This window comes from Megascapheus bottae, chromosome 21 (genome assembly GCF_031878675.1).
Source record: "Megascapheus bottae isolate mThoBot1 chromosome 21, mThoBot2.hap1, whole genome shotgun sequence".
In the NCBI taxonomy this organism is placed as follows: domain Eukaryota; kingdom Metazoa; phylum Chordata; class Mammalia; order Rodentia; family Geomyidae; genus Megascapheus; species Megascapheus bottae.
In genome coordinates, this window is record NC_143529.1 from 16,190,285 (window position 1) to 16,262,373 (window position 72,089).

Consider the following 72,089-nt stretch of genomic DNA (forward strand, 5'->3'; position numbering starts at 1 on the left):
TAAGGAACTGTGAGAATTTTTGAACATAAAGACGCAAGATTGAATGAGAGCATTAAAGAGAGAGCAGAAACAGAATACAAGCTGTCCAAGGACAAAGCCCCAGAAGAATCCAATATTAACATGCCAATAGCAGTTCTGAGAACAGCAGTACAAGGCTGAAGCCAAGAGAAGGAGATACCCTGTAGATGAAGGGAAGGGTTCAGGGAACAGAGAGTGTTCAACCATATCAAATGCTGCTGACAGGACAAGTGAGACAGAGAACTGGGGACAAGCTATTGCATTCAGAAACCTGAAGAGTAGTTTGGATGGAATGCTGAACACTATGACTAGTTGGAGTAGAAAATGGAAAGAAAGGGAAAAATCCTCTTTCAAGGATATTTAATGTTAAAGAGAACAAAGTTGTGGGGGGCTGGGAGTTTGGCCTACTGGTAGAGTGCTTGCCTAGCATGCATGAAAATCCAGGTTCAGTTCCTCGGTACCACTACATAGAAAAGCCAGAAGTGGTGCCGAGGCTCAAGTGGTAGAGCTCTAGCCTTGAGAAAGTCCAAGGACAGTGCTCAGGCTCTGAGCCCAAGCTCAGAACTGGCAAAAAAAAAAACCACACAAAAAAAAACCAGAACAAAGTTGTGCCATAGCTGTTGGAGGGTGGGGAATGTGATTTTTTGGTATTCATTTTTACAATAAACAATATTAAGATATAATATATTAATTTATACAGGACTGTAACTTGTAAATAAACTAAAAATAGTTATGACTAAAATCAATGTTTTTTTCTACTCTGCATTAAAAGCCAAATAAAAATAAGATTTCTTTCTATTTATTTATTTATTTATTTTTGCCACACTCCTGACCCCCTCACAAGTGAGGGACATTAGATTATAGCACAATCTTGCACTGGTTCAACTACAGAGTCCCAAGGGGACAGAAGTAGGGTCTAGTAGTAGAGTGTTTGCCTAGCATATATGAAAGCCCTCGGTTGGATTCCTCAGTACCACATACACAGAAAAAGTTGGAAATGGTGGTGTGGCTCAAGTGGTAGAGAGCTTGCCTGGAGAAAGCCCAAGGACAATGCCCAGGCTCTGAGTTCAAGCCCCAGGACTAGCAATAAACAAACAAAAATAAAGAGGCCCAAGTACCATTGGAAGATGCAGGGGAAGAAGTACTGAGTAGACCAGATGTTTGAATTAGCTGGGAAAGGCACACTCCTTTGACTAGCATGGAGAAACACTAACCATCCATCTATTCTTACACTTAAAGAGCATTATTGATCATCTATTATATGCCAGTTACTAATGATAAAAGTTTATGATGGGGTACCGGGAGTTTGGTTCATGAAGACCAGGGCTCAATTCCTTGATACCACATATACAGAAAAAAAGCTAGAAATGGTGCTGTGGCTCAAGTGGTAGAGCCTTAGCCTTGAGAAAGCAAAGGACTGTGCTCAGGCCCCTAGTTCAAGCCCCAGGACTGGCAAAAGAAAAAAAAAAGTTTATAAAGCACATAGTTGAATAATATGTACACAAATAAATACAATGTCACAATATTAAAAGAAGTACATGTACATACAAGGGCAACAGTGAATTAAGTAGTTTATTTAGTAGTGGGATAACTTAAAGGTTTTGTCATTACAGTTATAATTTCATTAAATAACTTATATTATTATACTTCATTTCAACTGCAAGAACAACCAAGAAAATAATACTAATGAGAAGCAGGTTGGATATTCATTCAATAAATAAAGATTGAGCATTTATTATGTCAAGGAATAGTTCCAAAGATACTATTTCTTGGAACTCATATTTTAGAGAACTCATCTTCTTAGAACTCATGTACATAAGAAGTAATAAATTAGTATGTCTGAACTATGTTCCATAGGGAAAAGGGCTTGATGGGGGTGAGGGGAATTCCAGAAAACTAGGGTGTATATGAGGGTTCAGATACAAATCTAGTTGTTATTTTAAATCAAGATTTCAGTGGGAATATCAAGTCTCCTTGTTGAGAAGATGTGGAAAGGGTAAAGCAATTAGCTCCCTGCTGTTGTGGAAATGAGCACTGAAACAGCCCAAAGTACTAAGGCAGAAAGGAATCTTGTGTGTGGTGAGGTAAGACACAGTGATCTTTTTGAGATGCTAATGAAGAAATGTAGGCAAGGGATGATGGTACAGTCGACCTGGCTCAATTTGTATTGATAGGAAATACTCAGTTTGGACAAGTATTCTGAAGATATCAACACATTCCTGATGGAACAGATATGGGAGAAAGGCTCTTAAACAGGCCAAAAATGTTAACTTCGCTAACATGAGAAAGACTACAGGAATACAAGAGAGAGGGACAGCTAATTCTGTTTTGGACTGAGTCTGAGGTCAAGTAAACATCTTGGCCTTGCCAAATAACCTTAGCCAGTAGTCACTGATGGAGCTTTGCTCATGTCCAGGCCACTCATCTTACTAGAGTCTGACGTCCACACAAAATGGTAATATAAGTGCATCAAGGTAGTTAACCTCCATTTGACTGAATCCTGATTCTTCCTAATTCATTGCTTTTCTCCACGTTTTCCTTCCTAGGATTCTCCCTAAGCTAATACAAACATAATAGCCTTTGGCTGGGGTTCTGCTTTCTGGAAGAATACTAACTAAAACGAAAACTAAGTGGATATGTGGGTAGACAGTGGTTAAAGATTTTAGTACTCTGAAGAGTAGAGATGATGTGTTTTGTTCACTGATATACCCACAGTTTCCGGAAAAGTACATGGCACAAAGTTGGTGTTCAATAAATACTATTAGATAAATGAAATGGATCACGAAGGCCTTGGAGTTAGATAAGCAAAGTCATGTGGGGTGATGAACTAGGATAGGTAGGGTTCATGGAACTTGAACCCTGTGATTATGAAAATCTGGTTCAACAGCAGAAGGGAGACAGAAAAATAACAGAGAAAAGAAGCTGTGGTTAGAGAAAGGCTCTCAAATACCGACTTCTCCTTGGAACCTTTTATGGTCATCCCATAGGCCTGTCCCCCTTTGTGGGCCTGCTGGATGATGCTCATTTATTTTTCTGAGTTAGCTCCATGTACTCACCTCTACTTTCAGCTCTGTTTCTTCTCCTCAACACTGACTACATTATTCAACTGGGAAACTTTAAAAATATGCTAGAACAGAATGTATGAAATTAGGAAACTGAATTTCACATCTAGATTATAATCTCAAGGGTTTAGTACATTAGCTCACATTGAATAATCAACTAAATGAATGAGTAAATGAATGAAGAGACAGGTAAAGTAGCAATAGGGGCCTTTAGAGATGAAATCAAGGATAGAAAACTTAATAAATGCTAATATACCAGTGGTCTGATAGTAATGGTACAAGGGACTACCAGAAACAAGCTTACAGTTAGAAAGCACGTAAACATTCACCTGGCAGAGGATGAAATAAAATCTACAGGGTCAGTTTGAATACAAGGAAGGAATGAACATTAAAAAAAAAAAAATGTAAACTGTGTTTTTTTTAACATTAATTTTGTGTGTAGGAAGCATTGACGTATAGTTAATAATCGTAAAATGTTGCTATCCTGTATAAGAAGAGAAAGAGCAAGAAGATGAACTCAGTTTTGAAAATGCTATTTGGCATAAGGATGAGATTCCTAAGTGAAACTAGTAATAGGCAAGTTAAAAAAAGAAAACTAACAAATTACATTGATGTTTTGTACTTTGCAGTTTTTAGCTAGTTTATTCAACACAGTAAGTGAGGCAGGTGTTATCTTTTTCATCTTTATTTTACAGATGGGGAAACTGAGTCAAGGAGTACCTCATTTGCCTCAAGACATTAACTAGTAAGCAGCTGAGCTAGTGCAATGACTATGCTCCCCAGCTCATATAACAAAATCTTCACTCAGGATTTGAAGGTATAAGGTGTGTGGCCTTTCAAAAGTAACTGAATGATGAGGGTGGAGACCTTATGAATATGACTAGTGACCTTAAAAAAAAAAAGATTATCAAAGAACCCTTGTCATCTTCAGGAATCTATGAGGCTACAAAACAAACAAATGGCAGGCTGCGAATGTGGCTTAGTGATATACTACCTAGCATGCATGAAGCCTGGGTTCCATTCTTCAGTACCTCATAAACACAAAAGGCTAGAAGTTGTATTGTGGCTCAAGTGGTAGAGTGCTAACCTTGAATGAAAGAAGCTTAGAGACAGGGCCCAGGCCCTGAGTTCAAGCCCCAGGACTGGCACTAAAAAAAAAAAAGGCTACCCACAACTCAGAAGAGCCCCCTCATCAGAACCAGAGGATCCTGGCAGCCTGATCTCCCAACTTCCAGATTTATAAGAATAAATCGGTATTTTAAAGTTATCAAGCCTATTGTAGTTTATTGTAACAGTCCAAAATACTAACCGAACTGGTATTGGAACTCAAAAGTGTTGACACTGAGCCTGGGACAAAAATTCACTATTTTTATCAATATTTAATGAGCAATATATAGTCTGGATATTATAATTTTGTTAGGGATTGGAAAGGAAAAGAAAACCAGGCAGTAAACAAGGCAGAGAGATATGGGACGTCCCTTCAGACATTATAAGAAAACTAAATTCCAAGCTGGGAGTTTGGCCTAGTGGTAGAGTTCTCACCTAGCATGCACAAAGACCTGGGTTATTCCTCCCTACACACAAAAAGCCAGAAGTGGCGCTGTGGCTCAGGTGGCAGGATGCTAGACTTGAGTTAAAAGTATCCAAGGACAGTGCCGGAGGCTTGTATTCAAGTCCCAGGACTGGCAAAAACAAAACAAACAACAATAAAAAACTAAACTAAATTCCAACAAATGGGTAAAGAAAGTGATGTTAGGAATGAGAGAAATCCAGGGAATGGGAACTGCATGTGTTGCAGGTAGGCAAAAAGACAGAGGAGAGTCTTGAAAAATAGACCGAAAATATGGCAGGAGTACTGAGAATTAGGACAGTTAGAGAGGCTGGAAAAGACCAGCGCAGATAAGACAATCCAGGCAAGAGCTTAGGCAGTTAGTTCAGTAAGCAAAGGAAAGCCACTGAAGGAATTTAAGAAGGGTGGTGGGTGTGTGTGTGACACCCACTTGTATTCTGAAGGTTCCTCCAGCGGTAGTGTGGTAAATGCACGGGAACAGGACAGGAGCAGTTCCACAGGCTGCTCATGGTGGCTCCTGCAGCACTTCAAGTAAGAGAGGAAGGGAGGCTGGCCTAGAGTGGGATGAAAGAACAGCATGGGAACAGAGAAACTCACAATTTCTCAGGAAACCATCTATGTGATTCTGATGTGTCCTGGAAGCTTGCTGGGTTTTTCCATCTTGCCCCGAGTTAGACGCATAGAGCTAAAAAGAAATATTTGGAAGGAATGTAATACACAGGCTTGTTGTGATATGCAAAATGAAAAATGTAGCAAAGACGGTTACAAAGTGTAGCAATGTCTATTGGAAAGATGAACCTAGAGTTCAAGAGCAAGGCCTGAGCTACAGTCTGGAGTCTCTGCCAGAAGGTACTGGAAGCTAATGGAAGAGTAAAGTGTATGTGGTGGGCCGAAAAAAAAAAAAGAAAAGAGCATCAGAGCTCAGCCCAGCAGATTTCACAGGGGAGTTGAATGAAGAAGGGGAAGCTGTCAATGAACAGAGGTAAGAGGAAAACTGAGGAGCAAAAGGGAGATTATTTGGAGGACAATTTCAAACGCTAAACGGGGACTGTCATGTATCGACAAACACGAAGCTCGCTTGTGACAATCCCCTGTCCTTGCAGGTAGGAGGTAGCAGCAGAATATGCACAGAATACTCACCAGGAGATAAGGTCCAACAGGGTTTGTCAAGGAGGGACTTAAGGAGGTGAGAAACATCTTTAAATGACAGCCATTAGGGAGACCATAAGGAAGAGCAGCTAGAGAAAGCAAGAACTGGAAGGGCGACTGTTGTGTGTCACAGAAGTCATTTCGAATCCACGAGTGACCAAGAATTATAAAACTTGCCCTGGGAGGGAGCCAGAGGGTTCAATAAACATAAAGCAGAGCCTCAAGGGGTTGGCCTGGGGCGCCCTATCCACGGCGAGGAGACCACGGAAGTCACATCATCGAGGTTCAGGGTGGGGCGGGGGAACAGGCGGGGCGGGTGGGGGCCACGGCCCGGCCCGAACGAGGCCGGGAAGGGGGGAGGCCTCGGCGGTCCGCGAGGCGACGCTGAACCCCACGTGGTGCCAGTCGGGGGTTCGAGGAAAGGATCCGCCCGGGGCCAGCCGCGCGCAGACAAATGTTTCTCCGAGTGGGCAGGCCGAGAACCCCCTTCCCGCCCAGCCGCCTCCGGTACTCGGGCCGGGGCCCAGCCCCCGAGGAGCGGCGGCCGTGTCCCCACCGCGTTTGAAAGTTCCCGGGCCCGCAGTCACCGCCCGGTGGCCGGGGGGCCGCCGCCCTAGCGCCCGCCGCTTCCCGCCGCGGGGCCGGCCTGGCGCGCGCGCGAGGGGACGGAGAGTCTCCGAGACGGCCCCCGCCGGGCCACACACAAAACCCCGCGGCCTCCACACTTCCGCCGCCCGGTTCGAAGGCTTCCGAACCCCTCGGCGAAGTCTGGCGCGTTTCCTCCCGGAACCGGTCCCCAACTACCCCGGGCCTGCCCGCCGCACCGCACTCCCCCTTCCGCCTGGCCCGGAGAAGCCCGAAGGCCTTCGGGCCCTTCCGCAGGCGCGGGCGCGGGGCGGGGCGGCGCGGGCCGCTCCGGACCCGGCTCGGCTGTTTCCGTGCGCGGCCGCTGCGCACTCGGCGCTGGGCGGCGCTGGCTGGCTCCCTGGCTGCGGCTCCTCAGTCGGCGGCGGCGGCTGCTGCCTGTGGCCCGGGCGGCTGGGAGAAGCGGAGTGTTGGTGAGTGACGCGGCGGAGGTGTAGTTTGACGCGGTGTGTTACGTGGGGGAGAGAATAAAACTCCAGCGAGATCCGGGCCGCGAACGAAAGCAGTGACGGAGGAGCTTGTACCACCGGTAAGAGGAGCAGGAGGAGGAGGCAGGAGCCGGAGAGAGCCGGGGGGACGGAGGGGGGCCGGGGAGGCGCCGGACACCCGCGCCCGGGGCCTTCCCCTCGCAGGAGGGGCCGCGGTAAAGATGGAGCCTCCGCCCGAGCCCCACAACCTCGCCGCCGCTCGCCGCGAACAAAGGATAATGGCGGCGGACTGGAGCCAGCGGCGGCCGGGCGGCAGCGACTCTGCCTGCAGCCAGCGGCGGCGCTCATGGCGGGGGGCGGCGGGCGGCGGGTGGGGTGGGAGCCGGCGACCGGGGGTGTGTGCGGGCGGGCCGGCGGGCGGCCTCGGCGAGCTGGCGCCCGCGTTCCCGCCGCCGCCGCCGCCGCCGCCGCTGGGCCGGGCCGGGCCAGGTCGGGCCGGGCGCGAAAGCCGGAGCCGGAGCCCGAGCCGCCCCGGGGGAGGCCGCCCGCCCGCTCGCCGCCGCCGCCGACCCCGCTGTCCGGCTCCGCTCGTCCCAGCCTGGCCGGGCCCGGCACTCCGCCCGGGTGCCCGTGGTAGGGGGGGGGGTGGAGGAAGAAGGCGACAGTTGAGGGCAGAGGAGGTGAAGGCGCCGGCTGCCATCCCGGCCGCCGCCGGGCTCGCGGTTGCCCGCCTGGCGAGGGCACGGGCGACGAGGGTCCGTCCCGCTCCCCCCTTCGTTCTCTTTGTGTAATAAAGTTCGAAACTCACTCAAGGTTTGCTCTCGTGCTGTATTTTCTTCTCGCCACCTTTGAAGGAGGATGCTGTTGGCTGCCCCATGTTGCTGATTTTCGTGCTTTTAAAGGGATTTATTATTATTATTATTTCCCCCACCTTCCATTCTCCCACCCCATTTATTATTTTTTTTAAAGTGAGTAGTTATGGAAATGTGTTTTGCTTTTGTGGGTTTTTTTTTTTTTTTGCAAGGAAAAGGGATAGTAAAGGAAAATATTTTGCAATAACTTTGAGAGGAGACGGTTGGGATCTGGTAACAGGGAAGCTGGTGTTTGCAAACAGTTTCGGTTTTAACCTTTCAGCAAGGTTAATAATCGCTCCGCCGGCCCTCCTTTGAAACCCCTGGTAGAGATGGGGAGTCGAAAGTACTGGGATCTTTACATCAGGTTTTCTTTTTTTTTTTTTTTTTTTGGTTGTTTTTGTATCTCTGTTTTGTTTCTCGTGGGGCCCAAAGGTGTTTTGAGTCATCAGCAACCCCCTCCTCCCCCCACGCGGACGCACACAACTCCTTACCACCCCCAACACCATTTCTACATACTTTTATCTAGACTCTAATGAGGGATTGATTCAGTTCTGATTCTAAAAATAGGCAGTAAAAGTATCCATTGTTTGTCTTGAGTGCAGTAGCTAATCTCAGTCTGAAATTAATGACAATTTAAGCCAGGAGGCTTTTTTTTTTTTCTTTATGGTGGGGCGGGGGGAACTGCAAAAAAAAAATCATTGACACGTGGATTTAGACATTTATAAGCGACTTGCAATATGACCTATTTAGGTTTGTCAAACCCTCCCAAAACATTAACTGTTTCTGGCCTCAGTTTGCATTAGGTCTGTCTTCTCAAGATTCTGTATCAGGTACTTTTGGTTGCCATCTATTAAAATCTTGCACATGCAACTGCTCTCATTTCCTGATTTAAAAGTAAAGCACCAAGGGAGTATTTGAAAAATAAACTATTTTTTTACTGCGATTCATGCATGGAAGGCTTCTAGATAGGAATAAATATTGACTGTTAATAGAAACAGTGTCTTCTGATTATCTGTATCCACATCACTTTTCCAAAACCTACTTTGCTGCATGGCTGATTTTTTTTAAGGACCACATTGGCAATTTGTCATTGCCAAGAAATTAAGATAAATATAAGCTTTCTCAATGATTTTATTTACAAATGCTAAAGAAGTTATATATATAGTATTGATGGTAGTAAAACTGCTTTCCCTTTAAAAATTTTTTTTGTGAACCAAGAGGTACGTTTTTTTTTTTAACCTTAGTCTCCAAGAATGATTTTGTGAACTACAAAAAATATTTTCTGATGTGCTCTTTATCCCTGGCCAAAAATCCTTTCAGGTTTATTTTACTTACAGATTTGTAATTTGTAATTCCATGCAATTTCAGATGAAACTTTGCAAACTTTATATTTTTATTAGGTCTGCGTAGTAAGGTTTTGTCATTGAATTTTTTTTTAGGTTCCCCTTCCCATGATTGATTTTTTTTTTTTTCTTTTTTCTTTTTTGCCAGTCCTGGGCCCTGAACTCGGCCTGAGCACTGTCCTTGGGCTTTCTTCAAGGCTATTGCTTTACCACTGGAGCCACACACCACTTCTGACTTTTCTATGTATATGTGGTACTGAGGAATCAGACCCAGACTAGGCCAAACTCCCAGCCCAAGCAGCTTTTTTTTTTTTTTTTTTTGGCCAGTCCTGGGCTTGAGCTCAGGGCCTGAGCACTGTCCTTGGACTTTCTCAAGGCTAGAGTTCTAACACTTGAGCCTCAGCATCACTTCCGGCTTTTTTCTATGTATGTGGTACCGAGGAATTGAACCAGGGTCTTCATGCATGCTAGGCAGGCACTCTACCACTAGGCTAACCTCCCAGCCCTAGTAGCTTTGTTTCTTATCTCTTGTTTTAAAATACTTGATTTTGTTTAACTACAGTATATGTTAGAGAAAACCACATGTGCAATTTCTACTTCGTCACATTTTAAAATGTCTTTAAAGAGAACATTATAACAAAATGCTTACAGTGTATGAATGAAATTTCTCAACTTATTTTTGACTATCCTGGAAAACATAGCTGTAGAAGCTTGCCTATAATCAAACAGTGATAGTCTTGAGACATCTTTTGGGATGTATAACTTGATGGTATCTTTATTTCGAATGGCTAAAGCTCGTCTGAATTCAAGAATGTTGCAGATGAGAGTATGATAAATGCAGAAATTTTTTTATTACCCATTTATGAGCTCATCTCTGCTGCAGTATCACTTGAAACAAGTTTATGCTAATTCAAATATTTAGTACTTACTGGACAGAATGTCCTTTTGAAAGAGCATCTGGTTTGAAGTGATCACAGATCTGGGTTTGAATCCTGCCATTGTCAGTCACATCAGGTGCCTACCAGTAGGAATTTTTTGACCTAAGGGAAGTTTCTTAATCTCATTCAGTTTCCTTATCTGTAATATTAGAATAATAGCATTTACTTTAAGTTGCAATAAAGCACTATCCTTAAGGGTAGGCCTTCTACAAATTGTAGTTCTTTATCACAGCTTCATTTTAACTTCCTAATTGTGAAAATTGTGCAAGTTTATTCACTTCTCCACACTATATTTAATACTTACTGTTTTAAATACACTGGGCCAGAAGATGCCAAAAATCCATAGTTGAATATCACCATCTTCACTGTCAAAAAAAACTTGGGAAATTGATAAGGCAAAGGAGAAATCGGCCTTCAAGGAAAAACTGTGTATGTGTGTATTTTTTTTCAATTTTTTGCCAGTCCTAGGGCTTGAACTCAGGGCCTGAGCAGTGTCCTTGGACTTTCTCAAGGCTAGCACTCTACCACAGCACCACTTAGTCCAGCTTTTACTGTGTATGTAGTATGGGGGAATTGAACGCAGCCAGGACTTTGTGCACGCTAGGCAAGCTACCGGCCCCAAGAGTATGTTTTTTGCATCTTCAGTTTTATTTTTGGAAAAGACAATTCATGTAGTCTATGATTTAAAATAAATACATATATATAAAATACTATATAGTAAATGACATGCATATTATCTATTGCTCATATGTTGTCCAATTACTAATTGCTATTTCATATGCAAATATGTATACATGCCCTTTTTATACAACTTACAGCATGCTGTACCCACTGTCCTAAATCTTATTCCTTCCTCAACTGCTATCCTCCTCTTGTACCCACCTTTCAACCACTTAACATGGCCTGGCATTATTTGTTTGTGTACGCACATAAAGCTCTGTACATATATTACTTGTATGAATTAATCATTTAGTGAGCTAATTTTACTTTTATATCAAGTAAGACCTTTTAAACTTTGCCAGTATGTCTTTCTTTAAATGAAAGACATTTCATTTCAATGAAAAATACCATTTTTGACAGGAAGTTGGTATTTGAACTGCCTAACTTCCTTTTTAGCTCCTGTTTTTAAACGATTTAGCAAAATGATTAAGATGAAATAAACTTAAGATTTAATTCACAAAGTGAATTTAGTCTGCTTCACTTTTGGCAATTTTTACTGTCCTGAACATTCTGTTTCCTTCAAATGTTATTTTGGCCAAAAAGTTTCTGAAGTTTTAGCCTTAAGTGTAAAAGTGCATTTAATTTAGTCCTGTTTTTGTATTATAAGCAGACAACTGAGCTGTGGTTGTAGCTTAGTAGTAGAGTACCTTCCTAGCACGTGTGAGGTTTGATTACCCAGCACTCTATGTGTATGTGTTCGTGTGCATGTTCGTGTGTCTGTGCGCGTGTGCCTGCCTGCGTCTGTGCCTGCAGTGTTTCAAAATTTCTGTTTTCCTTTTGGGCTGTAAAAACAGCAGTAAGCTATAGTAAATTTTTAATATATATGATGTGTTTATCTTTAAAATACAGTTGCTATAGGTTTTCTAAGAAAGTAGTAGCTGATCTAGTAGCAGACACATACCATATCTTTCAATAATGATTAAAGCTGTTATGGTATACTTTGTTCAAGTTGAAAAGTTAATGCTGTGACTATATATGTTCAAGGTTTCATGCGTATTTACAATTTTAGTGCATTTCTAACTTACAATTTTGAAGTTTTATGAATATTTTATATCTAAAATATTAATATTAGCTTCTTTTACCTGTAAAATAATAAAGATGTGCACCAGATATGAATCTTTACTGAATACAGTGGCAAGAATTGGGTAAGTTCTTAGAACCTGTAAAGCAGGCTACCAGCAAGTTGAATGATTTATAAGTCACCTCTTAGAATAGAGATAAAGATCATGGAACTAAAGAAACAGATTCATCATATGAAAATGGCTGATTATTAATGTATTTTTTCTTATGCCAATTTAATAATAAAATAATAAATAAGGAAAATACATGTGCTAACTTAATCATTCTATAAGCTTGCCTTGATTACTGGAGTTGTAAGACGTATAATTGTGAATTTGCTACAACTTTTATGCCTATTAATTTAGTCTTGGGCGCTAAAACTCATAAAACTATCCAGTTAGTTTTTCTTTCTCATCCAGAACGTATGACTCTTAAAAGGTGCACACTTGTCTCCAGTTTAACCAAAGAAGCTTGTGTAAAGATAGATTTTAATTGTTTTACCCAGATTTTTGCTAGGTTACCTATAAGAAAGCATCTATCCATATTATAGTGTTCATTCCACAGGTAAATAAAATGCAGTAGCTTTTCTGATAAAGTATAATTTTATACATACATTATAACATCCCCAGAGGTGAAAATTTACCTAAAACTAAGTACTTAATTGGTTCTTAAGTCTAGTTTGACAAATCTGATTTTACAACCACACACATAGCCTTTGCCTATCTTGACCAGACATTAGGTTTGATCCCTAGCACTTCAAAAAGCAAAAACATTAGCAATCCTTGATAAACTTTTAGATGCCAGTTTTTCTGAGTTGAACTAAGATAATTACCATAAATGAAACTGGCTGTGTGTACCAAGCTGGGAAAGACCTTGTCAGGTTTTTCCCCTCTCAGTTGTTAGATTAATCTAGGATTTTTGAAATTTTTTTATTTATTATTTTTTTATTATTATTATTTTTTTTTGCCAGTTTTGGGGCTGGAACTCAGACCTAAGCACTGTCCTTGGGTTTTCTCAAGTCTAGAGCTCTACCACTTGAGCCACAGCACCGCTTTTGACTTTTTTTTCCCTATGTATATGGTACCAAGGAATCGAACCTGGGTCTTCATGCATGCTAGGCAAGCACTCTACCACTAGGTCAAACTCCCGGCCTTAGGATTTTTGAATAACTTATAAAAAAGAAAGGAGGAAGTTTCTCCTTTTCTGAAAGGAGAAAAAATAACTTGGTTGAAAAGTTTAAAAAAAATTTTAACTTCAGTTTAGATAAAATAATGAAGTGATGACCTTGGTGTAGGAGTAGAGAATATGTTGGAAAGTAATAAAAAGTGTCTTTTTCAGGCCAAGTTGCTTGGCTCACATCTTTAATTCTAGCTGCTCAAAAGGCTGGGATCAGAATTATCAAGGCCAATTCAAGCAAAGAGTACAAGTAGCCACCCATCTTACCCTCAGTGGTTGGGTTCAGAATGCACTTTTCACTTCAGCTAGGCAGGAAGCTGAGATTTGGAGGACCAGCCACAAAGGTGCCAAAAAAAAAAAAAATGGTGAGACTATTTCTACATAAGAAGTTGGACATGATGCACACTGGTCATCCCAGCTCTCCTAGAAGTTATGGATTGCAGTCCAGGTACATGCAGAAAGACCCTATCTCAAAATATTGAGTACAGAAAAGGACTAAAGGCACGGCTAGGTATTCTAGAGGCACCTGCCTAGTGGGCATGAGACTCTGAAGTTCAGACCCATAAAGCAAAAAAGCATCTATGCCAAAGATGAATAGATCTTTGAAACTAAGGGAGTGCATTCCTAATGAGCTGGTTGTCTGCATGTGAATTTTTGCTTGTGATTGTATAGATATAATAGATGTAATTAAAAATACTTTTTGAAACTGCAGTCTACTGTCAGTGAATAGCTATGTTTTTGAGGGTATTATTTCTATTTGGTTGGCAGTAAGAAGTTAGCAAGTACCTTTGTCATCACTAAAGTGAAAATTACTGATTATTCTGAAGCACTCTTAAAGAGTAATCATAAGCTTGTATTAATCACAGCTAAGACTAGTAAAATTTATCAATTATTTTATGTATTGCCATTTATCAACCCAGTCACCTGCTCATTGAATGCTTTTTAAAAAAGTTTTTGGCCATCAGCAACTTGAAGTTGGTGAAATAATCACCAAATGGAAAATTATTCCATTAGGTTTTTATGAAAATAACTAAATGATAGGTTAAGATTGTTTTAGTTACTATAAAAGTTAGCCTGAGTACATAACTCCTGTCATCAAATAATTTATGAATATTGAGAGTGAAAATGACATAGATGGCAGTATATCAGTTCTCATTACTGCCTTGAAGAGTTTTTGTGTTTAGAAGGGAAGGGGGCTTAGGGGAAAAAAAGTTATGGGAAAGTAGTATAGAATAGGTAGAGATAAAGCGTATTCTAGGGGAGTGAAATAAAATGAAAATGAAGACACAGGAGTTAGCACACATAGTGATAGAAAAAGTGTTAGATTAAGTAGAGATCCACATTATGAGGAACCTCTGAAGCAGGACGTTTTAAATTTCCTATATTGATCTAAAATGAAAATTTTCTGAAGTCTAGTGTGTTGCTATTTTTTTAATGGGCGTTCATAGATTTTTTTATCACTTTATTGAACTATAGCTAGCTCCTATCATGCAATCAGCCGTAGGACATTTTCATCATTTTTTCCCAAACCCACATCTCTTACTTACATCTTCCCATCTCCTACTTTTTGCTTCTGTAGATTTATGAAAATTGCATACAAATTGCCTAGGGTGATAAGCTTCTTAGCATAATGTATTCAGTAGTAACCCGTGCTATAGTGTGTATTAGTATTTGTTTTGTTTTGGCCAAATAGTAGGGTTTATTGTTTTGGGGGTATTTTGTTTGTTTTTTTGTGGGTCATGGGGCTTGAACTTGGTCTGGGTGCTGTCCCTGAACTCTTCAGCTAAAGGTTACAACCCTACCCTTGAGTCAAGCCCCACTTCCCATTTTCTAGAGGTTAATTGGAGATAGGAGTCTTAGGTTCTTTTGTGCCCGGGCTGGCTTTGAACTGTGGTCCTCAGATCTCAGCCTCCTGAGTAGTTAGGATTACAGGCTTGAGCCACCATGCCTGGCTAGCAGTACTTAAATTTGAGGGCAGTTTTATTCTCTTGTGAGATAAACATTGCTTTTAATAGAAGTATGTACATGACATATAATCCTATTTATTGTTTAACATTGGCTTTAAAATCCACATAGAGCCTGGTTCTGGGGGCTCATGCCTTAATCCTGGCTGAGGTATAAGGGTTTGCAGCCATCCCAAGTTGGAAAGTGCATGAGATTCTCTTACCTTTTATTAACTACCAAAAGCTTGAAATGGAATTGTAGCTCAAGTGGTAGAACACTAGCCTTGAGCAAAGAAGCTGAAGGACAGAGCCCAAACCCCAGGACAAAAACAAAAGAAATCCACTGTAGTAGAACTTCACATATACATATATCTCTTTTTTGGCCAGTCCTGGGCTTGGGCTCAGGGCCTGAGCCCTGTCCTTGGACTTTCTCAAGGCTAGAGCTCTACCATTTGAGCCTCAGCACCACTTCTGGCTTTTTTTTTTCTTTTTCTATGTATGTGGTACTGAGGAGTCAAACCCCGGTCTTGCATGCTAGGCAAGCACCTGCCACTAGGCCAAACTCCTGGCCCTATACATATATCTTTGAATTGAATCATTTCTTTGAAAAGTTCAAAGTCTAAAAAGCTGGGAGCCGGGCGCAGCATGGTGGCTCACATCTGTAATACTAGCTATTCAGGAGGCTGAGATCTGGGGATCACAGTTCAAAGCCAGCCCTGGCAAGTAAAGAGCAGGAGACTCTTATCTCCAATTAACCACTAAGAAAAGGGGACGTGAGGCTGAGGCTCAAGGGATAGGGTGGTAGCCTTGAGCTGAAGAGCTTAGGGACAGCACCCAGGCCCAGAGTACAAGGCCCATTTTCCACAAAAAAATCTGAACATATTAAGTGGATGTTGGAAAGGTAGGAAGAGATAGGATAAAAATGTTGTCACACAAGATAGTGCATAGTCATGGTTGCTGTTTTGATAAGCAACACTGTATCTTGTGACCAGGCACATAAAAGCCTGTTTCAGAGCCATTAGTACTCTTACCTGAAAGGAAACAGGGCAAGTAAATTTTGCCAATTCCTTTTAAAAATAGGAAACAAGTGCCTTGATTTGAAAAAGTTCTAAGCATTTCTTGTTGAAATTACTACAGACTTGGGCACATATTTGGGAATGACTTGTAAATTATGCAGTGTTTACATCAACCACATGACATTTTTCTCTGTTAAATATTTTTTAAGAACTTTAATAAAAAGCGTGCTGCTTTTTAAAGACAAACTTTCAACAGATGACATTAGTTTCTCTGAGTTAAATCCAATAAAAAAGTAGTGAATTTATTTTATTAAATAAGATTGCAAAAACTTTATTTTGCTATAGGCTGTTCCTCTTTTAGTGGTGCTGGTGATACTTAATATTACTACTAATAGAATTTATACATACGTATTTTTTCATTATTTGTCATGTTTAACTTTGTATTCATTATGACTTCTCTTGCCTTCATTAATATTTAAACTAGAAACTGACATACTGAATTGTTCTGTTTAATGACAAAAGACCTGAGTAGGAATATCCAAGAAAATTTCCAGAAACTCAGAATTTAGTGTGGTAGATAGTAGCTTATTTTATTTGATCATATTGACTACTCTGGCTCATTTATCTAACCCCATTTTGTTAAAATAAGATCAGTGTAATCTAAAGTTTATAGTTATGGTTAGATAGTTTTCAGTTCAGGTGTGTGTTTGTGTACACATACAACATTGAATGTTTCTTTTTCCTATCTAGTCAGTTGTATTTAACATTCTTAGACCATTAATGGCATCAGAAACTGAGAGCATTGCTAAATTTCCAATATTGATTACATCTTTACGTTTTCTTAGGTTGGACACACAAGATAAATGACAAATATCAGGGTTAACATTAGGAAGGAACTTAGACGAAAATTAGGAAAAAAAGGGTGGTTTTTGGTTCTTGGGAAACAAACCCAGTGTAGCCGCAGGATTTGTTTGTTTGAACTTGGGGTTGGGTGCTGTTGCTGAGTTCTTGCTCAAGACTGGTGTTCTACCATTCCGAACCACCAAACCACTTAAGGTTTTCTGGTAGTTGATTGGAAATGAGAGTCTTAACAGACTTTATGCCTGGGCTGGCTTTGAAACACAATCCTCTTCTGAGTAGCTAGGATTCAAGGTGTAAGGCACCAGCTCCTGGCCTGAAATTTTTCTAATTAATTGGTACCAGTTTAGAAAATAAAAGGTTGAAAGCATAAAAGATAAAAGGCTAGGCTATGTTGGGGCCGGGAGTTTGGCCTAATCTTAGAGTGCTTGCCTAGCATGCACCTGGGTTCAATTCCTCGGTACCACATGCACCCGAAAAAGCCAGAAGTGGTGCTGTAGCTCAAGTGGTAGAGCTCTAGCCTTGAGAAAGTCCAAGAACAGTGCTCAGGCCCTGAGTTCATGTACCAGGACTGGCCAAAAAAAAAGGCTATGTTAACACTGCTTTTAAGCATTTACAGGTACAAATTAACTCTGGAGAACATTAATGAATTACATGTTAAAGTTTGTGGGTAAACTGCAGAATATTTTTAGTTAATAAATTTGTAACAACATATATATCATTGAGTTTCTAGATGATGTGTCCAAATATGCCCTTTGCTAAGGTAACTAGAGTTCTGTTTATGTAATTTCCTTAAATTCCTGGAATTTTGTATTGGGGAGGATTCAGGAGTAGAAGTCATCTGTCATGTAAAGGAAAGGTTTTTTGTTTTTTTTTTTGTCTTTCTCATTTCTAATTGAGGTTATTCCCATTCTAAAAAACCTGGAATGTTTCATTAGATATGAATACAATATTCTTCAGTTCAAATTCAGTCATTTCTTTGCATACTTACTTTTCATTCTAAACAGAATTAATTTTGTCCAAGACTTAGGAGACTGAAAAAATGCATTAGGTTGTATAGAAGATAAATTTTTCATAAACTTAAGAACTAGAATATTGAGGATTGCAAAGATTGAGGCACATCAGAGTCAAAGTATGTTAGGGTATAGAACAAAGTGAAGATAGGCAGCCTTTTGCATCGGGTAGTTACCAAGACTGGCTATCCATGCTTTCTTTGGGCTTTAATTTGTTCTTTGATCAAAGATTGTGTTAAATTAGGAGGATAGGGATATCATGGCACCAGAATTTGTCCCCAATTCAGTATTTTTCCTTCATAGGTGTTTAATAAATTTTTATTACTAAAATAGTCATTTTTTTCATTTTTTAAATTAAATTTTATTTTTTTGTGAGAGTGATATCAGCAGGGTTACAGTTACAAGTAAGGTAATGAGTACGTTTCTTCCTGAGCTTTTTTTCTACACATTTCTCACCATCTCATATGTTAAAATTCTTGTTTACTTTTTCCTATACTCTAGAATATGCATTCTGTAAACACTATTTCCAGTAGCTTGAACAATGGCTGAACTACAGTAACTATTCAGTATATACAGTAATCTATTAAAGCACTTTAATCTTATATTGTGGTTGATAAAATTTAAGACTTTACCATTGGTAAGAGGTGCTAATAAAGTGGATTATTTAGTTGTCATTAAATATCCCTTGATTTTTTGCTACATAAATGAAAGCAAAGCACCTTTCATTTTTAAAATCCAATAATTCCTATTAAGCAGTATCTTTTTCTTTGTTACCAGGCTTGAACTCCATACTCATACTCACTCAATTTGCTTGCTCACTCACAGCTGGCATTCTGCTACTTAAGCCAACCCCCCAAATCTAGTGTTTTTGCTGTTTGATTTGAGATGGGGGTCTCTCAAACTAGCTTTGAATCCTTATCCTTTAGAGGTCTGCCTCCTGAGTATCTAGGATGACAGGCGTCAGCCACCAGCACCCATCTAGTACCATTCGTATGACATGGTGCCTGTTGCTGTGGAATAATCCTTGTATGTGTTACTGGCTTCTTTTCCTTCTTTCTATACAAGTTGGGTACCAGCTACTGACTTCCTACATTTCTTTGAAGGCTAGTTCAAGTGTTTGCTTATAGACTTTTTCTTACCAGAAAAATTACTCTTTAAATTTCTTGGTTTTGTATTCACTCCTGATGCCTCTTTGAATTCTCCTTCTCTACTGACCTGTCATGGGAGCATCATTTAACACTTTAGTGTTTGCCTAAAATAAATCTTCAGCTTTTTAGTATTTGCCACTATCTTTACTATAGATAGTGCACAAAAGAGTTACAGCCCTTTACTATTGGGAAACATCATTAGTAAAAGGGAAAGGTATGATGTAGATAATAACTACACGATAACTATGACCAGAGCAATATAATGAATAAGAAATAATGACTGCCAGGTGCTGGTGGTTCACACCTGTAATTCTAGCTCTCAGGAGGCCGAGAGGTGAGGATTATGGTTCAAAGCCAGCCATTAGGCAGGAAAGTATGTGAGACTTTTGTCTCCTATTAATCACCAGAAAACCAGAAGTAGAGCTGTGGCTCAAAGTGATCAGAGAGCGCTCAGAGACTGTGCCTAGGCTGAATTCAAGCCTCATGACTTGTTGGGGGTGGGGAGGTTGAAGATGCTTCATTAGAAATAATGTTTGAAGTTCTGTCATTGTATTTTCATGATGATTTATGTGTATATGTATTTGTATATGTATATATGTATAATATATATTATATATATAAATGGTAAGGCTTGGCGAATGACTTTTTTCTTTCTTTCTTTTTTTTTTTTTTTTTTTGCCAGTCCTGGGGTTTGAACTCAGGGCTTGGGCATTGCCTTCGGACACTTTTTGTGCAAGGCTAGCACTCTGCCTCTTGAGCCACAGTACCATTTCTGCCTTTTTCTGTGTTTGTAGTACCAAGGGATTTGAACCCAGGGCTTCATGCATGCTAGGTGAGCACTAGGTTACGCTCCCAGCTGATTTTTACTGTGTCTTTTCTCTGTGAATTTATGTCCTTTACTATGAAATAGTTTTATTTACCATATTATTTTTTTTATTATGTGGCCTGTATAATTATATATGTGTGTAACATCTTTTGTGGTCTGAGTTCCTAGAATCAGAGGATTTAAAATTGGAAGACACTTTTTTAATCTATCCCTTTTGTTTTTCAGATGAGAAAATTGAAAAAAAAATTGTCCAATCGCTTTCCATAAAGTATTAGGCCTTCTTCCCCAGCTACTTACAGATGATTATTTCTCTCAAGAGTAGGTGTTTAACACTACTGAATCACTTCACTTTCTTTAACTTTCCATATTAAGAAATAGGATTTTGAAGACCATGATAGCAAAATGATGTTTTTAATTCATTTTCTGAGCATGGTATTACTTGAAATTTGTTACAAAATCACAGTATTCAAATAATTAGTCCTACCTTAATATTTAGAGGTAAATTGTGAAAATGCCCAAAAGGATTGTAAATTTCTAAAGAAATAAAATTGCAAAGCATTAAACCATCTTACATATTAAAGTAACTTCCTGGATGCATTGTTTCTAATGTTCCAGACTTCATATTCATTGAACATTCTGAGTTTTTATGTATTTGATTTTTAAAAATTATCCCGTTTTAATATTCCCTTAAAAGCTTTCATTATTTACTGAAAAACAATTTTCAGAGTACTTCAGGAAATACGAATATTGATTGTAATAATTTTTAAAAATTTTATTAACATTGATTTTTACATCATATTTCAAATGCCATGTTTAACAAACAAGTATTCAAGAAGGGATTCTCTATATACAATCGCTGACACATAGATTTTAGAACATAATTAAAATTAAGCTGAGGGTTTGTATGTCATAGATACATCTCAATCTATATAACACTATGTCTATTGAGTATTATCCCATATATTTTTATGTCTGTAGTTATGTTTATGATTCTAATAATTAATCTGTGACTGGATATGACCCTGGTGTCTAGATTGATATGACATGCCAGCCCTCTCCCTCTTTCTCTCTCTTTGATATTTTAAAGAAAATCTATAGTAAATACCATTGTACCAAATCTTTGTAAAATAGTTAGTAATAAAAGTTTCTGAGTGTTTACAGTATTGTGACAGTTACTTTCCCCAGAATCTTGGGACTTTATGAATAATTTCAATAATGATGTTAAGTATGTTCACCTTTCCTTTATTTATAATTCTGGTATTTATTTCTAAAGTATGCATTTTCTCAGATATTTTCACTTCTGTTTTTAGCTGTTGTAAACTCTTGTGGATCACTGTGAAAGTAAGATGTACTGTGTTGTTGTATGTAATGACCACATAAGGATCAGTGTCAATTTTGATTAGCAATTTCAGAGTTTTAAAATAAATACAATATATTCTGGAAAAACATGCGAATTTTTGTGTTATTCACGGTTATTCCTTCATAATAAATTGTTTTTCCTGGTGATATGCTGGGTCCTGAATGATACACTATAATTTAGTTCCCTTTTTAATATCCTATCGGGAAGATTATTGTCCTAGAAAATCTCACACAACCTCCATGTAACATTTGTGGTATGGACTGCTCTCCACTTCCTTTTGCATCCCTGCAGTACCAGATCATCCAACATGTTTACTAAGCTCATACTAACTTATCTAGAATATTATAATTATATTTTGAAAGGTAATATATTTCCCTCTGATGAAATGTAGTAGGTTGCTATATACTACAAATGCTGAAGAGTCCATACCTTTTTCAGTACTTGGAACTTTTAATCTGCCTCTGTGTCCATTTAGTCCACCTTCCTACCTTAATGACTCACAAGTTGGACTCTTGAAACCTGGGCTCCTTCAAGTAAGCAATAACTTAAAATTTCTTTGTTTCTTTTCCCAGAGAAAATATCTTAATAGAAAATATGAAACCAGTATTGGCACATTTTCTGCTATTCTCATTCTATACCTGATTGATAAAATTTAGAAAAATCATAATTTTTTTTGCTGTCACCCTTCTTCTCTTGTTAGTACTGGGGATTTATGGGAAAGAAGAATCCCTTTTGTTTCCAGATATAATAATAACTCATTTGGGAAATGCAGCCAAAGGAAAAGGGGTTTTGTTTTGTTTTAGATAAGTTTGGTAATAATTCAGCAACATTGTATTTAACTAGATTCTTAAATGCATTACCTAACCTAACCACCAAATAAACCTATTTATAACTTGAAATTTTCCTTTCAAGTCAGAAAAATACAAAGCACTGTAGTGCTTGTAACATTCTTCCATATGATTGTAGGTAACTAAATGACCATGGAATCTGGAGCAGAGAACCAGCAGAGTGGAGATGCAGCTGTAACAGAAGCTGAAAACCAACAAATGACAGTTCAAGCCCAGCCACAGATTGCCACATTAGCCCAGGTATAAATATATGAAGAGATTCCAATCTGTGTCTCTTCCAAGAGGAATATGTTTCCAAGAAAGTTTAGGGCTACAGAGGGATACTGCATGAGTAGGAACATTCCCAGGTTATCAGAATCTTAGTCACTTTAGTCTGTGTTTAGAAAAGGTAGTTATTAATTTAGTAACATAATAAACATCATTAACTGCTAATACAATACTTGGCAGTTACATGATCCAGAAGTAATTATTTTATCTTTGCTTTAAACATCCTATCTTTAAGGAGTCTCTGAATCTTCTCGTTCTCATGTCTTTTTCCTTTATTTAGACCTCTACCTGAATATAATTGAACATATGGCTAATATAAAAATAAATAGGAAATATAAATTCATTTGGTAAAAATGTAGTATTTCCTCTTCAGGATGAAGGCTCCAAAGAGAAAATAATCCTAGAAGAATCTGCTATATCTAGCTGCACTTTTTCTAAGAGTTTAAGAGCTTCTAGGAAAGTCATTGAGCAAGAACTAGTCAGGGTAGAAGTTGTCTAGCTGAGCTAAAATCTGGGCCTGATACTGAAATTCCACCCAGAATACAGTCAGAAGGAGTAGGTTGCTCTGTGTGTTCTCCCATTAACATTCTACTTCCAGTACCCAGGAATAATAGAACTGAATACATTTAGAGATAAGTCAGGATTTAGTCTTATGCTTTCAAGATAAACAAATGGGAATCTGGACTCACCCAAACATTCTACCCTACAGTAAAATGAACGGTGATAACAGTCTTCTTGGTGATAAGTCCTCAACATACCTCCATGTGTGATCACAGTGTTACGTCAGTTTGCTATATAGAGTCATCCTGGAATTTCTTTTTGCCTAGTGACATTTTATTGTTGACTTGGTGTTCTTAATTCAGAAAGGCAAATGGATGCAATAGTTTGTTTGTTTTAAGAATGTTTAACTAGGTAAAGAATTCTTCATGTAAAGGATTTTTTGTCATAAATTTTGGAAGCATTGATTCACAGTTTATTCAGTTTTTTTAGACTAAATTCCTTATTTTGCATCTGTGGTACCTTACAATCTCTTTCATCACAGTAATTCAAGAGACAGATTGAACTTGTTTTCTGCGTTTATTCAATAGCCTTTTATAGTAGAAACATACCTTCAGTTGTGGAAATTTTTCTCCTTTCATTTCTCCATAGGATCCTTGTAATACAAATGGTATTTATATCTCTAAATCTGTTTTTCTCTTTTTCTCATCTCTTATCTCCTTTTCATTTTTTGCTCTCATTTTCAAGTTTTCCTTGACTTTTTTTTTTTTTGCCAATTCTGGGGTTAGGCTCACTGTCCTTGGGTTTTTTCAAGGCTAGAGCTCTACCACTTTAGCCACAGCACCACTTCTGGCTTTTTTGTATGTAAGTGGTCCCAAGGAATTGAACCTGGGTCTTCATGCATGCTAGGCAAGCACTCTTACCAGTAGGTCAAACTCCCGACCCTTCCTTGATTGATAGATTCCAACTCATCTTGAATTTTATTTCTGCTGTCATTTTTTTTTTTTTTTTTGCCAGTCCTGGGCTTGAGCTCAGGGTCTGAGCACTGTTCTTGGACTTTCTCAAAGCTAGAGCTTTACCACTTGAGCCTCAGCACCGCTTCCGGCTTTTTTTTGTATGTATGTGGTACCAAGGAATCGAACCCGAGTCTTCGTGCATGCTAGGCAAGCACTTTAACCACTAGGCCAAACTCCCGGCCCTCTGCTGTCATATTTTTAAGAGTTCCATTTATTTTTTGAGTAGTCCCTTTAGGTTTTAGTAACATCTTGTGTTTCAGAAAGAAATGATATTATTTTGTGTTTGAGAATATTAGACTCTTTCAAGTTTCTTCTCATATAAATTTTTTTCATATTTCTTTCTCCCTGACTCATTTGTTTTGATTCTCATCTTTTGAGTTATAGACTTTTCTCAAATGTTGGATGATTGTCTCTTTAGGGTTAAAATAGGGGAGAGAGCCAGATGCTGGGTGCCTAATGCCTGTAATCCTAGCTACTCAGGAATCTGAGATCTGAAGATCATGGTTCAGAGCCAGCCCAGGCACAAAAGTCTGTGAGACTGTCATCTCCAACCAACTGAAAATCTGAAATGGAGCCAGGTGCAGTAGCTCACACCTGTAATCCTAGCTACTTAAGAGGCTGAGATCTGAGGATCAAGTTTCAAAGCCAGCCTAGGCACAAAAGGACCCTTATCTCCAATTAACTCTTATCTCCAAAACTCTTATCTCCAATTAACCTCTAGAAAACAGGAAGTGGGGCTTGGCTCAATGGTAGGATGGTAGCCTTGAGCTGAACAGCTCTGGGACAACCCCCAGGCCCAGAGGTAGGATGATAGCCTGGAGCTGAAAAGCTCAGGGATAGCACCCAGGCGGAATTCAAGCTCCATGACCCACCAAAAAAAAAAAAGAGAGAGAGAGAGAGAGAGACTCATCTCCAGTTAACCTCTAGAAAATGGGAAGTGGAGCTGAGGCTTGACGAATAGGGAGGTAGCCTTTAGCTGAAGAGCTCAGGGTCAGTGCTCAGACCCAGAGTTCAAGCCCCACAACCAATCACCAAAATATAAAACCAAAAAACCAAAAACAATAAAACCCAAAAATATAGAGGAGATAATATAAATGTAAAGGGATCTAAGAAGCTATATTTGGATGCTGTGTGAATATGTTCAATTATGAACCCTAACATCAGTGTAGGGTGATGGTGCTGCTGCTGTTGTTACTATCTCTTTGATCTTCCTCTTGAAGTTCTGGTGGCCCAGAACTTCCACTGATGCCTTGCTTCCAGGGAGGGAAAGTCCTAAGAGACAAATGAAAGAACAGGGATGGAGCCACTCCAGCATTTCCTGGTATGAGGCAGTGAAGAAACCCTAGCTCCAAAGTAAATTTCCATTTTTCTGTGAGTGAGGTAGACTATTTGTTCTTCTGTTGGGAAGAATGGGAGAGAGGATTCAGATGTTTTTAAAAGAGCTTTCAACCACCCTTCCTTTTCAGTCTGCCTCCTAGAGGTGTTTCTGGGACCTTTGATTTTAATGGCTCACATCAGTCTTTCCCTGCCTGAAGCTGATGAGTTGGCCTCTGGATTCTTTCCAATTCATTACCATTTATTTATCTTCTATCATTACCATGCATTCATTTTCAGCCTCCAAAATTCTACTGATGTTACCACTTTCCTGTTCTCCTGTATTTACATGATTATACCTATAAAATTAAAATTGATTTTGTAAAGTTTATGAGGATTAAGTTAGGAACAAAATGAATATGCATATGCTCACCTTCCATTATCAAACAGTATTCTAGCATTGAAACCATTAACAGTGGAATGCAGTAATCAGATGTGGATTTTTTTTTTTGACCAGTCTGGACCTTGAACTCAGGGCTAGGCACTGTCCTTGGGCTTTCTCAAGGCTAGAGCTCTAACACTTGAGCCACAGCACCATCTCTGGCTTTTTTCTATGTATGTGGTTGTCGAGAAATCGAACCTGGGTCCTTGTGCGTGTTAGGTAAGCACTTTACCAGTAGGCTAAACTCCTGGACATTAAATGTGGATTTTTAAGAAAGCTGTATGTGTTCTCATTCATAAATGTTCAGTTCCTTTTATTCTCTAATAAAATAGCTTTTCTTTACCTACTAATTAAGTTTCTTTTTTTCCATATATTTTCTTATTGTAATTAATAAAAGGGCTACATTATATTCACCAGATATAAGGTGCATTACTTCACAAACATTGAGACCCTTTCTCATTTCTTAGACCCGTAATCCAAGTTTCTTAAATCATACATTTTTGGCTTAGTAAAATAGTTTGTTTTTCTTTACTTACTCATCCAAGTTCCTTAAATCATACATTTTTGGCTTAATTGCCTGTCATAATTCTCATTTTGGTTAAGTCAATATAAGTATGATAACTATATTTTACTTTTATAACTTAAAGTAGAAATTCTTCAACTAGGAGAACATAAAATTTTAGATGAAAAAGGTAGAAGGATTATTGGTGGCTCACACCTATAATCCTAGCTACCCTGGGCACTGAGATATTAGGATTGTGGTTCAAAGCCATCAGATCTGGCCCTGGCACTAAAGAATGGGAGATCTTACCTCCAATTAATGACCAGAAGTTCTGCTGCTCCAGAGATAGGGTGGTATCCTTGAGCTGTAGAGCTTAGGGACAATGCCCAGGCCAAGGGCTAGGGTGGTAGCCTTGAGCTAAAGAGCTCAGAGACAGGCCTCAAGTTCAAACCCCATAACAGACCAAAGAAAAAGGGTAGAGGATGATCATTATGGTTTTTTTGCAAATTTGAAAACCTAAGTATTTAATAATGGGGATTATTAAACCATTATGTAAAGCCATGAAATAGTACTATTATTAATATGGAAAGTATAATAAAGTTAAGGATACAATGACTATGGTAATATAAAACTCTGTGTCCCTTTATTGCTTGAAAAAGAACTTGATGGACTGGTGGTGTGGCTCAAATGATGAGTTATTTTCTAACAAGCACATAACCCTGATTTCAAACCTTCCTATGGCCCCAAACAAAACAATAACAGAACCCAGATAAGCTACAACAAAAATGTAAGACTAGTTATAGTAGTAGAATTACAAAAAAAATTTTAAAGTTATTTTCTACTTGTGTATCTCTACTTTATAAATTAGGGGAAAGTATTCTCTATTCCTCTTAGATTGTGAATTTCCAGACAGGTACCCTTTGTCTCTGAGGCAGGTAGTCCAGGACTAATACAGGTAGTTTTGAAAACGAGTTAAAACTAAGAAAGGCTTGAAAGAGGTCAAAGAGTATATGATTAATAAGGGAAGGTTTGGAAAGCTTTCTAACTATCCAAAGATAGAAAGTCTTGGTTTTAAGAATTGGAGCTATGGCTCAAGTGGTGGGGCACTTGCATTGAGCTGAAGACCTCAGGAACAGTACCCAGGTCCAGAGTTCAAGACCCGTGACTGACAAAAAAAAAAGCATTGGTTTTAATCATTGTGCCAAAGACTATCTTTGGTGGAGATCTTTGCCCCAAACTCCAGAGTAAAATGTTTAAGGGCCTGCTGAGTACATATGAGAATTATCTCCAATTAATCTCTAGAAAACAGGAACTGGTATTGAGGCTCAAGTGGTAGAGCTCTAGCCTTGAGAAAGTCCAAGGACAGTGCTCAGGCTCCTGAGCCCAAGCCCAGGACTGGCAAAAAATAAATAAAATATATAAGTTCTTTAATGTAATGTGATATACACTTTTTTTTTTTACTAGTTGATTCGGTCCCTTCCCACTTCTGTTTCTTTTTATTTTCTAATCATACAGTAACACACTGTTACTAGTAGTGCTGAACTACTTCTGAATAATACTGAGTTATTATACTATGTATAATCTATATTAATCTTTGTCACTGTCAGTATTATCATCTCTGCCTTGGTTTTTATTTATTTTTTATCGATCATGGGGCTTGAACTCTGGGCCTGGGCCCTGTCCCTGGGCTCTTCAGCTCAAGGCTACAACCCTGCCCTTTGAGCCACAGCACCACTTCCTGTTTTCTAGAGATTAATTGGGGATAATTTTCACATTCTTTATTGCCTGGGCTGGGTTTGAACCTCCACCCTCAGATCTTAGGCTCCTGAGTAGCTAGGAGTAAAGGCATGAGCCACCAGGCCCGGTTCGCCTCAATTTTTTTGCTTCTCCTTTTTCAAAAAATATAAGAAGTCTTTGTTTCAAATGTATATTCTTATAGCTGCTTGGGTTGAGTTGGGTAGTTTCTGTAATATATACACTTTGTAGAAGTCTTAATAATAAAATTTTGTTATTGGTGGTGGTGGTGTTTCCCATTCGTGGGGCTTGAACTCTGGGCCTGGGCACTGTTCCTGATGTCTTCAGCTCAAGGCTAGTGTTCTACCACTTGAGCCACAGCGCCATTTTCAGTTATCTTGTGGTTAATTGATGATAAGAGTCACATGGACTTTTTGTGCCCAGGATGGCTTTGAACTGTGGTCTTTAGATCTCAGCTTCCTGTGTAGCTAGGTTTACAGGCATGAGCCACCAACACACAGCAAAGATATTTTTTTAATCACAAAAATAATGTCCATTTTTCTACTAGCAAGTCTCATTAATCCATTTGAATTACATTTATTGGTATCTTTTTTCTCTATTTCTCCATGCATGCATGCATGTATGCATGCATTTCAATAATTTAAGGTCAGAGGCCATATCTTTCAGATTTGGTGGTTTTAGTTCAAACATTGTTCCTGGAAAGAAGGTCTTGGTTAAGTGTTCATCAAATGAGCAAATAAAATGCCTAGCGTGAGTGTAGTGGAACATAGAAACAATAATTGCCATCAGATTAACATGTGTGACTTAAAAACTTGGATATTGACTCATTAAAATGGCCTTTCTGCTTCAGGAAACAGTGAGTTTCTCTTAGTCTTTCACTCGGGCCCCTTGTTCATTCAAAATGAAAACAAGATTTTAAAACATCAGCTGTTAACATTTGGGAACAACAGAAATTGAATTTTTTTCTTTAATTTATACTGATAATTAATGAAAAGGAATACTTGTAATTAAGATAAAGAAAACTAAGCTGCATACTGTAAGATGTTTATTTGTTCCAGACTTAGTAGGTAACTTACCTAAATTTAAGAGCAATCAATATTTTAAAACATGGCTTATTTGGACACGTGATATTTTTAAGCATGTCTGGCCTTGCATAAACGAACTCTTTGAACAGTTATTTTGTCTTTAAACTGGAGATAGTCCTTATTACTCAATCTTTTAATTTCGTTAAAGAACAAAATAAGAAATTGAATATAAAAACAGGAAAATATTAGGGTAGTAGCCTTCAGATGAAGAGCTCAGGGACAGCGCCCAAGTTCAAGCCCCATCACACACACACACACACACACACACACACACACACGAAAACAACAATCCAACTCTGACTTTAAAAAAAAAAAAACAGGAAAATAGAATCATATGTGCATATTTTAATACTATAATAAAAGATTTGTCATTTGTTAGTCATTGAAAAGGGGAGGGGCAAAGGACATATTAAGAATGTTAAATTTAATCATTTTTTGAATTAATGAAATACCTACCAGCTATGTCATATATTTGCTTCTACAAAGTTACTTCATATTGAACATAAGTGGTTCAGAGATTTCTATCTGTGATGGTAATTTTTTTTTTGTGTTCAACACCATAGGTATCTATGCCAGCAGCTCATGCCACATCTTCTGCTCCCACCGTAACTTTAGTACAGCTGCCCAATGGGCAGACCGTTCAAGTCCATGGAGTTATTCAGGCAGCCCAACCATCAGTTATTCAGTCTCCACAAGTCCAGACAGTTCAGGTATGTGTGAAAATTTCTGTGTATACATTTGTAACATGTATATAGTCTTTTTTTTCATTAGTTGTGAAAATACTTAGTTCAGAGAAATTCACTTCATAGAAAAGGAGTATGTTTCACCTATATTATGATATTATATATAGGTATATATATCCAACAATAAACATAAAGATAATGACTTTCCTTAAGCTACAAAAGATGGAATTCATTTAAGGAGAATAGTTAAATAGTTAAATGAGATGAAGTGGAAATGTTTGGGAGAGACTGTGTATACTTCAGTTAAAGAAAATTCAGATACAAAAAATAATAGTTTTGTGATTCTTTTCTGAACCTGCATTTAAAAAGAAAACACTTGATAAACAATAACCTTACCTGAATTTTTTTTTTTTTTCCAGTTCTGGGCTTGAGCTCAGGGCCTGAGCACTGTCCTTGGAATTTCTCAAGACTAGAGCTCTACCACCTGAGCCTCAGCACCACTTCCAGCTTTTTTTTTGTCTATGTATGTGGTACTGAGGAATCAAACCCAGATCTTTGTGGATGCTACGCAAGCACTCTACCACTAGGCCAAACTCCCAGCCCAGCCTGAACATTTTTTAAAGATTTTATTAACATTGATTTTTATATCATATTTCAAATTTACCTGAACATTTTTAATATTGATTTATAGGACTTTTATTACAATATGTAATGGTGAAATAATAATATATTTACATGGTACATTTTAGGTCATTGACTATACTATGTGTGTTATCTTATTTTGGGGGAAGTTTGTTCCTTTCATTTGGATCCAGATGAATAAAGGCCCACCAAACCTCTGAAGGTGATGCCATAACTGAAGGGAATCAATAATATATAGATCTTTTCAACTAAGCTTATTGAGAAAGAGAGATAGAGACTATTCATTCAAGTAGGCTATAACCCCAGCCTCCCCATTTCATATTTTTTGCTTCACAGTCTTCCAGTAAGGACCTAAAAAGACTTTTCTCCAGAAATCAGGTGAGTCTTAGGTCCTAGATTTGAAGAATACTGTTAGAAAGTAAGGTGAGAAATTATTCTTTGGGGGTTGTGAATGTAGCTTAGTAGTAGAGTACTTGCCTAGCATGCATGAAGTCCTGGGTTCAATTCCTCAGTTTCACATAAACAGAAAAGGCTGGAAGTGGCACTTAGACTCAAGTGGCAGAGTGCTAGCCTTGAGCGAAAGAAGCTCAAGGACAGTGCCTAGACCCTAAGTTCAAGCTGCAAGACTGGCCAAAAACATATATATATATGCACACACACACATACATACACATATATACACAATGTATGTGTATAAACTATTCTTTGACCTTCTCTATTGACATGAAATTTTAAGATTTGAATAAAAGCCTTAGAAGTCTTATTGGTCTAGACCAAACATTTTGCCACCCAGCCCTTGATCAGTTTCAGAGAAAGTGGTTGCATCTCTCTGGAAATAATCTGTTTAGAGTAAGGGATGACTATAAAATATTGTTCCCTGAGCTAGAATATATCATTCTTTTTTACCTGGCAGTTGTACTTGAACCTCAGAAACTAGCTCAGTCTTACTCATTTTCTGTCTTAACTGGTTCCTCTTCCCCATATTATTCCTATGTAAAAGAAAATTTTAGACTCAACAAAGTCCTAGTTTTCTTTAGCCTTTTATAATAGGTTCCTTGGTTTGTCTTTGTCATCCTATTTGCCTTCTTCCTGAAAGATAGTATTTTCTTTCAGTATGATAGCCAGAAATGATAGATCTCTGTCTGTAGAGGGGAGATGTGTTTCCTTTGCCCAGTAAGTATTCTGTTATTAATGTTATCAAAGGATATGTTAAGATGTGTTAGGTATTGATTTATTGAGCTGTGATCTCCTCTGCTTCATTCAGTGCTTATGCTTTTGGCTTGTGGCAGACAGTGTTCTCATGTGAAAATCAAGTTAGAGCTTGGTGCGGTGGCTCACGCCTGTAATTCTAGCTACTCAGGAGGCTGAGATCTGAGAATCGAGATTCAAAGGCAGCCCTGGCACTAAAGTCTATGAGACTCTTATCTCTGATTAACCACTAAAAAACCGAAAGTGGTGCTGTGGCTCTGGGGGTATCGCAATAGCCTTTAGCTGAAGAACTTAGGGACAATACCCAGGCCCAGGAATAGCATAGTAGCCTTGAGCTGTAGCGCTCAGGCCCAAAGTTCAAGCCCCACAAACAAATGCAAAAAGGAAGGAAGGAAATAAAATCAGGTTGGGTGAATTTCCATTAACTCTGGGAATGGATGGAATAGATTGTCTTAAAAATGAAAGAATTTGGGGCCGGGAGTTTGGCCTAGTGGTTAAAGTGCTTGCCTAGCATGCATGAAGACCCGGGTTCGATTCCTCGGTACCACATACATAGAAAAAAGCCGGAAGTGGTGCTGAGGCTCAAGTGGTAGAGCTCTAGCCTTGAGAAAGTCCAAGACCAGTGCTCAGGCCCTGAGCTCAAGCCCAGGACTGACAAAAAAAAAAAAAAAAAAATGAAAGAATTTCTACGGAGTCATAAATGTTCAGAAGTAGTTCTTTGCCTTAGCCTTTTTATCTCATTGAAGGCTACCTTACTGTTTCCCATGCTCTCCCATTACTAATTACTCATCCATGTTCTTTTCGTGATCATAGTGGAAAGAATTTGACCTGCCAGGGAGGAGACCTAGATTCTGACCTATTTGGATACTAATAAGTCAGATGATCTTGGACATGTCAAGCTTTACTTTCTGTTTCACTTAAAGACATAGGTTTTCTTCCATTTAAAAAAAAAACATACAAAAAGTTACATATTTTATGGAAACTGCAGTGGGGGGTATAAAATATGATAGTTCATTGTTTATTATATTCATTATTTTAATCTTTATTTTAGAATATAATTTGGAACTGGTGTTCATTGTATGGCGGCTATTTCCTTTATAGAAATACATATTTTATCTTTACAAAACAGATTTTCCATTAATTTATAATGTTTATAATTTACAGTATGTATGTTTGCAAAAGAAAAGTTAGAATCTTAAAGCCTAGATTCTGTAAATAGATAGAAATATACCTGTGGACCTTTTTCTTTTAAAGGGCCTAGCTGTGCAGAATCTCTAAACTCACTGGTCACCTCACGTGGCTCACAGTGACCCCTGCTAACAACTAGGAAGAAGTTCCCATTAGATGTGATCAGACATCAGTTGTTCTCAAGCTTGTACATAGTACATTATTATTATTATATAACAAGGCTTCCAAATACCATGAGAGGAGAATTAAGATACTCTTGTTTATATATTGCAAGCTAAAAATAAGAAACTAAGCTTTACTTACTGCAAGTACAGCTAGATTTGGTGCCCTAACATTATTGTTACACATACATGCATGCATATATGTATGTCTGTATATATGTATGTATGTATTTTCAGAGATGATGTGAAAATTGTCATAAAAATGTTGAGGATTGTACAGTGTATAAGGGTTGAGGTTACATCCTCATTTTTATTTATTAGCCTTGGCCACATTTAATATAATATAGTTTAAATGTGCCTAATGGGTGATTTATAAATAATATTACTTTAAATTATTACATTCATCTCTTCAACAAATGCTTATTGATCACATGCTATGTACCAGTCATTGTTCTAGGTGCTATCAAAGACAGCAGAGAACAAAGCATACATCTATTTCTCTTGAAGATCACATTGAGTGAAGAGAGACAGACTATGAAAAAATAAAATATGTCAGGTGAGGATAAGTGCTGAAGAGATAAATAAAACAGGGGTAAGGGGTAGAGAAAGGTGTGAAGGGAAAAGTGCTTATTTTATGTAAGATGGTTGGGAAAATGGTGAGCAAAGACCAGAAGGCAATTAAGCAGGTGAAAGCAGTCAAGGTTTGGAAAGGAGGATTGCTATTAAAGACATAACAGGGTGTTAATAACATAGAATAAATAAGCAGAGTGATTGGAGATGGAATTTTTTGTTGTTGTTTTTGCTAGTCTTGGGGCTTGAACTCAGGGCCTGGGCACTGTCCTTGGATACTTTTTGCTCAAGGCCAGCACTCTCGACACTTGAATCACAGCACCACTTTTGGCTTTTTCTGAATATGTACTGAGGAATCGAACCCAGGGCTTCATGCATGCTAAGCGAGCACTCTACCACTAGGCTATGTTAATGTCCCAGATGAAAATTGTTTTGCTTTGCTGCCAGTACTGTGCCTGAACCTGTCTTGTGTTCACTGGGCTTGTTTGCCCACAACTGGGAGTCTACTACTTGAGCCATACTTCCAACTGCCTTTTCCTGTTTAAATGAAGATGGAATGTCAAGGGTTTTATGCCAGGACTGGCAGTGAAACAAGGTCCTTCAGGTCTTGGCTTCTTGAGTAATTGAATTTATATTTTTGAGCTTCTGGCACTGCTGAAAATGAGATCTTTGATGCTTTGTAATGTGATGAAGCACTTAAAAATATGACAGATAGATTCTGTACTTACAGTAAAATGTTTTACAGTTATCTAACTTCGTAGTGTTTATTTTTAATGATGGCTGGGAAACAAGGACTTAAAAGATGTATTTTACTAACAGATGTTTGAAAGAAGAAATGAATTTCAACTGTCCAATCTCAAAAAAAGTGCTATTTTAACTATAAATGAAAGAATAATTGTTTCTTGAAAGAAATGTATGCTTTGGAGAGAAAATTTTAGAAATATAAATTTGAAAATGTCATGTTTTCTTCTTACTGGGGATAATCTAGATTTGTCTTCCCAAAAAGTACGTGCCCATGCACGCAAACGAGAAGGGGGACTGGGTGGGGGGAGGGAGAGAGAGAGAACTGAGGCTTGACTTCTAGACCTTTCGTTCTCATTTGGCTTTTTTATTCACAACTGGCACTTTACCACTTGAGCAAAGACTCCTCTTCTGGCTTTTGCTGGTCAATTGGAGATGAGTCTCGTGGATATGTTTGTTGAAGTTGGTTTTGCGACTCAATTTTCAGGTCTCAAACGTCTGAGTAACTAAGATTATAAGCAAGAGTTAGCAACCCCCAGATATACTTTAAAAAAGTTTTTTTTTTCTTTTACGGTTTCGGGACTTGAACTCAGGGCCTGGGCACTGTCCTTGAGCTTTCTCAAGGCTAGTGCTCTACCACTTGTTTGACGGACACTTCTGGCCTTTTTTGTTTATGTGGTACTCAGGAGGCTGAGATTGAAGATTAAAGCCAGCTCTAGCAGAAAAGTCCATGAAACTATCTCCAGTTAGCCAGTAAAAAAAACTTAAGCAAGAATATGAGGCCCTGAATTTAAGTCCCAGTCCCAGTACCAGCACAGTCACTAGCATCAGTTAGCTCACATCTATAATCTAGAGCTCAGGAGTTATCACCAAGGCTGATGGGCAAAAAAAAAGTCTGTGAGATTTCTTTTCCAAAATAACCAGCAAAAAGCAGGATGAAAGCACAGCTAAATTGATAGATCACCAGTGGAGCAATCAAACAAGTGCAAGGCTTTGGGTTCAAATCCCAGTATCACCAAGCATACAGATACATACACCTGTACACACATATACATGTGTGCACATGTACTTATACATATACTTGAAATTGTATGGCTTTTCTTCTGGCTGCAGTAACCAACTTAGACCAGGGAATAAGAAAATATAAGCTAAATCTCAACATTAGTTTGCATAGTTGTGATTCTGTAGTTGGTAGATGAAAATGAAAAGTGTTTTACTATGTAAGCTCAATCTAAAATATAGTTACTTTTGTTATCTATGTATTGGGAATTGTCTTTTTCATAACTAGCAGTTATTAAATCACAGGCCTAGGCGCCTATCACTTTAAAAGACATTAAATGATCTTTTAGTAGTTAAGTGATTTATCTTTAGGAAATTAAAATAAATAATTATACTTAAGCTACCATAAAGATGTCTTGACTAGAGTTGGGAGTTTAGCCTAGAGGAAGAGTGCTTGCCTGGCATGCATGAAGACCAGGATTCTATTCCTTGGTACCACATACACAGAAAAAGCCAGAGTGTAGCTCAAGTGGTAGGGCACTAGCCTTGAGAAAAGCCCAAGGACAGTGCTCAGGCCCTGAGTTCATGCTCCCTGACTGGCAAAAAAACAAAAACAAACTTGTAATTAAAACTTTAAATGTAGGGCTGGGAGTTTGGCCTAGTGGTAGAGTGCTTGCCTAGCATGCACGAAGACCCGGGTTCGATTCCTCGGTACCACATACATAGAAAAAAGCCAGAAATGGTGCTGAGGCTCAAGTGGTAGAGCTCTAACCTTGAGAAAGTCCAAAGACAGTGCTCAGGCCCTGAGCTCAAGCCCAGGACTGGCAAAAAAAAAAAAAAAAAAAAAAAAAAAACAAGAAAAAAAAAGAGGAAAAAAAAAACTTAAAATGTACAATTAAGGTTGGGTGTCAGTTGCTCATACCTGTAATCCTAGCTACTCAGGAGACTGAGATCTGAGGATTGCAGTTCATAGCTAGTCTAGGCAAATAAGTATATTTGCCTATGTAAAATTTTCGTGTGTGTGTATCTGTGTGTACACTGGTAGATCTTCAGATCAATCCTAGACTTCTACTATGGTTTCTTGATCCAGTGAGTATAATCTATCTAAGCCATGAGTTTCAACCTACTCATGGAAAGTACTTAAGCTTCAGGGGACAGTTTTAGAAAACATTTAGGAATGTTTTACCATTTACTTTGATTTGTTTTTTTTTTTTAGTCATTGCATAGAATTATTGTATGGAACTGCAATAGTAAATACAGGAATTTTGTTTTTCCTTTATAATAAAGGAAAATATGGGTTTAAAGAGTAAAGTTGTAAGTTCCTTGGGATAGTTCCTTGGACTTTCTCAAGACTAGAGCTCTAACACTTGAGCCACCGCACCACTTGTGGATTTTTTTTTTCTATGTAGGTGGTACCAAGGAAATGAATCCTGGTCTTCGTGAAAGCTAGGCAAGCACTCCACCATGAGGCCAAACTCCCAGCCCAAAAGTGCATAGATCTTTACCTGGAATGTTTGCTTAAAAAATAACTGTAAAGGGCAAGGATGTAGCTAGGCAAGTGCAACGTCCTAGGTTCAATCCCTGGTACTAAAAAAGAAAAGACCAAAAATAAGTTTAAAAAAAAAACCCAAACAAAAAACAAGCCCACAATTGATATAAAATAATAATAACAACTGTATACGCTAGATTCTAGTGGCTCATGCCCATAATCCTAGCTACCCAGGAAGCTGAGATCTAAGAATTATGGTTCAAAACTAGCCCAGGCAGGAAAATCTGAGAAATTCTTAACTCCAATTAATTACTAAGCCAGAGAGCTGTAGTAGCCTTAAGCAAAAAAAACACAAAGAGACAGTGCCCACCCAGGTGCTAAGTTCAAACTCCAGGACCTGTCATACAAAAACTGTAGAATGCTAACTTTGAAACATGTCTATATCATAATGAACTTGTTACAACTTGTCTAAAAAAACTGCCTGGAATGTGGTAGAGCACCTCTGATCTTGTACACTTGTAAAATTAAAAGTATTTGCAGAGTAATTAAAAGTATTTATAGAGTCACTGCATATATTTGGGACCATATTTTTGGTCATTTGGGCTTTTCTAATGTTCAGCCCATTTTGGTTGGCAATTTTGTTCTAAAAAATGTGAGAAAAAGCTGACAATATTAATGCATTCAAGATAGACTAGATGGAGTTCTGAATTAAAAACAAATGTTTCAGGACAAATGTAATTATTCCTGACTTCATCTTAATTCACATTAAATGTAGGTTAAGAAAGTGGGAGTAGAGATGACTAGTTATCTAAATGGTCATCTCCCATTTAAAACTGAAGCATACATGAGGTTTATATATAATCATTTATATTTGACTTTTATGAGGTTCATAATATTTGATGGGCACTAAATTGGGTTGTCAAGATAAAAAATTTTCTTTATTTTCAGATTTCAACTATTGCAGAAAGTGAAGATTCACAGGAATCTGTGGATAGTGTAACTGATTCTCAAAAACGAAGGGAAATTCTTTCAAGGAGGCCTTCCTACAGGTAAGGAGTTTCTGTAGTCAAAATTTAAAAATACATGGGCACGCTGGGAGTTTGGCCTAGTGGTAGAGTGCTTGCCTAGCATGCACGAAGACCTGGGTTCGATTCCTCGGTACCACATACATAGAAAAAAGCTGGAAGTGATGCTGAGGCTCAAGTGGTAGAGCTCTAGCCTTGAGAAATCCCAAAGACAGTGCTCAGGCCCTGAGCTCAAGCCCAGGACTGGCAAAAAAAAAAAAAAAAATACATGGGCACAAAAGGGAAAAACTAGGAAAGAGTGAGAGAGGTAACATTGTCCAAAAAGAAATGTACTCATGTAATTATAACCCCTCTGTATCACCTTCACAATAACAATTTAAATTTTTTTTAAGATTTTTTTTTTGGGGGGGGGGGGTTTGAACTCGGCTTGGGCACTGTCCTGAGCCTTCTTGTACTCATCCACTTTGAGCCACCACACCACTTTTGGTTTTCTGGTAGTTCCTTGGAGATAAAAGTCTCATAGACTTTCATGCCCGGGCTGGCTTTGAACTTGATCCTCAGGTCTCAGCCTCCTGAGTAGCTAGGATTAACAGGTGTGAGCTCTCAGCATCCAGCCAAGAAAAAAAAATTTTTTTTTCAATGTACCTGAAGCCTTTGGTAGTAGCAGATAGTAACTGTTAGAAAAACAACTTTTCAAGGCAATACCTAATAAATTATTTCTATATTACTTCTCTAAAATAAAGCTTGTACAGAATGAGACCACTTCTTGCTCAAAAGTCCTGGATAAGCACTTTTTTTTGGTTAAAATATTTAGAACCACCTGAGTAACTACGATTACAGGCGTGAGCCATTGGTGCCCTGCTAGTATTAGATTTTAACTTTGAGATATCCTGTTAGTATGTAACATTTTTGAGCCTAAAGCTTTTGTACTGAAAAAAAATCTCTTATTTGGCTTATAGCCTAAAACCTAGGAGTGGTCATTTAATGATGATAAATTAATAATTAACAATTTAATAATAATTGTAAGTAAAAATGATATTTAATAGTCAAATGAAAGATATCATGAGACCAGATGTGTTGAATACTATACCTGCCCTTACAATCAAACTTGCATATTGGACACCATTATTTTAACTTCATAAATTCCTCTACATCTTCATTATAGTGGAATGCTTAATGTGCAAAGCTGAAACTAAAGACATTCATTGATGACACATCAGTTAATCAACATCAGTTAGAGATATAATTTAATGGAAACATTCTTATCTCTATATCATTTAACTTCTATCCAGAGGAAATCTGGAAGCATGCATTTCAGCTGAAAAGCATATTAAATTTACAAATGACAGACACTCAGGGTTTATGTTCCTCAAGTTATGAGAGGATAAGAACTTTGAAAGATCATAGCAGCAAAGGGCAGTAGAATGAAACAAAAATGGTTATTCTGTAAATTTTCAAAAATGATCATGAAATAAAACCATACATTCAACATTAGATTCTGTATTAAGAATATTTTAAAGAAGATATTTATACTTTTATGTAATTATTAATATGATATGGTTGCCGCCCTGTCCCTTCCCTCCCCACCCACTCCTCGTCCCCCACCCAAAATGCCAATATACCATAAGGCTACTGAAAGTGAGACACAGTATCTAGATCTAATTTAAGGAAGGGAATTTATCTTACTGATGAGTGCACAGTCTGGTATATACATTAGGAGAAAGCGAACTGTATCCAGAAAGATTTACCATAGTGGTCTATAACAATAATTTGAACTTGAGAGGACAGAAAAATGACTTCTTGTTCATGTTTCAATTGTCAGAAGAGAACTAGATAGATTAATTCCTGGATCTAAAGAAGTAGCTTTTAAAACTTTTTCTTTCATAATCTACAGTAAGAAACATATCTCCCTGTTACAGTTTTCTTTAAGTATACAAATATGTATTGTATACTGATGAATGCAGTGTGGTGCATAAACTAATACCAGCATGTGAGAGGCTGAAGTATTTCAAGTTTCAGGCAAGCCAGGGCTAAACATAAGACCTTGTATTTAAAGAAAAAATACTCGTGTATCAACATATATTGGTCGTTTTTCTCTCTAGACCTTCTCTTTAACATTCCTGATTCTTTGAGTATATTTTATGTTTTTTTTTTTTTTGCCAGTCCTGGGTTGAGCTCAGGGCCTGAGCACTGTCCTTGGACTTTCTCAAGGCTAGATCTCTACCATTTGAGCCACAGCACCACTTCCAGCTTTTTTTGTATGTATGTGATACCAAGGAATTGAACCCAGGTCTTCATGCATGCTAGGCAAGCACTCTACTGCTAGGTCAAACTCCTGGGCCCATGATTCATATTTTAAACTTACATCCTAAGCATTTAGCACCTTTCTGCATTGCCAGTAATTTTTACCTTTAGTTGAATTAATATACTTCCTTATTTTTCTAGGAAAATTTTGAATGACCTATCTTCTGATGCACCAGGAGTGCCAAGGATTGAAGAAGAAAAGTCCGAAGAGGAGACTTCAGCCCCTGCCATCACCACTGTAACGGTGCCAACTCCAATTTACCAAACTAGCAGTGGACAGTATAGTGAGTAAATATGTCATGTCTTTTCTCAGTCTTTTTCTTTTTCTTTTTTCTTTTTTTCTTTCAGTCATGAGGGCCTAGACACTATCCCTCAGCTGTGTTGCTCAAGGCTAGTGCCCTACCCACTTTGAGCCACTGCTCCACTTTCAGTTTTCTGGTAGGTAGTGGGAGAAGAGCCTCTGGACTTTCCTACCCAGTCTGTCTTCGAACTATGATCCTCAGAGCTTAGCCTCCAGAGTAGCTAGCCTTACAGGTGTGAGTCAGTGGAGTTCAATTTCTTTTCTCAATACTGTCATTATATTTCCTTTACTTTCAGTATACAGAAGTCTATAATAGAAATAATTTCTTCAGATTATGTAAGCCTGAAAATCTGTTTTTGCTTTGTGCAGAACATTAAGTCTGTAGCTTTGTGACCACAAAATGAAACTCTAGATCTTGTCACATGATACTGTGGATTTTTGGATAGAGGAAAAATTCTCTGATCATATTTAAGCTTCAGAATGTTCCCATTTATTTTTAATGATTTGTTTTGCTTCTACAAAGATTTAAAAGTATTTATATTTCATAATGGTTTGAGGAGGAATGGCTTGGTTGCAGTCTTATTAAAGCACATTTAATTACTCTTTTCATATTCAAGGTAGCATATAATGAATTACAGCATAAACTTACGGACTACTAAAATTAAAGGGATGTTCTGCTGTTTGGCTTACAGAAACAAAAGGTTTCATCTGCATATTATTTGTTTCTATTTCATGTTGTGTTTTCTAGGCTTACCCTCCCTCCCTCCCTCTCCTCTCTCTCTCTCTATAGATAGATAGATAGATAGATAGATAGATAGATAGATAGATAGATAGATAGACAGACTTAGTTTTTTCTTGTTAATTGGAGACAGTGTTAGCTAATAGCTAATACTAGCTTCTGAGTAGCTAATAATACAGATGTGAGCTACCAGTAGCTAGCTAAAGATGTCTCTTTTTAGCCAGGAACGTGGCTCACTCCTGTAATCCTAGCTACTCAAGAGACTGAGATCTGAAGAATACAGTTCAAAGCCAGCCCAGGCACTAAAGACCTTAAGATTCTTTATCTCCAGTTATTCACTAGAAAATAGGAAGTGGGGCTGTGGCTCTATCGGTAGAGTGGTAGCCTTGAGCTGAAGAGCTCAGGGACAGCACCTGCACAGGGCCCAAAGTTCAAGCTCCAAGACACTCCCCCCCCCCCCCCAAAAAAAAAGATGTCTCTTTTTTTCTTCTTTTTTTTCCAGTAACTGGGGTTCAAACTCAGGAACATTGTGCTCACTTGGCTTGCTCAAAACTGGTGCTGTGCCACTTGAGCCTAGACCTTTATGTCTTTCTTATCTTTCACTTTAATCTACTGTAAAGTACTTTTTAGAGGAAAGACTGTCCCAGAATTCGAATTTGGGGCCTTGCACTTGGCTTTACCACGTAAGCCATGCCTCCAACTCTATTTTAAAATGCTTCTGAAACCTGCTTTTTATTTTATGCTTCTTTATTTCTCCTCATATATGAGGCTCAAGTTACTTTTTTTTTTTTTTTAGTTCCAGCCCATTGTAGTTTTATTTGCCTGTAATTTATATCCAACTGTATTAAATAAAAGCAGACTCCCAAGTAGCAAAATTTTTAGCTCTCCCAGAGCTGGAACTTTTGATAATGTGTTGAAGGACACTTAAAAAAAAATTACTCATTTACTACTTGAGCTCAGTGGACTCAGTTATCTTTATTCCTTCTTAAATATTTTGTTGGGCAAGATAAGTAGTTACATGTCTATACCTGTGCATTTTTAATTTAATAATTGTTGTTTGGATTTTTCCCCCCCTTTTGGTCAGTGTGGGACTTGAACTCCAGGCCTGGGTGTTGTCCCTAAGCTCTTCAGCTCAAGGCTACTGCTCTACCCCTTGAGCCACATCACCACTTCTGGTTTTCTGGTGGTTAATTGGAGATAGGAGTCTCATGTTTTTTTAGTGCCCAGCCTGGCTTTGAACCTTGATCTTCAGATCTCAGACTCCTGAGTAGCTAGGATTATAGGCATGAGCCATCGCACCTGGCTGTAGGCTGTATAATTGTTTCTTATGCAGATACTTTCAGCTATTCGGGATGTGTCTTTTACACTGATAGATGACCTATGGTTTCACCCTGTTTCAGCATACCTAAGATATACAATACCTTCCTGTTACTACAGATTCAAGATTAAAAGTTTAGATTTTTACAGTTTTATTCAATGCCTTTACCCATTTGCCTTTCTGTTCATGTGCACTTCACTTTGATGGAACTGATTTTACATTATTTTCTTGATTAAGAAGCACTGTAATGAACACTGAAATACACAATAGTGTTATTTCTTAACTTGTCGAATGAAGTTACCAAAACTCAATCGGTTACATTAATAACATTTAAAAGCTCTCTTCCTTGTTCAAAGTTTTTGCATATACATGACCTGTTTTGAACCAGATATTAACTTTACAGAAGTGAAAACAAAATCAAGTACGGATTTAATGATAGAATTCTATAATTCATGCTTTTATATGTAGTTTTTTTTCACTTTGAGTTCATTGCTATGTAGCCAAAAAAGAAAAGGTTTATTAAATACAATAGACTTTCTTATTAATGCTATATAATGTTTGTTTCTGCTAACTTAATCTTTAATCTTACCAGAACTAATCTTATAATACGTAAATACTGTTTTCCCCTTGTCTAAGATTAACTAAAATAAATTATGTATGCTAATATGCTAATTTTCACAAGTATCAATTTGTTTCACTAGCCAAGTAATAATTTTTAATTCTCCTTCTTTATTAAGTACAATAGATAGCTTTCCAGGTCCAGTAAATTCAGGATATTTCATTCCCTCCTAGCTTGCTAATAACTGGTCTCAAACTAATTCCTTTCTAATAAGTAACACACTCAGGTCAGACATGTTCATCGTAGTTTTGCTTTTTTTTTTTTAACTTTCTCTTAATTTAGTTAGAATCCATTTGAACTTTTTGTTCTTTCGCTTTCTGTAATACTAGACCTTAGTAAGATTTGGAAAGATTCAACTAATTTCTGATTTGGAAAGATTCAGCTAAATTTTTGTCATCTTAATAAAATGATTTATGGTTTTATTAGTGAATAATTTAGTAAAGATCCTATAAAGAAATGCTAAGATACATATTAAAGTACAGTAAAAAATAATTTTATAAATGATGATCTCAAATTCAATTTTAAGCTCCATAATAGACTGGTGCTAACGAAGATTCATTAGGGCATTGCAGTGGTTTGACTGGACTTTTTAAAGCTCATGTCCTTGAACATACTTAAGGGCTACATCCCAAGACTTGTTTACTTATTTATGTTTACTTATTTACTTTACTGAGATTGGGTCTTACTGTGTTGCTTCTTAAATTCCTCAACTATCTTAAATTCTTGTGCTTAAATTCCTTTATGATCCTCCTGACTGAACTTCCTGCTACTTCAGATTACAAACACAATTACTATACCTGGCTGCTAGGACAAAATATTAAATAATACGTAGATTATGTAGCTAAAACTAGAATAAGGGAAAATGTGAACCATAAAGTAGGAACTCCTTAGAATCAAACATGGTCAAAAGGAATTCGACATATAAGTGGTCATGTAGTAAATAGAATAAATTTGTCTTAAAAATAGGATATGGTTTTCCTAAGTAGAAAATTACTGAGTATGTCAAATATTTGGTGATACTATTTATTATAATATAATTTATCCTGTGTCTTGCACATTGTTTTACATCAAATTAAATATATTTTAAAAAGTCTTATGTGGTGTTCAATAAACATGTAACAATACAATCCATTGGGTTTTAGTTGCCATTACCCAGGGAGGAGCAATACAACTGGCTAACAATGGTACCGATGGGGTACAGGGTCTGCAAACACTAACCATGACGAATGCAGCCGCCACTCAGCCGGGTACAACCATTCTACAGTATGCACAGACCACTGATGGACAGCAGATTTTGGTGCCCAGCAACCAAGTTGTTGTTCAGGGTAAGGAAATTCAGAATTCACAAATAAAATAAATTATTTGAAAGATTAAAGTTTTGTAAACTGAAAAAAGTAAGTACCTTTAAATGTAGTTAATGTTTCCTCACTATTTATTTGGATATATAGTTAATAAAAAAAAAAAGTAGATACTTTCCATGAAATCTACTGTTACTCCATTTGGACCAAAATGTCATGGCATAAAAACAACTACTTTCTGTTTTTAAAATATAGTATAGATCTTGGGGCTGGGGGTTTGGGCTAGTGTGTAGAGTGCTTGCCTAGCATGCCCAAAGACCCGGAAGTGGTAGAGCTAGCCTTGAGAAAGTCCAAAGAGACAGTGCTCAGACCCTGAGCCTCAAGCCCAGAACTTGAAGAGGGTAGGGGGAATATAATGTGATCTTAAACACAGTCTTTTGAGGATTTAAGGAGGTAGATTATAAGAAAATTGCTAGTTAGGAAAAATGGATTCTAGACCTTACTGACTGGGTGTGTTGTGTGATCCTGAGTAAGACCCAACCTCTCTAGGCCTAATTCTTTCTTCTTCTACCTTTGGGTTTTGCTTTCTGGTTTTTAAAATTTATTCTAAAGAAATTTAAGTACTTTTTTCTAAGATCATTACTTATATCAACTGTATTCCAAAAGATCATACGGTATGCAAGACTGTTGGGCTTAGGAGAAAGAGAGACAGTAGTAGATAAATGCTTGAGTTGTAGAAATAGCTTTTCTTTTTTGTTATTTTCATGTATTTCAAGAATGTGTAAGTAGGAATTCGCCATGAATTTTTGTTGCTAAATTTATTTAAATACAAGAATATAATTTATGCCAGATTAAAATATTAGAGATGGAAGAACTAATAAATGCGTTTCTACAAAAATAGTTAATAGACATAGCTGGGTACTTACTGGCTCATGCCTATAATCCTAGTTACTGAGGAGGCTGAGGTCAGAGGATCACTGTTTGAAGCCAGCTGGGGCAAAGACTGAGCGACTCTGATCTCCAGCTAACCACCAGAAAACTGGAAGTGGGGCAGTGGCTCAAACTGGTAGAGCACTAGCTTTGAGGAAAAAAGCTCAGGGACAGTGCCCAGGCCGTGAGTTCAAGCCCTACGTGACCACCAACAAAATGTTTTTCCATTCACCATGGATAATTATTTTAGGGTATTCCTAAGACACCAACCTGAGTCACAATTTATTAAATGGCACAAATGTATTTACAGAATATATTCTGTTAAACAAATGGTATTTGAAAGAAATAATATTTTGCTTATTAATGGGAGTAAAACACCTTTTCACTTTACATGCAGGTACTCAAAAATTGTAAAGCAGGATGTCAGTGAATTTGAATTCTGAACGTCAGTTTGAAGATGGTAACATGTTTAGTATATAAATCTTTTCCACTCAAACTACACAAGTTAATTGATATTGATATCTGATGTGGATAATCTTATGAAGATCTTCAAATTCTCTCAATGTTAGGTTTCTTATTGGGAGAGAGCATTTTATAAAGCTGTTTTTGGAAGCAATTTGACAAGTAGGCTGTTTAGTTAGAAAAATACAATTTTAATTCAGCTGTTATTTACATTTAACAATATGTTTTCAAATAATATAATTAGCATCACTTTCTCATACTTTCAGTTTTGTTTGAATTAGAAATTTATAATAGTTGACCATAATGCTTTATTTTCTCTTCCATTTTGCTATTTTATGAAAAGTCATGGTCGTTTTTATGTCGTGGCAAGAGTCTGCTTGAAATTTTTTTAATGAATTTACCAATATCAAAGGAAGACACTGAGGATTATACTCTATCTAGGAAGATCATCCAAGCTGTGCCCTACTTCCCTTTTAGACTTAAGGTTGGTAAGCATGTTAACCACAGAATAGACCTGCATTCCAATAGAGATACATGAGACGCAGCAGACATAGGTTAAGGCATCTTTCACACAATTATCTCTACTAATAAATACAGCAAATTGGGATTTATTTCTCAGTAATGACAGAGTTGATCATTATTTCAATATTTTAGCCATAATCATCTGCTCCTTATCATATCCCTTCCAATCCAAAAAGTATATATTAAATTGATGATTGATACACAGTTAAATCAAGTTACAGAGTTGCTGTATTAAACTTCGTTCACTGTTCTTCTTTATAGCTGCCTCTGGAGATGTACAAACATACCAGATTCGCACAGCACCAACCAGTACCATTGCACCTGGAGTTGTTATGGCATCTTCCCCAGCACTTCCTACACAGCCTGCTGAAGAGGCAGCACGAAAGAGAGAGGTTCGTCTAATGAAGAACAGGTACATATATTCCATTTATTTAGACCACTGGGGATCAGTTCTTCTAAGTGTATCTTTATATTTTCTGATAATAGGATCATTGAATTGATTATTTTCCAATAGAAATGATCCCACTGAAACTTCCTCATTTTCAAAATAAAATTGTGGGTCAGTCTTTAGTTATGAAGTTAGATTTTTTCATGGAGTTTTACCACAGGGGATTTAATCCACAGCTTTCCTATGTTTATATTTGCTCCAACTAACAAATAAGTTATTTAAAAATTTTTTCCGTGAGTAGTGCTATTCAAAAGATCAAACATGTCATAGGTGTGTTAATATTAAATGTTAAGTGTATTTACCTTAAATTTATTTGTAATAAAGTAAATGTATAAAGGCTACTTTACATTTTAAAATTTTCATTATTCAAAAAGATAATTTAACACTTCAGGCATGGAAGTCTGTGAGACTTATCTCCAAATTAAACCTCTAGAAAACTGGAAGTGGCACTGTGGGTCAAGTGGTAGAGAACTAGTCTTGAGCTGAAGAGCCCAAAGACAATGCCCAGGCCCAAGAGTTCAAAGCCCACCACAGATACCCCAGCCTGTCCCTCCCCCCACCCCCCTGAAAAAAAAGAAAATAAGAAAAGTGACTTACTAAATATTTAAGATTTTAGTATGGAAATAACTGAAACAAAACAATGAACTTGAAGATAATAAATATATGATACAAAGATGATACATGATAATATAGAAAAATAGAAATCAGTTCGTCCCAAGAATCTTTAAACACTATGATAAAGTGAAAGAAACAAAAGCTGAACTTGAAAAAAATCTAGTTTCAAGTCCTAGCTCTCCCATTTAACTGTTACTTTGGGACAATCTATTATTTTTTCATGCCTGTTTTAAAAGAAGTCACACATATCTCACTTAAAATGTAATTCTAATATTGGTCAAGTAAAATTATACCCTGACAACACTTTTTACCTATGAATGCTCTCTGTTAGTTTCTTGTTTAACCAACTTTGTGTTTCAGCTGCTTTTCCTAAAATACTTTCTTAGCTCTCACAATGTTAATAAATTACATCTATAGCTATGAGAAATGGTAGCACTGTTAGGGAAAAACTTGGAAAGAAGCCCAGTGGCTTTTATTTTATCATGTGCTTTAAATAGCTTTGTTTAAGTAAATAAATTTCAACACCAAATGGAAGTGTAGAAGATGTATTCAAATTTAATGTAAAAACTTAATTGTAAGAAAATGCCTAACCTTCTTTAAGATAATCTCAAGCAAATTAGGTATAAAACTTAAAACATATTAATACATGTACAAATAGTTCCATGTAGACATAGCAAGGCGGCCAGAAAATAAATTCTTCGTTTTTTTTTGCCAGTTCTGGGGTTTGAACTCAGTGCCTAAACTTTCTCAAGGCTAAACCAAGCACCACTTGAGCCAAGCACCACTTTGGCTTTTTCTTTGTAATTGGCACCAAGGAATTTAACCCTTTCTTCGTCATCATCATGCATGCTAGGCAGTGACTGCCACCAGGCCAGACTCCCAGCCAATAAATTCTTTTGATTGCAGAAACAAGCTGGGTGCTGGTGGTCCATGTCTGTAATCCTAGCTACTCAATGCCAGCACAGGCATGAAAGTTTGTTAGACTTAGCTCCACTTAACCACCAGAAAACCAAAGTTGACAATGTGGCTCAAGTGGTAGAGTGATAGCCCTGAGCTGAAGAGCTCAGGGACAGTACCCAGACCTTGAGTTCAAACCCTACAATCAACAAAAAAATAAATTAAAAACAACAAAAAAAGGTCTAGAAGGCCAGGTGCTCGTGGCTCACACCTGTAATCCTAGCTACTCAGGCGGCTTGAGATCTGAGAATCGCGGTTCAAAGCCAGCCCAGCCACACTCTGTGAGACTCTCATCTCCAAGTAACCACCAGAAAACCAGAAGTGGCGTGTGCTCAAGTGGTAGAGCCCTAGCCATAGTTGAAGAGTACAGGGACAGCGCCCAGGTCCAGAGTTCAAGACCCATCAATGGGGGTGGGGGGAGGGAAGAGACCAAGAGTATATCTCTGTAGTTCACTTCTGTGGAACAGGAGTTTCTCCCTTGCTCTTTTGTTAAAAATTCATGTGAGTTTGTTTCTGGGCTAACCATCATTGGTATGTATGTCTTTCCTTTTAGTAATGTTAGGCTATCTTGACTTTCACAGTATTATAGGAAGTCTTGAATTCAGTCAGTTCTCCAACTGTGTCCCTCATGTACAATATTATTTTGTATTCTCATGGTTTTTAATTCAGTTGCTTGTTAATTGTTATCTATAGAAAAGATTTTGATTAGGATTGGGTTGAGTCTCTATTAATATAGGCCTGATATTCTCAAATGCATAGTTTGTTTATTTTGTTAGATTTATACCAAAATAGATCTGGCTCTTTGGTTCTTGTTTTGGGCATGGTATTGAAATTTCTAAGCAGTTCATTGCTAGCCTATAGAAAAACATTAGCTTCTCAAGGATACAGATGTGAATACACAAGAGAATGAGCAGATCATATAGAATTGAAAAGAAAGAGAGAAACAGTTTGAAAACACTTTGTAAAAGAATTGTTTCTAAAAAAAAAAATCATATATTGGGCTGGGAGTTTGGCTTAGGGATAGAGTGCTTGCCTAGCATGCATGAAGCCCTGGGTTCCTTAGTACCACATACATGGAAAAAGCCAGAAGTGGAGTTGTGGCTCAAGTGGCAGGGCAATAGCCTTGAGCAAAAAATGCCCAAGGACAGTGCCCAGGCCCTGAGTTCAAGCCCTATGACTAGCAAAAAAAAAAAAAAAAAAAAAAGAAAAATTCATATAACTTGGTGCTGGTGGCTCCCACCTTTAATCCCCCTTAACTACTCAAAAGGCTAAGGTCTAGAGGATCATGGTTTGAAACCAGCCCAGGCAGAAACCTTCTCCAAAACAATCAGCAGAAAACTGAGCTGGAGAAAAAGCAAGCTGATCACATGCATGGCCCTAGGCCAGGCACTGCAACAGGCATGCATAAACAAATAATCTAAAGTCACTTCAGAAATTGTAAGTCATCTGTGTGCACTGGAATTATAAAATACTATTTTTCTTCTGATAGAAGTTATTTTAATCTTTACATACAAATTCTAAGTTCAATGGCTTTAAGAGCCATTCTTTAAACTATAAATTCATTCTTATAAAACTTTCATTTGAGGTTTATTTGAATTTTGTATTAGGATATTTATGCTAATATTAAACTGTTTAGACTTTGTCACTTAAAACCATTGGTTTAGAATGGCTCTGTGTCATACATATTAAAATACATAAGTCAGGCATGGAAGTTCACTCCGTAATCCTAGCTACTCAGGAGGCTGAGGTCTGAGGATCATGGTTCAAAGCCAGCCCCACACGAAACAACTACCAGAAAGCGAAAACCGGAAGTGGTACTATGGTTCAAGTGGTAGAGCACTAGCTTTGTGAAGGTCTCAGGGATGGCCCACAATTCAAGCCCCACAACCAACAAAATAAATATAAAAACATATTCAAAAAATTTTTCAGTCACTTAGATTTTGGGTTTTTTGTTTTTCTCCTGGGGCTTGGACTCGGGGCCTGAGCACTGTCCTTGGGCTTTCTCAAGGCTAGAGCTCTACCACTTGCGCCACAGCACTACTTCCAGCTTTTTCTACCTATGTGGTATCAAGGAACCCAACCCAGGTCTTGGTTCACTCTACCACTGCTAAACCCCCAGCCTTAGCCACTTATTTTTATTTAAATTAATACCAGAAACCTGGGCCAATAATTTTATTCGTAAGTTTTTCAGCTCTTCATCTCAAGGTGAATGCTCCACCACTTGAACCACAACACTACTTCCTTTTTTCTGATGGTTAATTGGAGATAAGTCTCACAGACTTTTGTGTCCTGGTTGACTTTAAACTGCCATCCTCAGATCTCAGCCTCCTGAGGAGCTAGGATTACAGGCATGAGCCACCAATGCCTGGGCTAGCCTTAATTATTTTATCTATCTATCTATCTATCTATCTATCTATCTATCTATTTATTTATTTTGCCAGTCATGAGGCTTGAATTCAGGGCATAAGCACTGTTCTTGGGTTCTCTCAAGGCTAGAGCTCTACCACTAAGACCATTTTCGGCTTTTTCTGTGTATGTGGTACTGAGGACTTGAACTCGAGTCTTGCTAGGCAAGCACTCTACCACTAGGCCAAATTCCCAGCCCTATCATTTTTTTTTTAAATATCTATGATATTTAAAACTGATTTGTTGAGTTGAAACCCCTTAGTACAAACTACTCAAAGATAATAAACAAATGGTCTAAAAAAGGATGGCTCTATGTCTGTGTCCTAGTTTTGCTTGTGCCTTAATCCAAGCCTAACCTACATTTTAATTTGAGACTTGTTGATTAGTACTTTTCTAATTCCCTTTCTTTGTGAACAAACAAACAAAAGAAGCAGATAATAAAAGCAATTAGAAGCTACTCTAGTTAAGTGCTAGAGCCAAGATGTGATCTCAACCTCAGTTTGGAGCATTTGGTATTGATAACTTACTATATTATATTAATAAAATGTCCTTATTCATTTTAAGCTATGATTAATGAGCATCATTCTATGAGGAACTGTTATTTGAAATGTTTAACATTCTCTTGTCAAAAAAAGGTATTATATAAGTTTAGAATGTGCTCTATGGAATTCCTCTTTGAAAGACTTCAGTTTACATTAGTACATTCAAAAGACCCAAGAACTATTGCATTAAGGAAGCTGGTTAATTTTCTTAGCCCAGTGTTTGAGGAACATATACTGATAAATACTATATTATTTGTAATGGGACAATGTTGGAAGCTGCTAGCCTGTAGATCATACTAGTTTAACTTTAGAAACTAACATGTGGATGCTATGTGAACATAGCGTTCACAAGGTCGATTCTACTTGCAGATTATAAATTCTTGGATAAGGAAAAGGAAAAGTATTAAGATTGATCAACCTTGGCTGAATCTAAATTTTATAAATGCATGTTCATCCTGTATGTGCTATGGATTGTTAGAATCTAGCAAATACAGAACATCTAAATTGATCCCTGAACCATCGCCACTATTTTTCTTTTTACATTCTAATTTTCCTCTTGGTCCCAAAGCACCTTTTCAGTGTCCACTAGAATGCTGAGCCATTTATAACCAAATTTCAAAGAAACTTTCTCAGTGGTAAAATAATGCAATAGATTATATGTTGTCTATACTTTTCTATCATGAATAACACAACACTTGTCTATGCAGTTTTCTTTTTTTTACTTTTTCTCCCCCAAATCAACTTGAATTAAGAGTTAATATTTCTCTTTTTTTCTGATGCTGTTAAGTTATATAGAATTAATACTACCATTAACAGAATTATGCTACCATTTGTGTTAACTGAGAATAATAGCTAACAACTTGCTAATATATACAACAAGCATTATTTTGGTGAGTCTTACACACACTCATCTATTCCTCATAAACCTTTTAAGGTAGGTGATGTTTTCATGACTTTTTTTTTATAGCTAGAAAACTAAGGATAAGTAAATTGCCTTACATAATTGGTAAAGGAATCTGGCACTGATGATACTGCTATATTATACCTGTCCATGTTTGGATTGTAAATGTGATTTGACTGTAAATAGCTACATTTTATAGGCTTTAGACTCTGCTTTTAACTGAGCAATTAGGAATCCATCTTACTCAGTTGCTCTATTCCCTATGCTAATAGCTTAAGATATTAACAAAAACAAAAAATAAGCCAGGCTCTGGTATCTCGGTTACACCTGTAATCCTAGCTACTCAGGAGGCTGAGATCTGAAGATCATGGTTGAAGTACTAGCCCAGTTAGAGAAGTCCATGTAACTCTTATCTCCAATATGCTACTTAGAAAAAGCTAGTTAGTGTTGTGACTCAAATGGTAGGGCATTAACCTTGAGCAAAATGAAACTCAGTAACAGTGCCCAGGTTCTGTAGGACCTCAAAAACAAAACATCTTGTGAAATTGGATCTTTGTACCCATTAAACCATATCTATCCCCATCTCCAAGCTGCTAGCAGCTACTGTTCCTCTAACTCCTATGTTCTCAGGGTTTTTATTACTTTAGGTAGTAAGAGTATAGTTTTTATCTTTGTGAGACTAGCTAATTTCACTTAAAGTTTTCAAGGCTAATTTATATTATGGTGTATGTCAGGATTTCCTTTGTTTTAAGACTGAATAACATATCCCTTTCTAGGTATGTATGTCATTCCCTTCACAAGACGTTTAAGGTGTTCTACCCCTTGGCTTTTGTGAATAATACGGTTGTGTACAAATATACTTGTATCTCTGGATCTTTCTTTTGGTTCTTTTGTTATGTGATGAGATTAATAATTATATAGCTAATCTCATTAGTAATTCATGAGAAGCAGTCCATTTTGTTTTCCATAGCAGCCATACCATTTGTAAAATGCTCAAATGCTCAGAAACAATTTAAAAGTGTTCCAGTTGTTTCACATCCTTTTCAGTATTTTCTAGTTGTTTTTTTTTTTTTTTTTTGCCAGTCCTGGGCTTGAGCTCAGGGCCCGAGCACTGTCCTTGGACTTTCTCAAGGCTAGAGCTCTACCACTTGAGCCTCAGCACCACTTCTGGCTTTTTTGTATGTATGTGGTACCAAGAATTGAACCCGGGTCTTCGTGCATGCTAGGCAGGCACTTCAACCACTAAGCCAAACTCCCGGCCCCTGGAAGTTGGTTTTGATAATAGCTGTCCTAAAGATTGTAATGAGATAACGTTTTATTCATATTTCCCTAATAAGTGATTTGAGTGTCTGTCTTTTCATATGCTCATTGGCTATTTGTGTAGTTTCTTTCTTGTTTGTTTGTTGTGGTGCTTGAACTCAGGGCCTGAGCTATGTCCCTGAGCTTTTTTTGCTCAAGGCTAGCATTTTACCACTTTGAGCCACAGTTCCATTTCTGGTTTGCTGTAATAAGAGGTAAGAGTTTCACACACTTACCTGCCTGGATTGGCTTTGAACTGTGATCCTCAAATCTCAGTCTCTTAGAGTAGCTAGGATTACAGAGGTGAGCCGCCATCTCCCAGCTATTTGTGTGTTTTCATTAGAGAACTATATAGGTAACAGGGCTGTGCCCTTCAGTGCGGATATTTTGTTGCTTAGTTATAACCCTTTATATATGTTCTGGATTTTAATCTCTTATCAAATATTGATGTTACTTCTCTTATTCTGAAGATTTCCTTTTTGTTATCTGTTATATCCTGATGTGCAGAAGTTTCAGTATGATATAGTTTGTATGTCCATTTCAATGCCCTATTAATCCATCTTTAGGAATCTTCCCCTGCCCCCCATTTTCTTAAGCTTTATAATTTTAGATTTTGTTTTTATATTACTTATTTTTATGTTATATTTAATTTTTATATGTTCCCAAGAGCATTTCTTTATTGAATAGGCAGTTGTGTTTGATTTGTTGTTGGCTTGCAATCTGGGCCTGGGTGCTGTCCCTTAGCTCTTCAGCTCGAGGCTAGTAGTACTCTGCTGAAGCAGAGCACTTTCCTGCCCAGGCTTTGAACTGTGATCCTCAGATCTCAGCTTCCAAAGTAGCTAGGATTACTGTCATGAGCCACCAGTGCCCCACTCTACTTTTTCTTTTTCTTTATTTTTTTTGTGGGTCAGACTCATAGGGCTGGGAGACTTTCATGCTTCAGATCTCAGCTTCCTGAGTAGCTAGGATTACAGGCATGAGCCACCAGCTCCTGGCAAGAACATTTTAATGAACAAAGTGAATATTTATTGTTTTCATGTTTGTGTTTGGTTCAAGTTTTTGTAGTATATTAAAATTAAACTCCATTATGTATATTTGTTCCAATGCATAAAATATTGAAAATGTATACTAATGCATAGTGAGATGTTCCATTGACAATTTCTACTCCAAAAGAAGTGAGATAGAAATTACATGCATAACTTTTACTGTCCTTTTTTATTCATAGGGAAGCAGCTCGAGAGTGTCGTAGAAAGAAGAAAGAATATGTGAAATGTTTAGAAAACAGAGTAGCAGTGCTTGAAAACCAAAACAAGACACTGATTGAGGAGCTAAAAGCACTTAAGGACCTTTACTGCCACAAATCAGATTAATTTGGGATTTAAATTTTCACCTGTTCAGGTGGCAAGTGGACTGGATTGGCCACAACCAGAAAGACAAAATAAACATTTTATTTTCTAAACATTTCTTTTTTTCTATGCGCAAAACTGCCTGAAGCAACTACAGAATTTCCTTCATTTGTGCTTTTGCATTAAACTGTGAATGTTTAAACACCTGCCTCCACTTCTCCCCTCAAGAAATTTTCAGCACCAGGAATCATGAAGAGACTTCTGCTTTTCAATGCCCACCCTCCTCAAGAAGTAATAATTTTGTTTACTTGTAAATTGTTGGGGGAAATGATGAAAATGAAATCTTTTTTAAAAAAAAATGATTTCAAGGTTTGTGCTGAGCTCCTTGATTGCCTTAGGGACAGGCCCAGCCTCTTGCGCTGAAGTAATGTGTGGCCACATGCATAAAGTAAGTAAGGTGCAATGAAGAGTGTTGATTGCCAAATTGACATGTTTTCACTTTTTGGGAATTATGTAGAATTGTTCAAAGACACACCTAAACAGATTTTAATATGGCATTGAAGAAATTAAGAATGAATTTGGAAAACTTCCTATGTATGTTTTCTTTAGTACTGAAAATTTTCCTTGGTTCTTAAAAACCTGTATTAACCACAGCTCTTCCATAGGGCAGTTGTTGCTTCTTAATTCAGTTTTGTATGTATTCAGTATTTTTGAATACATTAAAAGAAGTAACCAACTGAATGAAAAAGCATGGTATTTGAATTTTAAATTAAATTGAAGATACAAAGCTTATTTTAGTTAGTACTAAATCTTAGTAAAAGGATGCTGACTAGAAAATGAACCCTTGAGTTATATAACAAGGTTTTTAAATAAACGTTTTTTCCTTGTCTGCAAAAATATTTATATTGTCACTTATTTACTTAAAAAAATATTGCAAATTTACTGTTGCCCTTTGCACTTACATTGTGCCACCAACAAGGAAAGCCTTCAAGATGTTAAATAAAGCAAAGTCATTATTTAATTTGCTATAGTAAAATACTGAATTTTCCATATTAACATATTTTACGAGAGAAATCTCTTAAATAAAGTGTGTATGGGTATGCTTCTAAAGAGTACAGTGTTAAATGTGCACAAGGAAAGTAATTTCACCACAGGTATTTGAGTGTCTACTGTACTACGATATTCCACTTACCATTGCAAAACATTTTTGACTTTTTTTATAAGAAGGGTAGTTACGTTTTAGCTTTCTGATATTCCTTGTTAGCCTTGCTGTTTACCTGTTTTAATCGCTGATCGTAAGAGCCTGCATATCTGTGCGTCTTGGTTTCTAATAGCATTAACTGCTTCATTGTATTCACTAAGCTTGATAAATCTAAATGTTATCCTTTGAAAGAAAAACGAAGGTAGATTTTTTAAATTGGAGATGGCATAATAATAAGACATTATATTTTTACATTGAAGAAGGAAGTTCCTTTTTTAAAAAGTCAAGAAATTAGATAAGGAATGTTTTGTTGTCATGGGTTAAGGAAGTTAAATTTGTTTATAACAGAACATACAGAAGTGAGTTATTGGGTTTTATTTTTTAAAGTAAGTTTAAATTAATATTTATAAATGTTATATTTTTGTTTGTAACACCATTGTCTTTTTTCAAGGATGAACAGAGTTTATGAAGGAGCATTCTAAGAATTGAGTGATGTAGTCTTTATATTTGGACAGTTCACCAGATTCTCAAGAAGGCTTTCAAACAACTGTAAAGTTTGATGTTTGTCCTGCTGAACACATGGAGAAAGTGATAGCATAAATATTGCTTGTTACCAGGATAGCTATGTCATTTCTAAACTTGGTTATATACAAACCAAGTAAAACCATATCTGTTTCATAGTCTGGACTTATTGCACATTGAATCAAAATGTTAGCTGTCAATATTTTAAGTGAAAAAATTGCTTGTATATAGCAATTATGATCTGAAATTGTGTTGTTTTTTTTTCCCCCCAAAATTGAGGCTTTCTACTTAATTAGGAAGGTGGCAGTGGTAGTCTTTTATTCCCTGATAAATCAAGGCAATCACATTTCTATTTGCTGAAGGGATTACTGAGTTACAAAGACTTGGTCCTTTTATACCTTAAAGACGACTGTACTGGTTTGAAGTCAGTTATTTAACAGTAAAGTGACAAATGTATGTTACTGCTTTTAGGCCTTTGGAGAGACTTAAGATTTCAGTTTATACAGATAAAAATCAAACATCATTTGTGCAGTTTTTTTTATTGTGAGAGAGAAAAAGATGTTTGTTTTTAAGCTTATTACTGGGAGAATCTTTATTTTTTAGATGACATTTTAAACCTTGCAGTCAAGAAATTATGGCCATATTACAAGCTATGTTTTTCTCTTCATGTTGGCCAAAAGGGAATAAAAAATATCATCATAGGAATCTGTATATATATTCTACTGATTTGCCTAGAAGATAACAAGTTTGGTATTGCTCACTTTGCAAACATAGGGCCATGTGGCACTTTTATCTATAGGACAGATTAACTAATAAAAATGAAATGGGGAGGGGTTTATTTTTGATATATTGCTCTGAGTTTTCAAGCTCTGGTAGTATTTAACTGAAAAGTGGCTTAGAAAGGGCTAGGTTCAATGTACTCACATGATTAAAGATTTGATGAGATAAAACATTTATTAAGTTTCTTTTTCAAATTCAAGTACCATATTGGCAACTGTAATATTGTCATTGGTGCTCTGTTTGTTTAAATACTCTTGGGAGTGGGGTTGGGGAAATGGAATTTGTATAATATATGTGTACATATATACATACGTACAGTATATAATCTAAAGCTCTGCCAGCTCCTAAGTCAGGAATGCTGAGTATTATAGTATATTGAGGTCAGATGAAATTTTACATTTTTGTGTGTTCTATTGCATCCCTTCTGCTAGTTTCAATGACTGCATTTTTCCATAACTCATGATTTATAGCTCCAAAATTTTCTGAGCATTTTTTATTAGTTTACATGGATGCTTTTAAATACATGACTAGTCATTTGAAAACTTCTTCACTCCCATGAAAAACAAATTATTTAGGTTTTCTGCTTTGTCTTTGGCAGCTACAATAGTGGTAAAAACATTTTGAAGATAGCTTTTAAAAATTAAGAAACACTGGTGAGGGGGGGACTTTTGGTGTTTGAGCGGGGATTTTATCGACAAATGTGTTTTGAGGTAGGCCAGCTGCAGTGCTGGTGTCTAGAAGCACAGTCCCAGTCAGTCAGGCTGTCCAGTCAGAAATCATCTGGCTGAAGCTTTCTCAGCCTCTCGGGACTCTCCCTATTATCTTGACCATTTGGAGGTGACATGTGGAATCATACAAAGGCTTAGAGCTTGGAATCAAACTTGTATAAACCAGAATGCTTTTACTTACTTGAAGTGACTTCAATCTAGATGTCTTCTTTTTGGCTTAATTTTTAGTTCTGTGGTTAATTACAGTCATCTGTTAACATAAATTGGTTGCTTACCAAAGACTGCTTCATTTTGCAGAATAACAAAGGCTAATGTAATTAGAAACTGGGTACATGCCTCTCAGTGATTTCCAAAAGACTTTGTTTTGTTGTCTTTGTAATGCTGAAAAACTGTTGGTATATTATTTCCCATGACCTAATACGAAAGTTGTATATTTATTTGCATTTTATTACATGAATATTTGTAAATGTTTGGTATAACTTGCACTTTGAAAATGTGTAGGGGCCTAGTATAGGAGGCAGGAGTGTGGCCTAGCGGTCGAATGCTTGCCTAGCATGCACAAAGCCCTGGGTTTGATTCCTTGGTACCACATACACAGAAAAAAGCCAGAAGTGGTGCTGTGGCTCAAGTGGCAGAGCGCTAGCCTTGAGAAAGCTCAAGGACAGTGCCCAGGCCCTGAGATCAAGCCCCAGGATTGGGGGTGAGGGTGGGGAGCCTAGTTTGGGCCTTAGCAATTTATCAAGTCCCCTAATCAGTTAATTGACTTTTTGGTGGGTTTTGCTTTTTTTTTTTTTCCCTTTTCAGATATGTGACTTAATGGAGGTTTTTCATTCATAAATACATATTAGCACCTAAAAGCTAGCCTTTAAAATGTTGATAGGATTACTGGCTCATGACCATATTCCTCTCTGCTTGGGGGACTGCTCAAAAGTAACCCACTCAGGCAAGATAGTTTCTGAGAACCCTTTTCAGTCAGTAGCTAGGCATGATGGCAGGATCAGTCCAGGCACTCAACCAGGCAGAAAGCAGAACCTATCTCAAAAATAACCAGCACATAAATGGGGCTGAAAATATGGCTCAATGGTAAAGCATCTGATAGCAACCTCAAGGCCAAGTTCAGACCCCAGGACAGCCCCTTTCCCTGCCTAGCCCCCTTTTTAAACAGCCTATTTTAAAAAAAAAATCTGGAATGACTAGCCCAGCTAATTAAAAGGTGTACTCAAACTCTTTTATCATGAATAAAGATTGAACAAAAAATTGTAACTCAGTGTTAATCCTTATTTCATATGTGAAATATCCTCACCACAGTAATAGTATTCCAAAGTACTTACTAATTTTTCCACTAATTACTAAGATTTTAAAAGCATATAGCTGTTATGGGAACCTACATAAAATAATCATTTTTACTAAATTCATTTTTATATTGGCTTAATTACTTCAGAGCAGTGAAGTTGGTTACAGATGAGGAAGTGTGCTTTAGTAAGCCTGTGTAAGTGAAGAGTTGTGATATGTTTGTTCACTCAGTTGTACAAAGCACAACCAGAACTCTTTGTTGGGTGTCTTACATACATCTTGATTGCTTTTATTGTTAATAATGTTGACTTTTTTTTTAACTTGACCAAGTCACTATGTACTAGGAACTGGTTTTCCTGATTTTCTAGAACCAATGGCTAAGAAGAGGCAAATCCTTGAGGGGTCGAACTTATCAGGAAGTTGAGTCAGTTTGGAAGAATTTCAAACAAATCAAACAGGTTGCTGAAGTTCCATCTGTCTCATCTCCTGTATGTTCTTACTGATGAGTGAATGTAGCTTAAGCCTTTGTATGCATCCTCAGGGGCAAATGTCGAAGAGGGACCAGGTAACATTTTAATGGAGGAATTATATTTCAGGTGTTTTAGCTTGAAACTTATTTTTTAAAAAAAGAAAAATTAAAAAAAAATAGAACAAAGCCTGTAAAGCAAGTTGACAAGAAAAACAGGCAGAGTTTGTTTAGCACAGAGAAGAAATATTGACCTGTCCCACATTCTGGAACTTCAGGTGCAGGTTCCAGCTAAGTAAAACATGATACACTTTTAAATTATTCTCACCAGCAAGTAAAAGGAAAATGAACAATATGCAGGAAATGTCTTGTTCTAGAAGGGTCAAGCAGTAACAAATTGCAATTGCACCTACTTTCCAGTCATTATTTAATTCTTGGCTGTAGAAGCATGGCATTTCTAAGCTATTGTGTAATGAGCATCTTAGAGATGGTCAGAGTCAACGTGAGATGGGTAAAGATTGCTGGAGGAAGAAAGTCCCTGTAGGGGATGAGTTGGTGTTAGTTGGCCACATGAAAATGATCAAGCATTGTGTTTAGGAGGTTTTATTTTCTTACGTTTTAAAATTGAATTGGTAAATGCTTTATAGACATATTTTTTATCCAGGTGCCACTCCAATGTGTATGTAATAAAATTATTTATATTGAAAGTGGGAAATCATTTTTCAACATTTTACTGTGAGTATAGATTAATATTAGGGATGGCAAAGAGTACTGGTTAGCAGTTTCCCTTGTAGAGTTGTCCTTGACTGATTTATAACATAGTAGTTGTAGTCTTCCCTTACCCCCAAGCAAAAAAACAATTATTTCTAACCCAGATATGTCACTTGAAACTTTTTAGCAACAAAATAACCAGGGGAGTTCCTCCAAAGGTGTTTGGCTTTTGAATTTTTCCTTTAGGCCTGGTATTAAGAATACCTCCCCCAAAACTGTTAGCACAAAACAGGGTATCAATTTTTTTAACTGATATTTCTGTTAGAGTTGAATATTAAGTAACTATAATGAAGGAATTACACTTCTAATAAAATTCCCTACATTCTAGAAACATCCCTGTTTTAATTTTTTTTTTTACCAAAATCTTTCTATGCTTTATGTGTAATGGGAAAAAAATGTACTGGGTTACAATGCATTTTATGAACACCATGTACATATATTAGCTGCTTTGTGTTCAGAATGGTAGCAATTGCTTTGTATATTAAGTGATCTTTGTGAATTTGTGATATATTGTCATAAAGTGCTTTTTCTTACTGTAATCTTTGTGGTATCAACTGTCATAATGCCCTTTTTACACAAACATTTATGTGCAGTCACATAAACATTGCTTTTAAAAACTCTGAAAGTCTCTTTTTTGGGGATGGGATGTCTTGTTTTTTGCTGGTATTGTTAAGCCATATTTTCCTGGATTTAGGTTTATTACTTTTGTTAAATGAGCAAAAGGCTATTGACTATATTCCAAGCTGTGTTGCTCAGTAATAGAAAATTGTAGTTCAAGCAACAAGGACCTACCTATCTTTAGTCACTCAACTCATTTTTAGCACAAAACTTTTTTTTTTATTTTCAGTAAGAAGGAACATTGCCTACTTGAAGATGGGATGGCATTACTGTTGAAATAACCAGTGGAGACCTGTTAGCTGTCTCCATTGTCACATCAAATAGGAATCCAAGCACTCATTGTGCACTCAGACAATCTGAGCACTGGGGAGGCTGAGGTGAAAGGATGGAAAATTCAGTACCAGGCTGGGTTGCATAATGAACCGGCTGGGGATGGGGGGGAAGGTGGTATTAATTTTGCCTAAATTCTAAGAATAAAGAATTCCTATTTATTCTGAAGTAAGTTTTAAGGAGTCACATTTGCTCTTGAATCTGTTCTTTAATTGCCAAGATATGTTTATTTTGCTTTTATTGAAAGCATTATATGGATTTCTCTTTCCCTTTGGGTAGTATCAAACCAGGACACTTAAGACATCTACATTTCACATGATAGATCTCTTCACTAAATCCTAGGCTCAGTTTTTACCAGTGACTGCAAAAACATGTCCCAAACAGCCTCGTTTTTCCACACTCTGTTCCTTCAGTTGGCTTTGTCTATCTTATAAATGATGCCATTGTTAACTATATTATTTATAGAAGTCTAGAAAATAGAAAAGCAACTACCTTAGTCAGTGCCTCCCTTGCTCACAGCAGTTCACTTTCTCTATATCTTCAGCATACTGACCAAAGGGAGGACTGACATCTAGTAAGAGGGAAGGATAGTTTTCAAAGGGTGAGCATGCCATTTATGATCTTTGGGGTACAGCTGACATAACAAATGAACAGATTTGCACTTAGGAGGCAGATACTCCACCAAAGGGCCACATTTGCAGTTCTCTGCTTTTTTTTTTTTTTTTTTTTTTTAAGATTTCCTCATGTGTTTGCTTAAGTAAATATTTACACTTGACCAAGCAACTGGGACATCAAGTACACGCCTTCACCCCCATCTACTGGTTCACATGGGTTCTCACTAACTTTACTGAAGCTAACCTTGAACCATGATCCTTCTGATCTCTGCCTTCTAAGTAGCTGGGATTATAGAAGTGAGCCCCTGCCCAGTTAAAACTACTTTTTGTTAAAATGAATATTCAGTAGTATTTAGTGATGTAGCATCCATCCAAATCCCAAACCTTTTTTTTTTTTTTTTTTGCCTGTCCTGGGGCTTGAACTCAGGCCCTGGACACTGTCCTTAGGCTTTTCCTCAAGGCTAGAGCTCTACCACATGAGCCACAGCACCACTTCTGGTGTTACTGAGAATCGAACCTGGGTCTTAGTGCTGGCTAGGCAAGCACTCTATCCACTACGTCAAACTTCCAGCCCAAACCTTGAATCCTTTAACAGTTAATTCCTTATTGCTTCTCCTGGACTTGATCCTAGGCTGCTATAAATACACCAATTAAATTGTATCAACTGTTGGAGGCAAATGAATTACAATTCTACTGAGAGCACACTCATTTTTAATACAGCTAAGGATGCGCATCTTGGAAATACCCTGGGCAAGGAGAAGATACACATAGGCAATTCAGGAAGAGCACTCATCTGTAAAGGAATCTCTGCTAAGATAATTCAAGAGTATTACTCCACCACCTCCCAAACTAGCTTTCAGCTAAATATTTTGATGGACTCCTCATCCTTACAAGGAACATTCTGCAGGAAACTGGAGATGCAGGGATCTGGAGAGTTCATGATCAAAGGCAAGCCACTTTTGAAGTAGTCTGAGAAAGCACCTGTACTCTTTCTGGTGGATCTCTATGGTGTTATGTCAGATTTTAGCATCTTGGCAGCAATATTTGATACTAGTTGGGGAGAAGTTACTTTTGCATGCAGGATTACATGACTCAGGAAAGCACTACGGGGAGTCGACACTTAGTAAAATAGGCCGGACTATTTTTAGCTTGAGAACAAAACATGCGGATTTAAAATGTATTTTTTGTAGGATGAATTAGTACTTTTCATGTAAGTAAAAAGTGATGTGCTATTCAGATCCCTTGTGGATTCCCTCATCAGGGAGGAGCTGGTGACTCACCTGCGTCCTCCAGGTAGTCTTGATACCCAGTGTAGTCCCCACTGGAGACTCAAAATGGCCTAACTGCAGGGCCATCCCAGCCCAACCCTCCCTCCCTACCAGTGTCTATCTTGGGAACATTCCCAACTGAACTTCTGGCACCTTTAATCTCCATCTCAGTCTGTTTCCCCTGGGAACCTCGCTGAGATAGCATCACAAACCCTAAGTCAATCAAAGTCACTGATTGTCACTTAGACAATGAAACTATTCCTGATGATTTTCTTTGATTCATGTTCTATTTGTAGAACAAAAGCAGAAAAAAAGGAAAAAAACTAATTCTTAGTTAATACAGTATGAAAATGAAATATATAACCCAATAGCTTCTACAGGTGGTAGAATATCTAGGTGAGTCACTGAATCTCCCCACCTTCACCGCACCCCAGTTTAATAGAGCTCATTTCCAAGGTTGAAGATGTCCAAATGAAGGAACTGAACAACTGATAATCATTTTTATTAACAGTTCAATGGGACAGTTTTCATGACAATGTCAGTGATACGCCAAATCTTTGACTTGTTTTCCAAGATCATCCTTGATGGTACAATACTGGCACTTCATAATAAGCACTGACCTAGTTCAAGTGCACTGACTATAGGTGTAGTAAACACGTACATCACAGAATGCTCACAAATTTCAGTTCACTTTTATCAAACTATTGTCAATGTAGAAAATAACATTGCTGGGTATTCTCACATCCAAAGTCACTAAAAGGTTCAAAAGGATAATATTCTGCAAAACAAATCGATCTCCAGTAGCAAATACCATCGGGGCTTATAAGACTCCTGCAGACTACTCTGCTTAAACGGCTATGATTTTCACAGATGATGTGAACTTTTGTTCACATATGATGACCACATTCATTAAAATCTACCAAAGATAACCATAAAACAATGCAGCAACCAGTTGGCTCAAGGATTCTCTGGCTGGGGATACAGTCCAGTGGTAGAATGCTTGCCTAGAGCAAGGAAGGTTTCCTACCCCAGCAACAACAACAAAAAAAGACAAAAGCAATGAATACCCTCTTATTGGCAAGTGTCCGTTATTATGGTGTCAAGATCCACTGCATGCAGAAAGCAGCAGTGGAAGAGGCAGGAGCACTCTGTGTCTCCCACAGTGCGAGCTTGCTACTGCGCATACTGGAACTGATGCATGACTGTAAGTAGAAGGGAGGCACACAAGGGAGCTAATCCCTTACAAAGGGATGAAATAAAGACTTCCTTTTTATTGCTGACTGTGCTTTATAAGGAAAAGCTAGAAAACTACAAAACATCAAAGAAGGGGAGAACCACAGCTGTGAATTGAAAGAAGACATTCTACTCCAAGAATAGGTGCTTTCAAAACCTAAAATTTTATTTTATTATTATTATTTGTTTTTACCAGTCCTAGGCCTGAGCCCTGTCCTCGGGCTTTTCTCAAAGCTAGATCTCTATTACTTGAGCCAAAGTCTTTGTGCATGCTAGGCAAGCACTCTACCACTAGGCCCAGCTCCTGGCCCTAAATTTTATTTTTATCCATTCCTTTGTTTATATGGCTAAACCTGAAATTCAGCCAAAAAGCATAATTTGAAACTCCAGAAAACTCACATCCTACTCACAAACATACACAAGCATTTTAGGGCTGGGAGCACGGCCTAGTGGTAGTGCACTTGCCTAGTACTCACAAAGGCCTGGGTTCGTGTGCAGTTTCCGTAGTGTAGTGGATATCACATTTGCCTCACACAAAGCCCTGGGTTCAATTCCCCAGAACCACATACACAGAAAAAGCCAGAAGTGGTGCTGTGGCTCAAGTGGCAGAGTGCTAGCCTTAAGCAAAGTGTCCAAGGACAGTGCCCAGGCCCTAAATTTAAGCCCCAGGACTGGAGGGGAAAAAAGTGTTTTGGGCCTCATTTTTCAGACATTTGGAAAACTAGGATATAAATACTATCTCAGAGTGTGTTTAAAGTAAGTTATATTACTTAACTTTACCAATCCAAGTCACTAGTTTAAAGACATAGCAGCTCCTCATTATATCTCAGTGAACATTAACAGTGACCAGTACAGAATTAAAAAAAAGAAAAGCAAAAACAAAACTGGAACTCGCTCAAAGTGGTAGAGCACAAGCCTTGAGCAAAAGAGCTCAGGGACAGCACTGAGGCTCTAGGTTTAAGTCACACACCTGACAAAAAAATAAGAATAAAAAAAAAATCCCCACATTTCTTTTTCATTTAATGTGAATACAATTCCAGAGTGAGTAAAGTACCACTGAAAGTGACAGTGTGGTACCAAGCACTGCCTTGTTTTAAAATGGAGTCACATGGCCAGCGCCAGTGACCCACAACTATAATCCTAACTACTCAGGATTTTGAGACCAGAGGAATGTGGTTCAAAGCCATCCTGGGCAGACTCTTCAATTAACCAGCAAAAAGCCCAAAGTGGAAGTGTGGCCCAAGCAGTAGTACACCAGCAATGAGTGAAAAAGCTAAGCAAACGCCTGAGGGTCTAAGTGTAAGTCTTGGTATTAGAACAAAAAATTAAAAAATAAATAATTATGTAGCCAGGTGTGATAACACCTACAATCTACTACACAGGAGGATCTCTGTCCGAAGCTAACCCTGAGCAAAAACCCTAAGACCCTACCTGAAAAGTAACAAAAGCCAAGAGCCAGAGGAGTGGCTCAAGTGGTAGAGCACTGCCTAATAAGAGTGTGTCACTGAGTTCAAACCCCAGTCCTGCCAAAACAGACAAAAACCTGCCAGCATGCTCTGTCTCTCGAGTAGGTTTGGATAGGCTAGTACAGGGAGCCACATTAGTAGAGTCTTAAGGCACACTCAGGGACATTATTCTTGGAAAGTGTGGCCACCTATAACTCCTCCTTCTGGTTTCTCTTCTGGGCTTTGTAAATATGAATGTCTTTTTCAGAATCATAGTGAACCTTACTCACAGTGAACTGTCTCTCCAGCATTGCCAAGAAGTTTCTATCCCGTTCATAGCGGATCCGGCAAGCTAAAAGAACCACCGAGCGATGGCTACAGAGGTATTCCAGTGTGTGAAGAAGATCTGCGAATGTTTCTTCTAAATATATGATATCAGCTCCAAGTATCAGGTCAAATTCTCCAGGTGAGAAACTCCCCAGATTCTGGCCCCAAGTCAGCTCCTTAACAACAGCTTTGGCTTGGACATGGAGAGGTAAGTTGGCTTGAACATTTGATTTAAGAAACTCTAATGCTACTTTTCGATCGGTGATCGTCACATGAGCACCTACAATGTAGGACAAAGAACAGCAATGAGCACATCAATACAAGTGCTGAGGGGAGAAAGGGAGTTCAGTTAAACACTGAGCGCAGCTAAGTATTCCACCTGATGGGCACAACACAGTGTGCTTGCTCCATGGAGCTGATAGGCAGAGCCTTCTACACTGGCTTTTGGCAAAAGAAAACCTGGCATTTGCCTCTGACATTGCTGCTTTGCTGATGTTGTGCTCATAAATTAGTCACCAACTGACACAGGATGGGGCTTCTAAATTGGGCAGGCAGACCCTGACCACCTTTACCCATGAGCTAAACAGAATTCAAGGATGAAAAAATCTGGCAGCAGAATGTGATTACTAAGATGAGAAAACAGGGCCAGAAGCATAACCTAGTGGTAGAGTGCTCACCTCACGTGCACAAAGCCCTGGGTTCGATTCTTCGGGACCACATACACACAAAAAGCTAGGAGTGGCGCTGTGGCTCAAGTGGCAGAGCACTAGCCTTGAGCAAAAAGTGTCCAAGGGCAGTGCCCAGGCCCTGTGTTCAAATACCACGACTCGGGAGGTGGGGGGAAGGAACATCTGTGCAGGGTTTTGGTTTAAAACAGAATCACAGAAGAGTTCGGCTACTGAGGAAGCAATCACGCGCGTCTGTCCCTAGGCTGTTTTGAAGCAGCCAATCTTACATGGATTTGTGGGATATGGATATATACCTATTTTTTTTCCTCTGAATTACTATATAGTTTTCAGGTAAGTGTTTCTTTAACTGTTTCTACATGCAGCACTGTACAAATAACGAAGTCATATGTTATTAACCTGTTTCTTAATAGGTTGCTGACAATGAACTACCATACATTTTTCTTTTTGCTAGTACTGGGATTTGAGATCAGGGCCCTGCACTTGACTTTCTTGCTCACACATGGTGCTCGACCATTTGAGCCACACTGTCAGCCTGGCTTTCCTGGTTTTTTTTAAAGATGGAGACTTGCAGACTCTTCCACTCAAGCTGGCTTCAAACTACATCCTCTATGTTTCAGCCTCCTGGGTAGCTAGGATTATAGGCTTGAGCCACTACCAGCAATATGTAACTCTAAACCAATATGGATGAAGAGACTGAGCTGCTGTTACTCTGAAGCTAAAGAAACCAAATAAGGACATAAAAACATAATTCTATTAGGCCCAAGAAATTCATATTTATGTTTCATTCTTTCATAAAAGGTTTTCTCTACTGGATGTGATGGTACATGACTGAATCACATTTGGAAGGAAAAGGCAGCAAGATTCAGAGTTTAAGGCCAGCTTGGACTATACAGTCAAGTTTGAAGTCAGCTACAGCAACACAAAACACCAAAAAACAAAAACAAAAACAAGTATTTTCAAGTATTTGCATCCCTTTTTAGTCTCTAATCTCCTACAAGATTCTGGAGCAGCTGCAGTCAGCTGCCATTCCACTGGCAACTTATGCCGTGTTTCTTTATCTTGACACATAAGGTTATGACAGTATGCCAGGGAATCTGTGATACAGATGAAACACTCAGGCTGTCAGAACACTTGAGCCTGGATGCATGGCTCTGATCATTGCCAGATAGCATACCACCCAATAAGCAGAAAGCAAGGAGAGTTCCCATTTCTTCTGACAATGAAAATTACAGGAACCCGGAGTTTGGCCTAGTGGTAGTGCTCGCCTAGCATGCGCAAAGACCCCAGTTTGATTCCTTGATACAACATACATAGAAAAAGCCAGAAGTGTGGGGCGCAAGTGGTAGAGCACTAACTTTGAGAAGCTCAAGGACAGTGCCCAGGCCCTGAGTTCAAGCCCCAGGACAAGCAAAAAAAAAAAAAGGAAGGAAGGGAGGGAGGGAGGGAAGGAGGGAAGGGAAGGGAAGGAAAGGGAAGGGAAGGGATAGGAAGGAAAGGAAATTACTAATAGCCTTTCGAGGTTTAGCTAGAAACTTCTATCTCTGGATTTTACAGTCCACAGGGAGCTCTGTTGGAGTGTTCCATCTCCTGCAGCCATTGCCTGAGTACTCATTCTGATGTTCACCTGCACAATTTTGTCCATCTCCCATGTATGTCAGAAGTCTGAATGGGTTCTTAATGTCAGGTGACCATTCCCCGTAACTTCATCAATCCTACCTGAGACTACCATAAATCAGAGGATAAAAAGAGTCTCATAGAACTGAAATTCAAACAAGGACCTAAGCAGTACAACACTGATGTTGTTTCTGTTTGTTTTGTTTTGAACACAGGATCTTATTGATGGAGCCCAGGATAGCTTCAAACTTGAACTCCTGCTATGGCCTCCCAAGTACTGCGTTTACAGCCATAAATACCTTACAAAGTAATTTTTTGTTTTGTTTTGGTATGGCTTTTTTTTTTTTTTTTTTTTTTTTTGCCAGTCCTGCAGCTTGAACTCAGGTCCTGAGCACTGTCCTTGGCCTTGTTCTTCCTCAAGGCTAGTGGTCTGCCACTTGAGCCACAGCAACACTTCCATCTTTTTTTTCTCTTTTCTACATTGTATGTGGTACTGAGGAATACAGGTCTTTGTGCATTCTAGGCAAGTACTCTACCACTAGGCCAAACTCCCTGCTTCACAAGATGTCTTTTAAAAGAAGAATATACAGAGTGTTAACTGGTGATCTAAGTTAGGTTTAAGAAGCAGATAAATGGGTACCAAGACATGTGAAAGGGTATCAATGTATGTGAATTAATGCACCTTCTATCTGGCAAATATCATGTAACCCTTTTACTAATTACAATAAAAAAAAAAAAAAAAAGAAGAAGCAGATGGCTGGGAGTTTGGCCTAGTGGTTAAAGTGCTTGCCTAGCATGCATGAAGACCCAGGTTCGATTCCTTGGTACCACATACATAGAAAAAAGCCGGAAGTGGTGCTGAGGCTCAAGTGGTAGAGCTCTAGCCTTGAGAAAGCCCAAGGACAATGCTCAGGCCCTGAGCTCAAGCCCAGGACTGGCAAAAAAAAAAAAAAGAAAAGAAAAGAAAAGAAAACAGAGCAGAAAAAAGGAATGAAGTGTCCAGAGATAAGCAGATCAAGGAGACAGGTGACTGGATAAAGACCTGACAGGATAACCAAATGCACATCTGTGTTCTCTAACTCCAACCCATCCTATAAAATCCAATTTTGAAGTAACACAAAGGCTGGACTTTCAAACTGAGAAGCAGGACTTCAGAGACAGAATTATTTTCATATGTCATCCACATTCCATTACTTTTGTCACCTTGGGCAGTTACTTTACTCAATACTAATCCTTCATTTCATTACTTGAAAAGAACTCTAGCTCAGCTATACTTACTAGGTGCAGAGTTACTATGAGAATATGAGGCTATAAATCTACGGCCTAATTGTTACTACATATGGAACCTTGCCTGGGGAGAATGAGACTTTCTGGCTCCCGAAATACCTGTAACACAAAGTGATAGGCTCAAAATACTCTGGGAATCCAGGTTCTCAACACCAATGTGGTCTGAGAACCAGCAAGGTGGAGTTATCATCCTAGGAGGCTGTCTCAAAGGAAAGCTCTCAGGGCCTACTCCAGAACCTCTGAATCTGAAACTACACTGCTAATGGAGAGCCCAGATGGTGATATTATGGTGAAGAATATAATTTTGGGTGCCTTTAAAGCTAGTCTAGCCAGGTGTTGATGGTTCACACCGATAGCTGCTCAGGAGGTTGAGATCTGAGGATTTCTGTTCCATTCAAGTCTGGGCAGGAAAGTCCATGAGACTTTTATCTCCAATACACTCCTCTGAAAAAGCCAGAAGTGGCACTGTGGCTCAAGTGGTAGAGCACTAGCCTTGAGCAAAATGAAGCTCAGGGACAGCATCCAGGCTTTGAGTTCAAGCTCCAGGTATGACCAAACAAAAAACAACAACAACAAAAACTAAGCTAGACTTATCAATGGGTACCTCAAACTGAGTAGGAAGAACTCAGAAAGAACTTAACCGAAAATAATAAAAATAGTAACAAGATTTTAAAATGCTCTAGATTAGTCAAAGATGATGCTGCATACCAGTGGTCATGTCTGTAACCCTAACTACTTGGGAGGCTGAGATAACAAAGATTATGAATTCTAGATAGCCTAGCCAATATGGTGACACTTTATCTCAAAGACCTAAATTAATGGCTGTATAACAAACTTAAAAAAAAATAAAAGTTAATGGCTATAATCCCAGCTCTTGAAAGGCTGAAGCTAAAGGATCATACCATTCAAGCCAACCAAGGCTGCAGAAGAAAAAAGGAAGGAAGGAAGGAAGGAAGAAAGGAAGGAAGGAAGGAAGAGAGGGAGGGAGGGAAGGGAAGGGGAGGGGAAGACATCATATCAGAACATGAATACAATTTTATTTATATAACATTTTGGTGACAGGGTTTCACTATGCACCTCAAACTTATGATTCTCTTCCTTCAGTTTTCCAAGTACTAACGTTATAGCTATGTATCACTATACTTGGCTTATTAATAAAATCACTTAAAATAAGATAACACAGATTTTAAAAGAAAAAGCCAGCAATCTCCTTAGCAATTAATGAAGGAAAAGACACTACCTGCTCCACTTACCTGACCAGGCTAAATGCAAATACACAGTAAGCACCTTAGACTAAAGGAATTTCTAGATGGGCTAGATTATTCTTTGTGAAATCAAAGCAACCTTAAGATTATAATATCAGCATCACAGAATTATAGAGAGCAAGGCAATCGCCAATGAGAAGTATAAATAACAGGTTGAAAGAAAGAGAAGAAATTAGCCTGTTAGACCAAAGGTGGCCACACCCTGAGCGCACAGAGGGAAGAAATTAAGCAGGTACGAGGAAAACTACCAATGGGTTTTGTGCTAACAACATCAGATGCAACTCTCAAAGAGTATAGCCAGCACATCACACTTACCCAGCAGGGCAGCTACTATGCCCACCAGCCCTGTGCCAGCCCCCAGCTCCACGGCAGAGCAGCCCCTGAGCTCCACTGGGCCCATCTCCAGATATGTGGAAAGAACGACAGCCTGTATCAAAACACAGTTGTGATTATGATCCACATGAGCAAGTGCTTCAAGAGCCATAGGGTGTCAGAAGGGCCAGAGGCTGGCAGAGACAACATGGCTCTCTCCTGCTGCAAGCCGGGAGTCCCAGCTTACCGGCAAAAACTTAGCTACTGTTTTGCCGCTGGGAGGTAATGGAGAGAGAGCACAGATTTCCTCATAGGGAGGGAGACAGGAATCACACAAGCTTGGGGAGGCCTGCTGAATGTTTTACCGGGCCACAGCGCTTTCACCCCGAGGTTTGCCAAAGCATTCCAACAGAATTAACAGGAACAGTCTCTGTGACTACTCAAGGCAATGTCCAGTTCCTCCGCCTCCTCAGTCAGCACAGCCACACCCGAACCATGCCCAAAGCTCCCTGAACTGTGTCATGACCATCACTGACCCACAGAGGCCCTTGACATCTTTTTCGGGACATCAATAGGTAAGTTTTGCCAAACTTTTGGAATTTGATGATGCATGAGCTAGTATTTGCTTTCAATCCTATTTTTTAAATTGTGGTTTTTGTAATTCTTACAGATACACAGTAGGGATAGAACTGGTAACTGCTTGTTTTGCTGGTCTCATTCCTCACTTTCTCACTTGCTAGGGGAATAGTTTTCATGTCA

At 38.1% G+C, this 72,089-nt stretch overlaps 2 protein-coding genes across 6 annotated transcripts in view; one reads left to right on the top strand and one right to left on the bottom strand.

Moving 5' to 3' along the window:
- The first annotated feature begins 6,802 nt into the window (after positions 1–6,802).
- Positions 6,803–59,080, top strand: Creb1 (cAMP responsive element binding protein 1). 5 transcript variants are annotated; one of them, XR_016539140.1, is made up of 10 exons: positions 6,803–6,973; positions 22,093–22,214; positions 29,417–29,563; positions 30,515–30,556; positions 37,484–37,584; positions 40,006–40,148; positions 43,984–44,166; positions 46,315–46,465; positions 54,447–55,015; positions 56,220–59,080. XR_016539140.1 is itself a non-coding variant. In XM_090354690.1 (9 exons), the coding sequence occupies exons 2-9, from the start codon at positions 22,101–22,103 to the stop codon at positions 54,589–54,591; spliced, it is 1,026 nt and encodes a 341-aa protein (XP_090210816.1). In that variant the 5' UTR covers positions 6,803–6,973; positions 22,093–22,100; the 3' UTR covers positions 54,592–59,080. The 5 variants fall into 5 exon arrangements, 3 of the variants coding, with proteins under 3 accessions (XP_090210816.1, XP_090210819.1, XP_090210817.1); XR_016539141.1 differs by having other exon boundaries at positions 54,447–54,858; XM_090354690.1 differs by having other exon boundaries at positions 54,447–59,080.
- A 6,120-nt stretch (positions 59,081–65,200) lies between these two features.
- The window catches only part of Mettl21a (methyltransferase 21A, HSPA lysine), a 9,392-nt gene continuing 2,503 nt past the window's right edge, over positions 65,201–72,089 (bottom strand). The window contains exons 3-4 of the mRNA XM_090354694.1: positions 71,334–71,445; positions 65,201–66,443 (exon numbers count right to left, since the gene is read on the bottom strand). Of these exons, the coding sequence (XP_090210820.1) occupies positions 66,046–66,443; positions 71,334–71,445 (510 nt within the window). The 3' untranslated portion in view covers positions 65,201–66,045. The remainder of the gene's footprint in view (positions 66,444–71,333; positions 71,446–72,089) is intronic.

What these genes read in the sequence shown, in the direction of transcription:
- Creb1 (XM_090354690.1), top strand. Translation starts at nt 22,101, where the DNA reads ATGACCATGGAATCTGGAGCAGAGAACCAGCAGAGTGGAGATGCAGCT. An exon ending in AGATTGCCACATTAGCCCAG is followed by an intron (nt 22,215 to 29,416) that starts GTATAAATATAT and finishes TCAACACCATAG; the next exon opens with GTATCTATGCCAGCAGCTCA. An exon ending in CACAAGTCCAGACAGTTCAG is followed by an intron (nt 29,564 to 30,514) that starts GTATGTGTGAAA and finishes TTTGCTTCACAG; the next exon opens with TCTTCCAGTAAGGACCTAAA.